General features: G+C 46.6%; 4 protein-coding genes and 2 long non-coding RNA genes across 6 annotated transcripts; all 6 read right to left on the bottom strand.

Moving 5' to 3' along the window:
- Window positions 1–4048: 4048 nt before the first annotated feature.
- Window positions 4049–7277, bottom strand: LOC119341247 (acyl carrier protein 2, mitochondrial-like). Its single transcript, XM_037613117.1, has 2 exons — window positions 6990–7277; window positions 4049–4515 (listed from the first exon to the last, which is right to left on the bottom strand). The coding sequence occupies exons 1-2, from the start codon at window positions 7197–7199 to the stop codon at window positions 4339–4341; spliced, it is 387 nt and encodes a 128-aa protein (XP_037469014.1). The 5' UTR covers window positions 7200–7277; the 3' UTR covers window positions 4049–4338.
- A 7976-nt stretch (window positions 7278–15253) lies between these two features.
- Window positions 15254–16163, bottom strand: LOC119306948. Its single transcript, XR_005149093.1, has 3 exons — window positions 16048–16163; window positions 15731–15833; window positions 15254–15592 (listed from the first exon to the last, which is right to left on the bottom strand). It is a non-coding gene; the product is annotated as an uncharacterized LOC119306948 (long non-coding RNA).
- A 1880-nt stretch (window positions 16164–18043) lies between these two features.
- Window positions 18044–20592, bottom strand: LOC119341256 (signal peptidase complex catalytic subunit SEC11A-like). Its single transcript, XM_037613127.1, has 8 exons — window positions 20396–20592; window positions 19719–19831; window positions 19118–19189; window positions 18937–18972; window positions 18789–18834; window positions 18535–18622; window positions 18382–18439; window positions 18044–18293 (listed from the first exon to the last, which is right to left on the bottom strand). The coding sequence occupies exons 1-8, from the start codon at window positions 20472–20474 to the stop codon at window positions 18243–18245; spliced, it is 543 nt and encodes a 180-aa protein (XP_037469024.1). The 5' UTR covers window positions 20475–20592; the 3' UTR covers window positions 18044–18242.
- A 2293-nt stretch (window positions 20593–22885) lies between these two features.
- On the bottom strand, window positions 22886–23611 carry LOC119306955. The gene is made up of 3 exons (XR_005149094.1): window positions 23531–23611; window positions 23269–23389; window positions 22886–23162 (listed from the first exon to the last, which is right to left on the bottom strand). It is a non-coding gene; the product is annotated as an uncharacterized LOC119306955 (long non-coding RNA).
- A 21599-nt stretch (window positions 23612–45210) lies between these two features.
- LOC119341266 (DNA-directed RNA polymerases I and III subunit rpac1-like) lies at window positions 45211–50383 on the bottom strand. The gene is made up of 9 exons (XM_037613151.1): window positions 50124–50383; window positions 49314–49499; window positions 49076–49205; window positions 48920–48997; window positions 48115–48296; window positions 47798–47893; window positions 47613–47706; window positions 45715–45825; window positions 45211–45594 (listed from the first exon to the last, which is right to left on the bottom strand). Exons 1-9 carry the CDS (start codon window positions 50208–50210, stop codon window positions 45491–45493), a joined length of 1068 nt encoding a protein of 355 aa, XP_037469048.1. The 5' UTR covers window positions 50211–50383; the 3' UTR covers window positions 45211–45490.
- A 3229-nt stretch (window positions 50384–53612) lies between these two features.
- Window positions 53613–58917, bottom strand: LOC119341259 (probable methyltransferase PMT7). Its single transcript, XM_037613142.1, has 7 exons — window positions 58659–58917; window positions 57811–58222; window positions 57281–57570; window positions 56628–57005; window positions 55559–55805; window positions 55348–55486; window positions 53613–54208 (listed from the first exon to the last, which is right to left on the bottom strand). Exons 1-7 carry the CDS (start codon window positions 58834–58836, stop codon window positions 54050–54052), a joined length of 1803 nt encoding a protein of 600 aa, XP_037469039.1. The 5' UTR covers window positions 58837–58917; the 3' UTR covers window positions 53613–54049.
- Window positions 58918–59341: the final 424 nt, after the last annotated feature.

A 59341-nucleotide genomic window follows, 5' to 3' on the forward strand; every position in this document is an offset into this window, starting at 1 on the left:
GGGTTCCGTCAGCTTGCCTTCGGATTCTTCTCCAGTCTCACCGCCTGTGTCGCTACCGTTGTGACTGCGGGGGGATGTTGAGTATCGTGATTATTAGGAAAGACGAGATAGACTAGGATTTGTTCTGTCTTGTCTTGTACTCCAATTAAATCATTGTACTCCTATATATATGCCCACAAGGCTCAAGCAATACAACAAACTATTCCACCAAATCTCTCTCTCCTTTCTAGCAATATCAGCGCCGACGAAACCAACGACACAACGATCGTGGGCTAGTACGTACAAGTAGTATGAAAGTGGCATCACGGCAGAGAGAACCAAACGCATCAGCAACATGCGCAAGCAGCGCTCACAGGCAGAGGGGGCCAACACAAGAAACCCCTTTGATAGATCCTCCTACACACGTGAGCAGTCAAGGGAACGCAGGAAATGCCCCTTCCCATACAAATTTGCTCAGGCTTATTTTTTTATTAAATATGGTCCCTAAGAGCCCGATTCATTTAAAAAGGTCGAAGAAAGTTGTCCAGTTAGTTAATAAAAAACTAGACAAAAACCGTCACAAACGTCCGCAAAAAACAAGGCACACAGGGCAACCTGGCAACCCACACAAAAACGCACACACGTTGTCGAGGAGAGAACGCCATTGAGGTTGCAACCAGATGTCGTGGTCATCACGCCTCTGCAAGGGCGACCTGGCAACCCACACAAAAACGCACACACACTGTCGAGGAGAGAACGTTGTCGAGGTTGCAACTCGGTGCCATCGTCATCACACCTCCGCAAGGGCGACTGCGACTCCGTCATTGACGATCACTGATGTGCTCTCACCGCAAACAAGCATCGAGGCCTGCGTCGGCTGATGCCAAACAATCAACCACACACACCGGCGACCAGGCAGCTCCGACTCTGTCGATGAGCATGGCAGGAGAAAAGAGTCGGGCCTGCGTCGAGCCGGTGCCGAAACCAACCACCCGTCTCGTCTCATCATAGCCGCAAGGGCCCTCCTCATCAGCTTCGATTCCAGAAGGACAAAGTGAAGCCCGGTGCCCCCTCAAACACGTCGGATGAGACCGACTACCAAAACTCAGCTGCAACCTGCTCCGTCCGAAGCCGCCATCGTTGGCACACAAGAAGCAGTGAAAGACATCCACATTGCCAGACGGGCACCTGCCGACCGCAATGTCGCGAGCGTCCAGCCCATGGAGCGCACAAACGGGATCTAATGCTCTTCAAGGCGACGCCCCAAGAGGGAAGTGACGATGACGACGCCGTCGGCCTACCCAGTCGGGCCTTAGGCTTCCACCCGAAGAGCACGATCCAAAGATTGCGGAGGATACGGGTCTCCACAGCGGTGCCTCCCGAGAGGTGAGACGACGTCTACGGATATCGCCGCCGCCGGCAAGACCGGACCAACTTTCGCCCGAAGCATACCCACCACCCACCACCCGCACGCACTGCACCTCCATTGGCCCACCCACCTCTCGCAGAGCCACCGCGCCGGCAGCACCAGAGAGCCACCAACATCAATCCTCCCCGCCAGACGACAGGTCAAATCCAGCCGCCCTACAAGATCTGATGTCCTCCCACAGTTGCACTGCAACATGACCCAGCTGCCGTCTGCCGACATCAGCGAGCTGGAGGAACCTAGGCTGCCATCCCGCTGCGCCAAATCGGACAGATCCAGCGGCCATGAGGGCAGAGGCGCAACCGAAGCCTCCTCGAGCCACCTCTAGAGGAGCATGCTATCGAGGGAGGACGTCGGATCGCGCCAGGTGAGCCGCCGACCACCGTGGTGGGCCAGGCCACAGATCGAGAGGATGAGCATCCCCCACCACGAGAGCGCGCATGCATGCGAGAGAGCTCCCTATCGCCACCATTCGCAGGCTAGGGTTCCGCCCGAGCTGCCCCAGGAGCGACACGGGCGTGAGGATGTGTTTTTCTCTCTTGCTCAGGTACGTGCATTAGAGCATCTCCAGCCGCGCCCCCAACAGGCCCCCAGGGTGACTTTTTTCACGTCGGCGCCAGAAAAAAACCCAATCGCGCCCCCAAGACGCTGAAATCCGTCGGCTCGGCCCGTTTTTGGGCCCGATGATCCCAGGCTGAACCCAGCGCACTGGGGGGCGCTCGGGGGCTCCGGCGGAAGGGAAACACATGCCTGGGCCACAATGTCAGGCGAAAAGTCATGACAAATCGTCCAGATTCGCCCTCCACCCCCGTGCGCTCTGCTGCCACCCTGCTGATCCCGGTGCCGCCCACCGCTAGATAGGCCATTCTCCGCCGAAAAAGAGAGAAGGTTTCGCTGCGGCAACCTCTCCACCACCTTCCTGGGCAAGTTTTCTGGTGCTTCGGTCGCGCAGGGCGGGATATCGGTGGCTGTGCGCCCACCACGCCCACCAGGTGTTCGGCGATTTGTCTGCTCGGCGATGGACTCCTGCTGGATGAGGAAGCCGATGCCGACGTCCAGGACGAGGAGCATCTCATGGCCCTCGCCGCCATGGCCGGCCTGCTCGCGAGCAATGAAAAGCCGCGGCGAGGTGGCTCGGCGGCGGGGCGGCTAAAAGCAAAGAACCGGCATCGTCTGGAAGGCTATTGCATGCTCTACGCCGACTACTTCGCTGACGCTCCACTGCATGGCGACAAAGTATTTCGGCATCGTTATCGGATGAGCCGACAGCTTTTCCTCGGGATCATGAATTCCATCTGAGAGCTCGACAACTACTTCAAGTGCTAGAAGGATTGCACCGGTAAACTTGGATTCACCTCAATCCAGAAGTGCACGACAGCTATGATGATGCTTGCATACGGAGCTCCCGGTGATTCACTCGACGACTATGGGCGCATGGCCAAGTCCACGACCATTGAGTGTTTCTACAAGTTCTACAAAGAAGTGGTGGCAGTGTTTGGACCGCAATACCTGCGATCACCCAATGTTGAAGACACTGCTCGGATCCTAGCACAGAATGCAGCAAGAGGATTTCCTAGGATGCTTGGAAGCATCGATTGCATGCATTGGAAATTGAAAATTGTCCATTTGCTTGACAGGGGATGTACAATGGTGCCAAAGGCGGTTGCAGTGTGGTACTTGAGACAGTGGCCACACAGGACCTCTGGATTTGGCACTCCTTCTTTGGTATGCCAGAAACTCACAATGACATCAACGTGCTGCAGTGCTCCCCTGTCTTTGCCAAGCTTGTTGAAGGTCATTCTCCTCCGGTGAACTTCGAGGTCAATGGGCGACACTACAACAAGGGATACTACCTAGCAGATGGCATCTATCCGAGATGGTCTACATTTGTGAAGACTATCTCAAACTCTATGCGAGGAGGCAAGAACTCCCACTTTGCGAAGGTTCAGGAGGCTTGCAGGAAGGATGTCGAGCGGGCATTTGGTGTGCCCCAATCTCGATTTGCAATTGTCTGGTACCCCGCTCAGACCTGGTCGAAAGATTAAATGTGAGAGATCATGACTTGCTGTGTCATCTTGCACAACATGATCATTAAAAGTGAGCAGGAAGTGTCAGTGTCTGACACTGAACCATATTACAGGCAGGGTCCTCTAACCCAAATTGATCACCAGCTACCGACAACCTGGACAACCTTCCTCAATATGCGTCAGGAGATCCGAGACCCACAGGTGCATCAACAACTGCAGCAGGATCTGATGGAGCACCTATGGAAGCTCAAGGGCAACGCCTAGCTTGACATGTGATGAAATATAAGTTTTTATTTGTTGAACTATATAATTTGTATTGAACTATTTGTTGTTGAACTATTTAATTTTTATTGATTTTCTGTGATGTGATAAAAAATAACTTCTGTTGAAGCACGGTGAATATGGACCGATTTGCACCGATAGCGGCCTGAAAAGCGGGCAAATTTGCGTCATAACAGGCCGATATAGGCGCCTGGAAACACAATCGGCCCCAAGCCTATTTTATCGCCAGTTCACCCCTGGAGGCAATTTTTCTAAGCCCCTTGGGCCGACTGGAGATGCTCTTACGAACAGCAGGAACCAACTTGACACACCTAGACCAGCGCTCATGCTCTCCTGACGCATACAAATCTTCGTCATTGCAGATTCAGATCATTCGTACTGAGTTGGTGTGAGCTATGGCACAGGTGCACAACTAGTATCACAACTTTGGCTGCTGTCATCCCCAGCTAATAGAATCATAGATCTACAGCCAACTGGTGTATCATTATTTATTGCAACAGACGGAGGGAGAGAACAAAGACTTGCTACCAGAGAGCACAAAAATCAACGGAGCAAACGGGGAGCATTCGTTCTGGAAACAATGCGTGTCAAAGGGGCGAACCAAGAAACCGCTGCAAGCAAATCTTACTTTGCTTGAGGATGCGAGGCGATGAAGTCAACTGCCGACTTGATGGAATCGATCTTCTCTGCCTCATTGTCGGGGATCTCAAAGCTAAATTCTTCCTCAAAGGCCATGACGATCTCGACGGTGTCCAGGCTGTCCAGCCCGAGGTCCTTCTGGAAATGCGCATTAGGCGTCACCTGCAAGATTTCATGCGACATAAGAGCGGATTAAGGGCAGTTTAAAGCTCTGCATAGTACTCCTATCAACTAATTAATCTTCAGATAACAGACATTACAAAAGGTGAGAACCAATGCAAATATAGATGGACAATAAAAGTGCCACAGCGACTATAAAACAAGAAACAGAAAATGGCTTGCAGATACTGAACAGAAAGTGCTGGCGTGCAGGCAATCGACCGCACAAATTGCTGTCTTAAATTCTTGACAGTTAGAAACAAAATTCAGCACTTATTTGTTTCACAGCCCTACAAAAGATACTTGTAGGCATAGCACAGAGTATCCAGTACAGGCCAGTGGCCAACTTTGGCACAGTTTTGACCTCTACCTGTCGGGTCTAGTCACCCTTAGACCCAAAGCAATGGCTTGCAATGACCCTATACAGCACACTCATGATTAGCTCAACTACACTAAACTTGATTAAAACAGCTCAACTTGCATATAAATTTTAGTTACCATGCTTGACCTCAGCCTGACAAACTCAAAGGAGTGCGAAAAACAAACAGAAAGGTACCAACACGCCATGCCATTTTTGTAACAAAGTATGAACTTAGCAGTAGCGTTTGATTAATGCCATCCATCTGAGCCCATCAGCATTGAAATTATTTTCCCCATACTGAGCTTTGTGCAATTCACACCACAAATTCATGCTAAAATACTTAACAAAATCAGCAAGATTAATTACCACAATAAATGGTAAAAATATCCACAAAGCACATAACAGATAGCTGAAATAATATCTTCTATGCAATAAGACAAGGACAACAAAATCAAACAATGTTACAAATATAACTGCCTGGCACACATACATTAAATTAGTTTCAGATAAGACAGATACAAAAAACAGTTCTAGAAAGAAAAACTGGTTCAAAATAACAACGTTCGTCTAATATATTAACCTAATTTCAAATAGGAAACTAAAGGTCTATTACTTAACACATGGTAGAATAAATGAACATTTGCCCAGTTGAAAGTCATATATACAAAACAAAATCAAACAATATTACCAATATAACTACCCAGCACACATACATTAAACTAATTTCAGATAGACAAATATACAAAACTAAAGGTCTATTACTTAACACATGGTAGAGTGAATGAACATTTGTCCATTGACAGTCATATATACAAAACAAAATCAAACAATATTACCAACATAACTACCCGGCACGCAAACATTAAACTAATTTCAGATAGACATATATACAAACAAATTACTCCCTCCATTCCTAAATAATTGTCTTTCTAGAGATTTCAACAAGTAACTACATACGGAGCAAAATGAGTGAATCTACACTCTAAAACATGTCTACATACATCCGTATGTTGTAGTCCATTTGAGATGGCTAGAAAGACAATTATTTGGGAACGGAGGGAGTAGGTTCTAAGAAGAAAAACTGGTTCAAAATAACAAAGTTCATCGATAATACATTGACCTAATTTCAAATAGGAAACTAAAGGTCTATTACTTAACACATGGTAGAGTGAATGAACATTTGCCCAATTGACAGTCATGGTAAGTATATTAACAAGATGTCCACTACTTCGAAAATTAGGTAACAGAAACGGGGAAATAAAATTTAAATACGGAACTAGAAGAGACAACAGAAGAAAACAGAGTCAACATTGTAATAATGGTGAACTTTCGAACTAAAGGCATAGAATCACCGAGTTAATCTGCACATATCGATGCAGAACTATATACCATTATAGTTTATAGAGGTGCTCAATGTCTACTGCGGACCAAATCAGTCAATAACCAGATATGTACCCAAATTCGGTTCTAGGAGGAAAAACTGGTTCAAAATAAAGAAGATCATCGATAATATATTGACCAAATTTCAAACAAGAAACTAAAGGTATACTCCTGACAGTCATGGGAAACTGTCCACTACTTCCAAAATTAGATAACAGAAACGGGAAATAAAATTTAAATGCGGAACTAGAAGAAACAACTTTAGAAAACAGAATCAAACATTGTACTAATAGTGAATTTTTGCAATATAAAGGCATAGAATCGCCTAGTAAATCTGCACACGTCAATGCGGAATTAGACCATCGTAGAGGTGCTCAATGTCCACTGAGGACCAAATCAGTCAATAATCAAATATGTACACAAATCACTTTTCCTAAACTATCTTATCTAATCGTCAAGAAAATAGCAAAGATACCACAGTCTGCTCTACCCCTTTCCCTCCCAGCCTACCCAAAATGCGCGATTTGCCAAGTCTACAAGTTTTTAATCGCCTATAACTTCGTAGTCGTCTCTAATTTACGCCCAGGTCTTATTGGACGATCCAGTCCACTCGATAACACGAGGCAACAGACCAGCGACGGGAGCCAAAAACCCTATATGCATGCCTACACGGTACGGGATCCGAATCCTTCGACCAAAACTACGGGATGCACAAGCGCGCGATTGTCGCGCTTACCTTGGAGGGCTCGATCTTCTGGAAGTTCTTGATGACGGAGACGACGCGGTCGGCGACCTCGCCCTTGTCGAGGAACGACCCCTTCTCCGCCTCCGAGGTGGAAGACAGGAGCCTGGCGACGGGGACGCTCCCCGCTGCCGCCGCGGTCGGGCGCGCCACCGGCACGCGGAGGTGGTTCAGGAGGGCTCTCCTCGCCGCCGCCATCGCCATTCCCCTCTCGTCTCGGTTGGTGCAGTCGTGCGGCGAGTGGAGAGGACAAGGGCAACGTGGGCGACCTGCGGTGGTCTGGGCTGATGCTAATCGTGATCGATCGATCCTACAAATCGGGGCCCATTCCGAAGCTCGTGGGCCGGATGTTAAGGACAGATCTAGCTCATAGCTGACGTAACCTGCGGCCTATTTGCCTAAAAAAAACTACGGCTTATTAGCAAAGTGCCCATTATTCTAAAAAAGAAAGTGTCCATAATCTCAAAAAAAATTGCCCGTGCTCGCAGCTTGATCGCTGAAACGAAAGTTTAGGGTTTGATTTGAAGAACGGCGGCCGCCTTTGGTTGCTATTTTGGCGTTGAGATGTAAGGGGACCTTGGATCATTAAAAAAATGGTCTTCTTCAGCATTTTAGCAACTGGCATGGTTCGAGCTTACGAGTTCTAAACCCTACGGAACTGCCCTTTGCAATAACCAAATCAACACCATTTCATTTTTTGGAAGATTCCCGCCAAAAAGTACTCAACAGCCTTGGCATATAAGACGTAATTGTTGGGGGGGAGGGGGGCGTTAAGACAAAGATGAAGAGTACGGTGTCGAAAACCCCCCCCCCCCCACCCCCTCAAAAAAAAGTTTTTCATGGCTCATACTCCAAAACCGTGTGTGGACGGCGGATTAGCTCGTCAAGAATGGTTGGCTAAACTATGACATGTGCAAGCTTTGTAACCACAAGTAGAAAACAGGGCTTTGGTTCGGGCCTGGCCAGCCCATTTGTCTCGGTTCTTCACGAACCGGGACCCATGGGGGGCATTAGTCCTGGTTCATGAGCCCAGGGGGCCGCCCGGGGCCTCATAGGCATTGGTCCTAGTTCGTCTGGATCCATTTGTCCCGGTTCTAGGCACGAACCGGGACCAATGGTCCTCGCTCCTGGCCCACAACCATTGGTCCCGGTTCGTGGCTTGAACCGGGACAGAGTGCCAGGCTTTAGTCCCGGTTTCTACCAAGAACCGGGACAAAATGAGTTGTTTATATATACCCCATCGTCACAGCAGAGCACTCCACAGTGCTCTTTGTTTTTTCTGGCCGGCGAGGGGAGGGCATTTGGGTGCTCTAGCTCACCTCCTATGCACATGAGGTGTTCGATGAAATGTCCGAGCCACACTAGTTAATCTTTCTCCTCTCGAAACTCGACCTCCGAGCTCCATTTTCCCCGAGATTTGTCTAGGTTTAGCGTTCCGTCACGTCCCGTCCCCGTCTTCACCGCCGTCAATCGCCCGCGCCGATATGGTCGCCAGCACCACCGTTGAAAGATCGTGGATGTCGCCTAGAGGGGGGTGAATAGGCGCTTTAAAATAATTACAGTTTAGGCTAGAACAAATGCGGAATAAACCTAGCGGTTAATTTGTCAAGCACAAAACCTACAACAACTAGGCTCACCTATGTGCACCAACAACTTATGCTAAGCAAGATAAGCAACTATGTGATAGCAAGATATATGACAAAGAACAATATGGCTATCACAAAGTAAAGTGCATAAGTACAGGGCTCGGGTAAGAGATAACCGAGGCACGCGGAGACGACGATGTATCCCGAAGTTCACACCCTTGCGGATGCTAATCTCCATTTGAAGCGGTGCGGAGGCACAATGCTCCCCAAGAAGCCAATAGGGCCACTGTAATCTCCTCACGCCCTCGCACAATGCAAGATGTCGTGATTTCACTAAGGGACCCTTGAGGGCGGTCACCGAACCCGTACAAATGGCGACCCTTGGGGGCGGTCACCGAACCCGTATACTTGGGCAACCCTTGGGGCGGTCACCGGTACCCGTCAAATTGCTCGGGGCGATCTCCACAACCTAATTGGAGACCCCGACGCTTGCCCGGAGCTTTACACCACAATGATTGAGCTCCGAACAACACCAACCGTCTAGGGCGCCAAGGCACCCAAGAGGAACAAGCTCTAGGGTGTCCAAACACCCAAGAGTAACAAGCTCAAGGGTACCAAGCACCCAAGAGTAATAAGCTTCTCAACTTGTAACTTCTACGTATCACGTGGAGAACTCAAACCGATGCTTCAAATGCAATGGCAAGGACACACGAAGTGCCCAAGTCCTTCTCTCTCAAATCCCACCGAAGCAACTAATGCTAGGGAGGAAGATGAGAGGAAGAACAAGAAGGAGAACACAAAGAACTCCAAGATCTAGATCCAAGGGGTTCCCCTCACATAGAGGAGAAAGTGATTGGTGGAAATGTGGATTTAGATCTCCTCTCTCTTTTCCCTCAAAAACTAGCAAGAATCCATGGAGGGATTGAGAGTTAGCAAGCTCGAAGAAGGTCAACAATGAGGGAAGAACACGAGCTCAAAGGATAAGTTCATTGGAGAAAAAGACCCCCTTTTATAGGTGGGGAAAATCCAACCATTATGCTCACAGCCCGCACCGAGCGGTACTACCGCTCCAAGGAGCGGTACTACTGCCAAGGGTAGCGGTACTACTGCTTGCGAGCGGTACTAAAAAATACATCCGTCCCTACCACCGCTGGACTTGTGACGAGTATTTGGCCCCGAGCGGAAGTAGCCACGGAAGTTGTCGCGGTAGTACCGCTCCAAGCAGTAGTACCGCTCCCAAGAGCGGTACTAAAAAATTACATCCGCAGCAGCCCCTTTTAAGGACACCAAAACTGACACAACTTCTGCAAACGGGCTCCGAATTCGACGAAACCAAGTTTGTTGGAAAGCTAGCGACAAGGGCTAACACAATCTTGATAGAAATACCAATAAGAAGCAAATGAGAAAAGGCACAAAAGAAAAAGGTGAGAACTCTTCCTTGGATAAGACCGGTAAAACCTCCAATACCGAAAACATCATAGAAGACGCATGCAAACTCCGTTTTCGATGAACTCAAGCTTGTCATCAAGATGACCATAAGCTCTAAGACTCACAAAGAGAACAAAACAAGAACCAAGAAAAATGATGCAAGGATGCAATGGTTTGAGCTCTTTGCGAACGATACGATCAAGCTACTCATCAAGAGCCCCCCCTTGATAGTACGGCAATCGATCCTATAACCCGGTCTCCCAACTACCACCATGAGACCGGTAAAATAGAAAACCTATCAAGGGCAAACCTTTGCCTTGCACAAAGTCCACTTGAGCTCGATGTAGACGATCTTGATTTCCTCAAGTTGGACCACCTTTCTTGATTGCCTTGGCTCGGTGAAGACTAGTAGATTGCTTCCCCATACTCCACTATGGATGAGCCACTCTTCAGCACATCTTCACAAGTCCATTGTCACCACAATGGACGGAAAGCTTCAAGCACTTGGTCTCTTCGTGATGCATCATTTGAACATGCACACCGCAACCTAACCCCACAAAGAACTCTCACAAAGACCATGGGTTAGTACACAAAGCATAATTGACAATGCTTACCATACCATGGGATCACTTGATCCCTCTCGGTACATCTTCTACGCTTTGTGAGTTGATCAACTTGATTCACTCTTAACTTAGTCTTGATCAACCTTGAACCTTTCCAACTCTCTTCATTTGGATGATGCCTTGAAGGTAAGCATGAATGATCACACAATCTTCTTCTTCAAGACATGCTTGCAATAAGCTTAACTCTCACATGACCGATCTTTGGATAATTCCTTAATAGCACATTGGTCGACACAAGCTCTCCTTGAAACCAACACATGTACTCCAAGAAAATCCTATGGACAAGACCTTCAAATATAACTCAAGGCAACCATTAGTCTATAGAGATTGTCATTAATTACCAAAACCAAACATGGGGGCACCGCATGTTATTTCAACCATGGTGAGCCTCTTGTTCTTATCTTCTTTCTGAAAGAAAAAAAATTCTTACTTCAAATAGATATTTGTTTAATTTTCTTACTTTTATTATTCCTTGTTATTATATAGTGCGATGGTTTTGGTATCCGCCCCCGTCGGCCCTCGTCCTGTCTATGATTCAGATGTGATATATATTATCTTTTGATAACTATTTGGTTCATTTATTGTTTATGACAATTATGCCGACCAACGTGACATAGATTTTATTTATCTGTGAGGTGGTTGAACCGGAAATTCCAACCGACCCTATTGTCGAGAGGTTAAATTTAGTTGAAGAAGAAAACAATTACTTGAAGGAAAATATAAGAAAAATTGAGGAGGATAAGATGATATTGGAGTTGCATGTTGCGGATGTCGTCGATGATCACAAGATCAAGATGGATGCAATGTGGTTGAAGATTAGAAAGATTAGAAAATATGCCATTCACACCGAGTCTTGGTATCATTATGCAGTTGGATCAGTTGTTATCTTGGTTGCGATTATGATCACATTTGTTGTAGCATTGAAATGTTTTACATAATTTCAATGTATGGTTTAATTAGATGCTCTGGAGAGCTATATGTTGTTCAATGAGAACTATGTATGTACTTTGGTTTTAATGTGATGATGAACTTCTATTAATTTGGTCACTTATCTATTCATGAGAGGGCTGAAAATTGATGATATGGCTTTGAATGGTGCATTTTGAACACAGAAAAACTATGGAGTTCAAATAAGTTCAAAAAAAAATAAAATCCCTTTGTAACAGACGAGTTTCGTGATGAAACCCTGATACTTCGAAAGAGATTGTCCGTTTTGTACACGAAGTGCATCCAGTTTTTGCCGTAACCCTTTCTACTTTTTTGCACATGCTATGTGGGTGAAATAATGATACCATGCCAACTTTCAACCTTTTCAGAGTTCATTTTAAATGCTTTTCAATTTCATGGTCTTATAGCTCAAAATAATCAGTAAGTACATGAAAAATAATAAATAAAGTCAAAAAGGGTTGAAAATTGATGATGTGGCTTTGAATGGTGCATTTTGAACACAGAAAAACTATGGAGTTCAAATAAGTGCAAAAAAATGAAATCTCTTTGTAACAGACGAGTTTCGTGATAAAACTCTGATACTTCGAAAGAGATTGTTCGTTTTGTACACGAAGTGCATCCAGTTTTTGTCGTAACCCTCTCTACTTTCTTGCACATGCTATGTGAGTGAAATGATGATACCATGCCAACTTTCAACCTTTTCAGAGTCCATTTCAAATGCTTTTCAATTTCATGATCTTATAGCTCAAAATAATCAGTAAATGCATGAAAAATAACAAATGAAGTTAGAAAGGATTGAAAATTGATGATGTGGCTTTGAATGGTGCATTTTGAACACAGAAAAACTATGGAGTTCAAATAAGTTCAAAAAAATGAAATCCTTTTGTAACAGACGAGTTTTGTGATGAAACCCTGATACTTCGAAAGAGATTGTCCGTTTTGTATATGAAGTGCATCTAGTTTTTGTCGTAACCCTCTCTACTTTCTTGCACATGCTATGTGGCTGAAATGATGATACCATGCCAACTTTCAACCTTTTCAGAGTTCATTTCAAATGCTTTCCAATTTCATGGTCTTATAGCTCAAAATAATCAGTAAATGCATGAAAAATAATAAATGAAGTCAGAAAGGGTTGAAAATTGATGATGTGCCTTTGAATGGTGCATTTTGAACACAGAAAAACTATGGAGTTCAAAAAAATGAAATCCCTTTGTAACAGACGAGCTTCGTGATGAAATAAATAAGTAATTTGAAACAATATAATATAAACTTTAATAAAATATATAAGCAACCACGTGGAGGCCTCCTATCGAGAGCCTCCTGCCTGCGCTCTTGTCTGGGCTCGCCGCACCGGCCACCAACCGGGACCAAAGGGCCTCCTGCCTGGGCTCGCCACACCGGCCACGTGGAGGCCCATCTATCCCGGTTTGTGTAAGAACCGGGACTAAAGGTCTAGCGCATTAGTACCGACACTTTAGTCTCGGTTCAATAAACTGGGACAAATGGCCCTTACGAACCGGGACAATAGGCCCGTTTTCTACTAGTGAACCACGTCCCGAAGGTGGTAGCCCATATTCTTTTCCATTGGTCCTAGCTCCTGCATGCCTTCAACACCGTTAAATCTTGGTGGATTCATGATGTGGTAGAGGGCACTGGTGGCACGCAAAAGACAACTTCAACTCTTCTCATGCTTGTTTATTGCGAGCTTTGGAAGGAGCGCAATGTGAGAGTCTTCTTTTTTTGCGGGGTAAAGGGAGATTTCATTACTCAAGGAGGCATATCAGCCTTCGAAAGGTTTACAACAAAGTCCAGCCCCTAGCACAGCCAAACTGCAGTGCAGGGTGTAGCACGTCCATACGCGGCAAGCACATGACTAACCTTATTTTGCGAACGACTAATAAGAGTAAAAGAAATCTCCCTACGAGCATCTTGTGCTAGTCTCTGAATCTCCTCAACGAGCACATGGTGCTGCAATCTATCTCCAGTACGTGCTAGAAGCATAGACACCGCTTCGGCACAGTCAATCTCAACCATAATGGGCAGGTTCGTATGGTAAAGCGCAAGCTCCATGCCCTCTCTGCACGCAGCCAGCTCTGCCTCAAGGCCATTATCGCATGTAAGGAGCTGTCTACAAGCAGTATAGATGATGTTGCCTCTATCATCACGAAGAATCATACTACCCCTTGCCTCTCCGGTTGGAGGGACATGGCTGCCATCTGTATTGAGCTTAGCCCACCCCGATGGAGGAGGGGTCTAGTGCAACTCCGGCTTGGAAACTTCCGTCGTGTGTATAACCGGGAGGCTATCATGCACCACCATTTTCCCTTTCTCCATATCGCCATGAGGGTGCTGATGGATACAAAGCAGAGATGTGATGTACCCATGGATGAAACGGCGGGTTGCTTCTGTTGGGGGTGGCGCCTTATCATGTGTGATCTCATTCCGCACATACCACGCTCTCCACATGGTCATAAGGACAACCGTACGCGTTGTTTCAGACAACGGCTCAAGGAGGGAGAATAGCCACTCCGGACCATTGTTGCATATAGTATCCACCTCCGGGATTGGCCAATCCAAGGCCATAGCATGCCATAGTTCGCGAGTCAATGGGCACCTGCAGAATGCATGGAACCCGTCCTCACGTTCCATACCGCATAGGGGGTATATGTTAGTAAGCTCGAGATGGCGAGAAAATTTGTTGGCCCAAGTAGCAAGCGAGTTGGACACAACTCTCCAAGCAAACACGCGTACCTTAGGGCGAGCAGGGCACCCCCATATGATCTTCCAGATGGCGCGATGACCATCCGGTGCCCTGCTCGTGGCTGTCACCGATGAACGTTCGCGCTCGTCCATGGCAAGGCGGTAGGCGGAGCGAACGGTAAAGATACCATTCTTCTCCGGGCTCCAGGCGATCATGTGGTTGGTGATTCGGGTCGACGTGCGGATGTTGGTGATGGTATGCACGTCCGCCGGTAGGAAGCGGCGTTGTAGGAGGTCCAGATCTTCACCGGTAGGAAATAGCAAAGTTCTTCAACAACAAATCTTCGCCATCGGCCGTTGTCTTTTTGCGCATTCGCTTTGAATCTACGAGTTGGGTCTTAACGCGGGCCAAACGCTTGGTAGTATTATGCCAAGAGAGCGGGCTTTTGTTTCTGGCCTTCAAACTTGTGTCTCACTTTGTAAAACTCCCTCTTACTTAATGAATGTAGCAAATTCTTTGTCTCTTTTCAAAAAATAAAAAGAATATAATATTGTTTCGATAGCTTTCGGGTACGGGACAAATTAAACGTAGAGACCCACGAGAAGAGCACAACAAAGCACCGCACTAAGCAGGTCGATGGGGCCACTGGGAGAGAGCATGAGGACACGTCAATCTGAGAGGTACTTGTCGTCGACCTTGGCAACGAATGGCGTGGGCGCGTTAAGCTTCAGCTTTTTAGGGGACTAGAGGGACCCCATGCTAGTCTAGTGTTAGATGTTTATTGGTACGTGCCGATTTAATTAGTTTAGTCTTTGAGCTCGTCCATTGATTTCCATTATGGATTCGCCACTAGATTGTGTTAACTATCTTGATGTTATTATACAAGGGGCAGTGGCTATAGCCTATAGCACACATATTCTTCGATGCTGCAAAGTTCAGTTGCTTTTACTATAAAAATACCCGCTGAGGATCAGCTCCATGAACAAACAAATTCATTGCATTGCATTACAGTACATCATCAACGATGATGGATGGTTACACACCCCAATCCAAAAGGAAAAACGAGAGAATTAAGGGCAAAGTCAGAAGCACACATGTAGGACAACGCATACACAAGCATACACAGCTCAGATACAAAGCAACGACATAACGAGATGATATAACTCGTGGATTCTGCATACTCTTGATAGGAAACACTGAGCAAAACTTGCCTCCTAATAATAATAATAAGAAAATAAGCTCGTGTGCTTTCGCCGTCAGATCTAGACGCAGCACAGGTCGCACAGCCAGCAGCAGCACAGTGCGGCGACACTGAAAAGCATCCATCACCGAAATTAGTGGCAGGCTCTTACAACGTTGTGATGCGGCAGGTGAATTTATATACTAGCTCAAGCATATGAAGTTAAACATAAAATGTGTAACTAAACACGAGAGCTTGTGCGTGCCTACCATGCATCGAGGAAACCAGTTTTGCGGCCGCGTTGCCTTGTCTCTTCCCGGCGCGGCGAGCCGTCGCCACTTGCCGGCACCGTGCCCACTGTCGTCGGGTAGCCTGAAAAGATCGAACAGGTGATCCAGGTTAACAACAAACTGAACTTGAGAAAATAACACTAAACAAACAAGTTGTTTTATATTAAATCGGCGACAATTAATATGGATAGGAGAGAGCGGCATTTTTTCCAGCATCAGGAGGGAGAGTGAACATTCTAAGTATTTTTTGCTGCATCTGGAGTAGCAATTAACTAATCGGGCAGCAGCTTAGTTACCTGCCGGTGGCTGCAGGTCCCTGTGGTTGCTCTCCATCCTTCTATACTTGCACAATCTCTGGCTCCGAGGCTTCTTCGAGCACTCGATTGTTGTCGTTCGATCGTGTGATTTAGTTGAGAAGAAGCTAATCGCCAGCATCATATATATATAGCCCAGGAGAGCTAGCAGCCTAGCGCTGACCATGCATGAGGCCATGGGCACGTAAGATGGACCCGCCGCCTGCGAGATATTCGTTTCAGCACTTCTTTCCGCTGAAAAAAGAAAATGGAATTTGAGATGCTTGATCAATCGAGTTGCACCTCGAATCTGCCTTTGCTTTGCTGCCGGTGGCAAATTGTGAACTAAACCAGCGGCTCGTTTTCGACACGTTAACAACGACGGAAAACCAGCAGGACTATTTGTCGGCAGTCGGCGCCACCCAGCGCTAAGTTGATGTTCTAATCTAGAAAGTGATCAGGCAATATGACAATACTTACTTTAACACACAAAAAAATGATACTTCTATCACTTTAATTCGATTCTTTTTTTTTAAAGGAAGATGACCCCGGCCTCAAAAATCTTATAAAGTGATACATCAATATGTCTGAAGCGTTCATCATTAATTTGATTCTTGCCTTCAAAAGTTGCCTTCTAAGCGTGTGCACTTGCAAGCGAATCATTTTGATTTTTAGTAGAGCAAATAATATTTTCATATCCAGAATTTGAAAATATATATATAATGGTTCGAGCAGTTCTATCCCTCACGTCACCTCCCTTTGTTTCCTGTAATATTGATCAAGAATTGATCAGTGAGCCGGCTTTGTGTATAATCACAAAAAGATCAAACACCCTTCTGCGATCAAAGTATATCTCATTTCTACGGTTTCAATAGACCATAATATATTTCCCTCCGTCCCGAATTAGTTGACTCAGATTTGTCTAGGTACGGATATATCTAACACGTTTTAGTGTTAGATACATCCATACTTAGATAAATTCGAGTCAACTAATTTGAAACGGAGGGAGTAGTTGAAAGGGAGTATTTCCTAGGTTGTCGAAGCATTTTGGGGGTTTCTAATGGGCATATAGGTGATTTCATTCATGCCAATTCACGAGCACGTGGCTCGAAATGGTATCTCCTTGATGAAACCCGTGTTACAGGAAGTACCGGCATACCGCGTGTGAGCTGTTTTGGGCTTCTTTTCTACTGGAGAACCTTCAAAGAATGACAAAGTCGCAAACACGTGCCACAAATGGTACAAGTTTTCGGACACATAGACAAAGTACGGACCGACGGAGGCATCGGATTCCGAGACTTTAGCGGGCAGTTCTAGCTTATCAGACAGTACGTGCTTGATGTTCAACACGCACAGCGTCTTATCCTATCACCAGAAACGCAAGCACGACACCTGGTCAAATATTGTCCCGATCTTCCCTCCGCCCTAGTCAAATTATTCCCCATCTATACCGACACCTAAAATAGGACTCTGAGCAAAAGGTTACAGGTATAGTATGAATTAAAAGAAGATGAAGCACCCCGTAGAAGGGACTGGACGAGTTGAGTGCAGATTTATTATACTATCAACCTGATCAGCATGAAATTTCGAATGTCCAGCGAGGCATGACATGTTTAACTTGATGTAAAGGTTATTGTGCTGGGAGAGCATGGCAACATTACAAATCCTGACAATAAACTGAACTAGGCGGATTTGCCACGCTTGCTAAAAATTTTGCCATCCTCGGACAATATAAATTGCCATGAAAAAGTTATAATTTCTGAAACAGTACACTTCCGTCCAGGAGATCTTTGCATAGATCAAACTGTAGATCTTTGCATGTACACACAGACAGCACGTATTTACAAGTTCCAGTTCCAATTCCCAAACTCTAAGCTCAATCAGAAATACGAGCAACCAGATTGCTGCAAATCACGAGTTTGACCTAACAGGAACGCCTCCTGCCATCGACGAGTTTGATTCTCTTTTTCCTGAAAATATCAACTGTTACACCCAATGCAATAGAAAGATCGAAATCATTAGTTAAGACCATCAGAAGATGACCGTTGCATAAGAGCCAGGTTTAGGCTTTAGGGCAGAGACAACAGTCAAAACAGATAAAAATACATCTTCCATTCGGTACACGGCGCAACAAAACTTGTTCTGCCCTCGATTACATTTGCACTACAAGATCAGGCTATGTGCTAAGGTTGACAGCTTCACTCTTTTGATGTTATGACAAGAAGGCCCAGCGCGCCAATCAGAAGGTACTGCAGCAACAGGCATCACATATTTGCATTTCATCAGTGCTTCCAACTCAGGAATAGGGTGGTCAGTACTTAAAAGGAATAAACATACCTTAATGATCGGCTTCTCAGTCATCACAATCGTAACCCACCCAACATATGGTAGATAGCTGTTCATGTAACAAAAGGGTAATGCCAGCTGAATTATTTTTTACCAGTATGAAGGCAGAAATGTGAATGTGATACAAATTTTCTAGGCACTCACCCTACAGCCCGCCCCATAATGTGATGCTTCTGAAGCCAAAGCTGCCCTTGTGCATACAGAAGTCGGTCATCCCCAAAATTATTATCGCCTGAAAAGGCAGTTCGTCACTTGAGATACAGCAGCACAGTGGCACCCAATGTAAATTATAAATTGCTAGCTGTTGACTATTATTGCCAGGATTGCAAAAACTACTTGGATAGTCAGCATATCACTGAAGAAAAACTTATGGCATTCAAACAGAAAATGACAGATACCTTTTGTGAGGATATCAACTTCTCCACTTTCTTGCCGTTCATGAACCTATACAGAGAGAAAAGTAAACTCAAAACAAGCACGAAAAGACTTACACGTCTAATATGTATATATATGGTGATTGATCACATTACTTCACAATTTTATTACCTTGATCACACGGTGAACAATTGGAATTTCACGGCCCTGCATAAATAAATGTCCAAATGTAATCTTAGTGTCTTGAACATCAAATATAAGCACACACAATGAAATATAGGACAAAATCATGGGTTCATGACCCAGCTAATAATTTAAGGCTTACAAAGTACAATACTTGAGTAGGACTTACATCAATATTAAAAACAACTATTTCTCCAGTGCGGATAGGTTCTTTGCTCATGTGCAAAAACAGAATATCACCCTGCAAAACAGATAATTAAAGATACAGGGACACTAGTGCAAATGATAACACCCATTTTAGACTACAGAACGCAAGAATGGCACTGGAATAAGAACAGAAAATTGAGAACATGGCATGGTGGTAACAGTAATCTCAAAAGGAAACTTGGATGAATTAGACCAAGATCTTAAAGGCGATAGGATAGTCCTTCACTTACAACCCAATGGAGGCCAATTATATTCTTATTCATACGAGAAAATCATGGGAATAATCCACTTTATGTGTTGCACATGCAACTTTGGGATTTCATATTGGTCAAATATTAACTTCAAATTACAAAAACGAATGTGTATGTCCACTTGCGCGCGTGCTTGGGTACCCTCTAATTCGACTCTGTCCGTTCACTTAGAAAGGATTTTATCAAAATTCCTGTCTAAACCAGAGGATAAAGTCGAATTAGAGAGTATCTAAAATGGCCCTCAAGAATCTAATGATCAGATACATATACAAAATTTAAGGGGTTCTCGCACTGTGTAAGTAGGCAACAAACCCTTTTAAATCCAGGCTCCATGCTACCAGAAAGAACCACCACAACTGGTGATTCGCTCCCTGTCGCGACCATCAATCCCTTCCATATGATCAATGCTGAGGTAACAATCATACCTGCCATGGGAAAAAAATAATGAATTCCCCTATGAGAACATTGTTGCAATCAACAATTACAAATATCTAAGAGCAGCAAAACCCCAAAATAACTAACAAATACAATGAGGTGCCCTGCCCCTCTTTCCCTATATTACGAATTTATAAACTGATTTTCAGAAGCAAGGAGAATCAACAAGCAATATCACTAGTAAGCAGGGTAAAAACAACACGGCCGGAAATCCCAGTATAGTCCTCTAAGGCTGTCAAGTCCAATGGAGTGGCTCGTGCACATTTCAGTGCGTGTGATTCTTCCAAGAAAACAACTTCATAAAGTTCTTATGACCAGATCAAGAACCCCCAAAGCCTTCATGCCCCAGATTACTGTTTTCTTTAGATCCTCCCTGCCTCAATCTGGCACGCGAAAACACGAAAACTACTAAACAGAACCGCGTCTTTCAGATCAAAACCCAAACTGGTCCACAGGTAAACCCCTAACTTTGAATCCCGCCGCGATACAGCCGAAAATACATCTACCAAAAACGCGGAGACGAAGAAGAGATGGGAGAGCAAAAGAGACGTCACCGAGGCTGATGATCTGCGTGACGACCTGGCGGACCTGCATCGACCGGATCGACTCCACCTGGTCGCCGATGAACCCCATCTCGCCCGGCTCTCGGCAGGGATCTCTCTCCCGGCGATGTTTCTTCGGAGCGGAGGGGGCGGCGAAGAGCTCACGATTGCGAGGACTAGAACAGAAAGAAAGTCTGCGTTTTTTCGTCTCCTTTTTGCAGACAGGACCCCGCGGTCGCTGGGTATTAGCTTCCGATCCGACGCGGCTCGCTACACGTCAGAGGACGGATTTTAGTGCGTTGGATAGATATCGGACGGACAGTAAGCTCGGTGTTAATGCGTTCGGCTCAGTTCGGCGCCGTTCATGGCAGCTAATCCATATCTGTTCGTTGAATTGGGATCGGATGGCTAGGTAGGCTCTATTCTTTGAATCTTGGAAAGTTTTTTGGTGGACCGTAAAGTAGCCCGGGGCCCTATTGGGCTGTAATTCTCAAAACAAAAGGCCCTATTGGGTTGTAGGATATCTGTTTCTAAAAATAAATGTAAGATATTTCTAGAATCCCTCTAAAAGAAAATTTGTAGAATTTCAAAAAAAAATAACAAAAATCCCTTTGGGTGGAGTATTAAGAAAACTTTGGATATTTACGGAAAGTCTATGTACTCCCTCCGGCCCCATTCAATTGACGCGGCTCATTCACATGCCAAGGAGTGGTTTTTCTATAGGCCGTGACATTTAGTTAGGGCCGGAGGGAGTATTAAAACTAGATGATACCCCACACATTGTTGTGGAATTTTTTGCAATATATTTTATTAAGATTTGATTGTGTGAAACATGAATATTTGAAGTAATAATATGAGAACTAAAACTGAAAATACATACCATGATTTATTGTGCTTAATTGTTGTATGGTTGTAAAATATTCATTAAATGTAAATAGCATAATAGAATGTAAATTCTCATGCATGTTAAGGTGGCTTTCTTCTATGCATGGTTACATGTTGTGGTGGGCTTTTACCATGCATGTTCCAGGAGATGACATGCTTGCATCTTAAGAGAAATAAGACAATGGGGGCTAGCTGCTTAGATATAGAAGATTTCAACATCCATATTTGGAAGACCTATCATCGTCTCATTGTACCTCTCATCTCATCTTTGCCATTGCCACCACCAGCCCATCCTCTTTCGCATTTGCCGCCTTCACTATATTGCATCCTTCCTTTCCCTAATTCTCACCACCTCAACTCTCCAAACTCATCCTCTTTAGCATCGCCCACCGGCTACACTCTGCCTCACAAGACATTGATTGCCCTACAAGAATATCCCTACAAGCCTAAGGGACTAGTTGAACTTGTCTGGTGAGGTATTGGCTTCGCCATCGCCGGTCAGTCTTCTACCTTCCTCCCTCCTTCATGTCCTCTCATCTCGTCGTGTTTGGTATTGATACACCCCCCCCCCCTTCCCATTCGCACTTCACTCCTTCTGACTCGGTCTCGCCCTCATCTCCTCTCCCCCTCACTTCGCTCGCCGCCATTCTTCATCCCATAGTTCACTCATCCCTCCCGTGTTGCTCCCATTTTCTCTCCCTCGCGATTTAACGGTGTGAGCCATTTCATTCAATAAAATACTATGGGGTGAAAATTGGTGCGATGTATTATTAAATTTTATAGACCTATGATTTATATTGCTTTGCATCTTTTGGGTACATTATGTGATACATTTATGCATTTAATTCATTTTCAATTGGAGTTAACATAGGTATTGTGGTATTCTTCACACTAACAAGGTTTGTTTATATTTACTTTTGCTTATAATGCTGAAATTTCATTAAAAATAATTAAACTTTCGCGGGAAATTTCTATCACCTAGAAATACCTCACAGAAATAACTAGAGTTCACCACCCATCCATCGCCCTATTGAGCATGACTACTACACATTTGCACTTGCACATTATTATCGACAAGGAGGGTCAACCCTCGCCCTTTGCATCCATTGATCCACACAACCACATATTATTGATTATTCAACAATGTCAAGTAAAGCCAAGCATGGATGCAAAACAAGTCAGTTTTAAAAAAGAGAAAAGAGAAAAGAAACGTGATTTCAAAATAGGTTTGCCTCGACAGTGAATTTGTAACGTTGAGATTTCATTGAAAATATTTCATCTTTCGCAGGAAATTGTATCTCCTAGACGTACTTCTTAAGACTGTAACAAGAGTTCAACATCCATTCCTCAACATAGTTTTAAAAAATCGGGCTATGCGAAATAGCGGCATCCTGCTCAAACAGGAATAGGCAACTATAGCGGGGCCATAGCTTGCTATTTGGTAATTTTACCGGACAATTGTATATGAAAACCATTTAGCGGCACCCTAATCAAATTGTTATAGCGTCCCGGCTATAGATGGCTATTTAAAACTTTGTCCGTCACCCTATTAAGCATGGCCATTGCACATTTGCACTGCACATCAAAAGCTGGGACTCAAAATCGCAAGACGGCCTCGGATATAAGTATATGTCGGATACAGAAAATTCGATGATACAAAAGATACAAGGCCTTGATACGATGCAAGATATCTACGCATTGTAGATCACATAGGGCTAGATCATGACGTAAAACATCTAGCAGTGCATGACTGAATTAATTATGTAAGATCTCCGAGGACGTAGAGCCGCAGCCAGAGCCTGCGGTGATCTGTAACCGTGGGCATGCATGCTGCATGCATCCCCTTCAATCGCAGCACAGCTCGCAAAGCCAGCAGCAACAGAGCGCGGCAAGGCTGAAGAAAGCGAAGGAGAAAAACGCCAGGTTTAGTAAGCCGAAATGAGATTGAAATGAAAGAAGAAAAATACGGTGAGCATTTTTAGCCATGCCCATGCGCGCACCATCCTTCGATGAAACTGGTCTCCCCACGCCCACGCCCAGGCTTGGTCCTGCGGCGCCACGGCCCGCAGCAGCATTTCCTCCGGCCGCCTGCCTGCTGTTTCGGGTCCACCGTCGGGTAGCCTATGCAGCAGTTGATCAGGTGAAAGAAAATTAGAGCTGAGATAGATAGATCATTGACAACTCACTGAAGAATTAATCAGTGGTCTGTTCTTCGACATGGAGATGATATTTTGATATGTGTGGATGTGGATCGATCGTCACCTGGAGGAGGCTGCGGCTGTCCGTTCTCCATATCGACGGATCGATCGATCTCGGATTGATCCTTTGTTCGTTCGAGCTGTGTATGCAACTATGTAGATAGATGGACAGGCAGCGGCATGTATATATATGTGCACGCATGGCTGTGCCTCCCTCGATCGATCCATATACTTTCCCGCATGTGAATTACTTCCATTTCCAATTCATTCGTTTGGGCTTATTATTCCCCAGCTCCGAAAGCAGGCAGAAAGGAACGTGGACGTGCGTGCGCGCATGCGTGGGCTGACCTAGCGAATAACGAGATTGACAAGTAAGAGATCTATCATGCTCGATCAGTCCTGTTTGTCGGTTCGTCGACGGAGATCGAGCTCAGCTACGTACTCCGGGCGGGGGAGCTCGGCGGCGTAGCGTCACCGACCATGTGCAGACTCGAGAGGATGCGTGTGCATGCAGCTGCTGCATGGCCGGCCGGGGAGGGAATAGAATAGGTTCCCGGCCGTCTCTGACGTTCCGATTTCTTCCGTCCATGTCGAATGTCTAGACTTTGCACCTTTGTTCTGCCACGCGAAAGGCTACAGCTATACCGTTTGAAACTTTTCGCGATTTGTTTGCCTTTTAATGTCGATTTGTTCGTGTAGTGTGGGTCTATGTACCCCTTTTTTTACTAGTTACTAGGATAATAAAGTTGCAAAGTGTGCTTGATATATTCCACCGACCAAACACTCGCGCGCTATCGTGTGCCCACAGGCTGCCCGACCACAGTCCCATGTTGTCTATCTGCCAACCCATTTTGCTTTTTTTTTGTTGTTGCAAAACTTCTGCTCTATTCATCAAACATTATGACGGTACAAAGAACACAGGAAGTAATATAAATTACATCTATACTCATAGACCACCAACAAGTAGAAGGCGTGCTGTCATCGTCGCCCTTCCCTCACTGAAGCCAGCAAATCTTGTTGTAGCAGACAGTCGAGAAGTCGTCTTGCTAAGGCCCAAAGGACAGGCACATCGAAACAACATTTGTCGCTGAAGAAGAGAGCGGATGGCGTTCGAGTCGGGCGGTGTGGAGGGCGACGCGGAGGGCGACGCGTCTGGGCCGCGCGACACGAAGGGAGACGCAGCGAGCGCCGCGGCGGAGGCGGTCGGCTGGACGGTGGTGCGGCCTGCCGCGGGGTGGCCGCGGGGGCGCGCGCTGCCAGAGGGGCGGCCCCCTGCTCCGTCCTTCTCCGGCAGCCGGTTCTGGGTGCTAGAGGGGATTGACTCCGACATCGACGCCGACGAGGTAGGTTCTCAGGTGAGTTTAGGTAGTTCCGGTGGTTCGTCGAGGCCCAAGGCTGGGTGCTCGGTGGGTGATTTCATCGCCCGCGCGGAGGAGCTTGGGGGCTCCTTCGTGGCTGGTCGGCGGCGTGCTTTTGCTCCCGGAGGGCAGGGAGGCCGCCGCCTGGCGGCGCGGATCTGGTGCCCGCCAAAGGGGGTGGATGCAGGCCTAGAAGGCCGCTCGTGCGTCATCCCGGAGGCGGACCGCCGGGATCTGGTGCTGGCGGAGCCCCCTCGGGCTCTTACGTGCCCGCCGGAGCCGGCAGGGGCTGGCGACGGCGGCGGCGGGGCTGGCCGGGCAGGGGCTGCACGGAACCTGGCTAGGGTTTCCGGGGCACCGATGGCTGGGCCTGTTCCGGTGTTGGGCCAAAGTGACTGGCCCAGCCTGCCAGGGGGTGGGCTGGGGGGCCCTGCGTTGGGCCAGCAGGCTTCAGCGCCTGTGGGGCCGGTGGGCTCAGTGTCGCTCTCCACCTTGACTGGGCCGGGAGGGGGGCAGGGGCTCCCCACTGAGTCGGGGCCAGTCCAATCAGGCCGAGTGGCTGGTTGTGAGCCTGCGCCTCGGCCCGGGCCCAGCGTGACGGAGAAGCCGAGGCCGTCTCCTCCTATTAATAGGTGGATGTGGGTGCCGAAAGGAACCCTAGATCTATCGCTAGGGTTTCCTGCCTCTCCCTCGCAGGTGCGGCGCTTCGGGCATCTCGCTCGTCGTCTGCACCGATCCGCCCCTCCTCCTCCCCTTTCGTACTCATACGCCACTGCGGTGCGGATGGGATCCCGCCGGAGTGACAAGCCCCCCATGTCACCTCCGATCCCGGCGGCGGAGCGCTAGCGTGAAAAGGATCTGCGGGCGAAGGCGCTCGCCAAGGTGCCAGCGTCTCCAGCGGAGGATGGGGGCTGGGGGCCGCCGCCTCCATGGTGGATTGCTGAGCAGGAGCGGAAGAAGGACGAGGAGCGCGAGCGAAAGAAGAGGAAGAAGGAGGAGTACCGGCGGCGGGGGCTTGAGCAGAAGAAGGAGCTCAAGCGGAAGGAGTCCCAGCTCCCTCCGGGCGGCGAGCGGGCCGGGGTTCCGCAGGCCAAGAAGCCGAAGCATAAAGGGGGCGGCTCGACGCCGCTGCTGTTGGCGGCTGGCCCCGAGGCTTCTAAGGGATCGGCGGACACCCCGATCCCCGTGGAAGAGGCCGACGGGCCGGAGTGTTTCAAGTGCGGCAGGGTGGGGCACTACCAGAACATGTGCTCCTTCAAACCCCTGTGTGTCGTCTGCCACGAGGAAGGACATGCGTCTGCCTACTGTCCCACGAGGGGGAGGCCCCTGGCGCTGCAGATCATGGGCAACGCTATTCCGGGCGAAGGCTTCTTCTGCCTCCCTTTCGTGGACACGGAGGGGGAGGAGGTCCGTGCCCCTCTCGTCTCGGATACGGCGATCATTTCGGCGGCGCCGGGCAAGCTTTCCATCCCCATCCTGGAGGCGGAACTCCCTCACCTCTTTGAAGGGGAGTGGGACTGGCAAGTCTCGACCGTCGGAGCCGACCAGTTCTCGGTCGTCTTCCCCGACAAGGCCATGCTAAGGATGGCAACCCGCAGCGGCAAGCTCTACTTCTCCCTCCACGACATCATGGCGGACATCAAGGAGGCACGTCCGGAGGAGCCCACGGCCGAGCTCATGCCGAACACCTGGGTCAAGCTGTGGGGCGTGCCACCCAAGCACCGCCACGTGGACCGTCTCATGGCCGCCACTGTGATGATTGGGCGCCCGATGGAGGTGGATCTGGCGTCGTTGTCTGGCCTGGGTCCGGTGCGGATGCGTTTCGCGTGTCATGCCCCGGCCAAGCTCAAGGGATACGTGCAGATCTGGTTCAACAGTGAGGGATACACCTTCCGCCTTGAGGCAGAGGCGGGCGCTTTGCAGGGCGCGGCTCCAACCCCCCCTCCCCCTCCGCCAACTGACCACGACAAGGGCCAGGAAGACAAGGACAAGGACAAGGACAAGGACCAGGACATGAGCACGGGGGATGACTCCATCGACGCGGCTACTTGGGACAAACTGGGCCTCAAGGATAAGGATGGGCAGGCTGCGCCTCCGGCGGCGGGCGCGGCTCAGGATCAGGAGGTGTGCCAAGTGGTGGTGGGCAGCAACGAGACGGGTTTCAACCAGTATGGATCCAACATGACCATGAGCCTCGACATCGACAAGGGCGTCTCGGCGTCCTGCGACTCGGAGGGCCGCTCGATGCTGGTCTCCCCGGTGGTTGCGCTGGTGGACGCGTCAGGGGCTGCGGCAAGCCCTCCCAAGGTGGTGACCGGCAGTGGCGGCGGCGTGTTGAAGCTTCAGAAGAAGACGGCGGGCCGCAAACCACCTGTGGTGGCGCCAGCGGGCACCCCCGCGGTCCGTGCGAGCGTGCCGGTCCAGAGGCCGGTGGTGATGGCACTGGCCTCTCCAGGGGGGCCGGCAGGGGACACCCCATCGGTCATCTCCCCCCCACCTCCGGACGCTCTTCGGGTGGAGGTGGCCAAGGTGGCGCCCATCCCCACGGCCAGGCGGTCCAAGGCGGTGGCATCCCCGGCGACTCAAGAGAGGACGAGCTCCCGTCCGAAGGGCGCCAAGGGCAACATGCCGTCCCTCCAACGGGCCCAGCTCCTCCAGGCGCAGAAGAACCTCGAAATCGAAGGTAACCCTATGCCCCGCTTTACGATTTTTGAAGATTATCCAGATGAGTGCTTGGGGGGGTATCTTAGCGGATAGTGGCGTCGCGATGGCTGACGCGGGGGAAGCGCAAGAGGTGCTGTCTCTCATTCGTGCGAAGGAAATCGCGCAGGCTGCGCTTGCTAAGGCAGCGCAGGCCCGCGCTGCGCCTGCAGCAAGTGAAGCAGGGGCTTCTCTGGTGCCAGGTGTGCGGCCCGATCAGGAGGACCAAGTAGCAGGGGCTGCACCGTCCTCCTCCAACCGTCGTCCTGCCAAGACACGGCGCGTGGCCAAAGCGGTTACCGCTCGCGGTATCCGTCTACGAAATTGCATCATCTAATGCGTTTCATCTTCTAGAACATCCGAGGCTTCGGCCACGCTGGGAGGCGGACCCAGTTAAGAGAGTTCATTAGGAACGAGGAAATCGACGTGGTCGGATTGCAAGAGACTATCAAGGCCGATTTCAACCACCGGGACTTACTTGCGGTTGACCCGTTGGAGCGTTTCGTCTGGCACTGGGTGCCTGCGGTAGGACACTCCGGGGGTTTGCTGCTAGGAGTTAACCTAGTCTGCCTTGAAGTGGTGGCTTGGGATGCCGGCCGCTTCTTCCTGTCGGCTCACGTGCGGCACCGCGCCACTCTTCAGGAGTGGGTGGTGATTGCCGTGTATGGCCCGGCCAATCACTCGCTCTCGCTGGAGTTCTTGGAAGAGCTTCAGACAAAGGTGATGGCTGTTGGCGTGAGCAACCTTCCTCTGCTGGTGGGGGGTGACTTCAACTTGATCCGCTCGAGAGCGGACAAGAACAACGGTATTATTAACTGGTCAAGGGTGGCCATGTTTAATAATGCTATTGCTTCCATGGCCCTTAGGAAAGTGGCCCGCGTGGGGGCTCGATATACCTGGACCAACAAACAGCTTACGCCGGTGCGTTCGGTCTTGGACAGGGTTTTTATGTCCTCGGAGTGGGAGGTGCTGTTCCCCCTGTGCTCTCTACACGCAGAAACTAGGATCAGGTCGGACCACGTCCCCCTCATCCTTTCCTCGGGGGAGGAAAGGCTTAAACGCAGCCCGCGTTTCTTCTTCGAAACAGCATGGCTGGAGTCTCCGGACTTCGAGCAAACCTTCCTTTCGAAGTGGGCGAATTGCGTCGCTCGCATCGGGCGCGTACGCGGCCCCATGGAGTTCTGGATTGCCGCAGGGGCGGGTATGCGAGCGGCTCTCAAAGGGTGGGGAGCTAATCAGGGTTGTGCGGATAAGTTGTTAAGGGTGCGCCTGACCGAGGAGCTAGCCCAGCTAGACGCAGCGGCAGATCTGCACATCTTTTCCGCGCAGGACTGGGCCCAGCGCTACGCGCTTGAGGCCCAAGTCGAATCCCTCCTCAGGGCCGAGGAAGAGTACTGGCGTAGGCGCGGTGGAATAAAGTGGACGCTCAAGGGCGACGCGAACACAAAATACTTCCACGCATACGCAAATGGCCGACGCCATAAGTGCGCTATCCTTCGTCTTCAATCGGAGCAGGGGCTCATACTGCGGCAACAGGATATCGTCCGGCACATCTACGAGTTCTACATCCAACTCATGGGCTCCAGGGAGGAATCCAGGGCTCGCCTGAGGGAGGATGTGTGGGACCCTGCGTTGCGGGTCACGGACGAGGAAAACGAGAACCTGAGCTTAGCCTTCCTCCCTGAGGAGATTGACAAGGCGACGCTGGGTATGAAATCTGACACTGCTCCGGGGCCGGATGGGTGGCCGGTGGCGATGTTCAAGCGGTTTTGGCAAGTGCTCAAAAACCCCATTTTTGACGTGTGCAACGGTTTTATGCGCGGTACGGTAGACATTTCCCGCCTGAACTTTGGGGTTCTTTCTTTGATCCCCAAGGTCCTGGGTGCGGATCACATTAGACTTTTTCGTCCTATTGCCTTAATTAACGTCCCGTTTAAAATTTGTGCTAAGGCTTGTTCTACTCGCATGTCTCCGATAGTCCACCGCATTATTAGTAGAACCCAGTCCGCGTTCATTCGGGGCCGTAACATCTTGGAGGGGCCGCTGGTTCTTCAAGAAATTATCCACTCCCTTAAGCGCGCTCGACAGCCAGCGATTCTCCTCAAACTCGATTTTGAGAAGGCGTACGACCGCGTGAACTGGGAGTTCCTCCGACAGGTACTCCTGGACCGAGGTTTCTCGTCGGTTTGGGTTCACTGCATGATGCAGTTGGTCTCAGGAGGCCAAACGGCGATCGAGGTGAACGGAGAAGTAGGGAACTTCTTTCGCAACAAGCGCGGGCTGCGTCAAGAGGACCCAGCGTCGCCGTTGCTTTTTAACTTCGTGGCGGACGCTTTAGGCGCCATGCTAGACAGGGCTCGTCTAGCCGGCCACATTAGGGGTGTCGTGGACAACCTAATCCCGGGAGGAGTGTCCCACTTGCAATACGCGGATGACACTCTTCTTCTTTTCGAGCCCGACACACATAGTATCGCTTCGGTCAAAGCTGTACTGTTGTGCTTCGAACTCATGTCGGGACTAAAAATTAACTTCCACAAAAGTGAGGTGGTGTCCATAGGGATGGACGCGACAGAAAGTCAACGGGTCGCCAACCTGCTTAACTGCAAACTAGGCCAGTTCCCGTTTACTTACCTCGGGCTCCCAATAGCGGCAAAGAAGTGTACAATCGCTGACTGGGAGCCCCTCTCCTCCAAGGTGGCGAATAGGGTTTGCCCGTGGAGGGGCCGTTTTATGTCTTCAGGGCAAGACTAATCCTTACCAACACCAGCCTCTCATCTTTGCCCATGTTTTCCATGGGTCTGTTCTTGCTGGCGGACGGGGTACACTCTAAGTTTGACACACCGCGGTCCCGTTTCTTTTGGGAAGGAGCGGGATTGAAACGAAAATACCATATGGTTAAATGGCAAGCCGTGTGTCGTCCCAAAACCCAGGGGGGTCTTGGGATCATCAACTCCAAGTTGATGAACATCGCACTAATGTGCAAGTGGATCTGGAAAATGACTCAGGGTGAGACTGGCCTCTGGATCGACCTCCTCCGGGCAAAATATTTCCCGCGAGGGGATTTTTTGACGCGGCTCCCAGTGGGTGTCCTTTCTGGAATTCCATTCAATCCCTTAAACCCCTCTTTGCCAGGGGCGCAAAGTTTGCGGTTAACAACGGACGCTCTACGCGTCTCTGGCTTGATCATTGGATTGGCCAGCGCCCATTATGGGCGGAGTTTCGACAACTATACTCCTTAGCGGTCGAACCCGAGCAACGGGTTGCCTCGGCTCTTAGCACCTCCCCCCCTGTATTAACTTCAGACGTGAGCTAATCGGGCCGGAGTTGGCAGATTGGGACCGCCTTCTGGCGCTACTTGCGGACGTCCGATTGTCGGAATCCGCGGACCTGATCTCGTGGAGACTTGCGAGCTCCGGCAAATTCTCTGTCAAATCCATGTACAGAGAGCTATGCCATGGTCAGATCCCGTCGGCGGCCACGGGGCTTTGGAAGGCAAAGATCCCGCTCAAAATTAAGGTCTTCCTTTGGCAACTTTGTCAAGATCGCCTTCCTACCTCTATTAACCTCGCTAAACGCAACGGCCCCGCCTCTGGCCCCTGTGCGCTATGTGGGGCCCCGGAAGATGCTGACCACACCTTCTTCCTTTGCTCCCTGGCTCGTTTCGCTTGGAGCGCGGTCCGGGAGGCCGCGGGAGTGGATTGGGATCCACGCTCCCGACCTGAGCTCGTGTCTTCCTTATCTGGGTTTCAAGGCGCGTCTCGTAGGGTCATCTGGACTTGTGCGGCGGCTATGCTATGGGCTATTTGGAATACCCGTAACAAGTTTACTATTGAGGGGGTGTTCCCCTCGCATCCCGCTGACGTTATCTTCAAATGCATCATTTTCTTGCAGCAATGGGCATCGCTGGGAAGACAACAGGACTCTGATCTCCACCGCCAAGCTATCTGTCGTCTCCACGCCGTCTACTCCGAGGCTCGAGCTCCGTCGCCTGCTCAACTGGTTGCCGCATAGGGATGGGCAACCCCCTTTTGGTCTTAGTACCTTCCGAGCCTGCGTGCTCGCTGCTTTTTGGCCGTTCTCCGCCTTGTAACGCAACTTTGCGCTCATTTAGCGGCCTATCCTCTTAACTGTCGTGTTAGTTTATGTTGTTTTGTTCGGTGGTTGTGCTACTCTGCCTAAGTTTTGTGGGCTTTATTAATTTAAAGCCGGACGTCTCTGACGTCTATGTTCTAAAAAAAAGCGTAGGTTGAAAGAATCCAACATGTACTCGCTTCTGGGAGGACACTTGGCTTGGTGAAACACCGTTGGCGCTTCAGTATTCGTCCCTGTATCGTATTGTTCAACGACATGATGCTCTTGTTGCAACGATTATGCAGTCCATTCCCCTTAATATTCAGTTTAGGAGGGCGCTTGTTGGCGACCGGTGGGAAGCATGGCTTTATTTGGTGAGTAGACTGATGGAGGTTCAGCTATCTCATCAGCCCGATCAGTTGTGTTAGAAGCTTACTAGGTCTGAAGAGTTCACAGTTAAGTCGATGTATATCGATGTCATTAACTCTAGTGCTATTCCTAGTTTCAAAGATGTTTGGAAAGTCAAAGTTCCTTTGAAAATTAAAGTGTTTATGTGGTTTGTACATAAACAAGTCATTTAAACAAAGGATAATTTGATTAAGCGCAACTGGACAGGATCTACTAGGTGTAGTTCTTGTGATCGGGACGAAACTATCAAGCACCTCTTCTTTGACTGCCCGTTGGCGAGAGTGTTGTGGCACACGGTGCATATTGCCTTTAACATTACTCCTCCGAATTCAGTCAGTACGTTATTTGGAACGTGGCTTGTTGGGATAGAGTCCGAAACAGCTAGACACATTCGCGTAGGAGTATGTGCTTTGTTGTGGGCAATTTGGAACTGCAGAAATGATTTGGCTTTTAACAGAATAACAAATATTCATTTTTTGCAGGTTTTATTCCGAGCTACTGCACTGATCCGTATGTGGTCCTTACTCACTCCGACGGAGGCAGGGAGCGTTTGGTTACTGGATCTGTCCGGTGGAAGATGGTAGCGCGGGATATCTTCAACCGGTTTGGATGGTGGTCATGTAATAGGATAGGCGATTAGTTTACCTATCTTTGTTATGCCAGCCGGTTGTGGCTTTTGCGCCTTTTGTTTTTGACGTTGTGGCTCTTTGTGAGCTTGCCGTTATTTTGTTTTCAGACTATAAGACCTTGTTGAACCTCTTTATTTATCTATTAATGTGGTCGTATGCATCGTTCTGATGCAGAGGCCGGGGAGTCCCCCTTTTCGAAAAAAAACATGTACACACACGAACACATACCGGTTCCAAACAGATTCACCGGAGACAAACACCGAGCGAATCCCACGAGAATCACCGGAGACATACCTCGTCATGCTCCCCGACGACGCTAGATGCACTGCCGAGACGGGGGCAAGGCGGGGAAAATCTTATTCCATCTTCAGGGAGTCGTCGCCACCTTGCCTTCCTGAGCATAACCACTTTGAACTGAGTAATAACATCAACATGTGAACACGTGGTTTCAACAGGGAAACCATGCAGGTGCGACGAGCAAACCATGCAGCGGGTGACTGCCACGCTAGGATGTCCGATCGATTCATACCCGTGCAAATATTTTGGTCTACCCCTCACGATCAGAAAACAGACGGCAGCACAGCTTATGAGCATCATGGACTGTCTTGCTAAGAGGCTTTCGAGATGACGGGCGGCCAGCATGCCAAAAAGTGGTCGATTACTGCTTGTCAAATCTGTTCTCTATGCTATCCTGATCCACGCAATGATGGCCCTCAACATCCCTCAGAAAGTGATCTCAACAATGACCAAAATCTGCAGAGGCTTGTTATGGTGCGCCAAGGACAGAGCCAATGGGGGCCAATGTATGGTCGCGTGGGACAAGCTTTGCACGCCAAAGTGGGTTGGGGACTTGGGCGTCCCAAACTTAAGCTGGATCAACATCGCTATGCAGGCGCGATGGCCTTGGCTGCAGCGAACGGATACATCCAGGCCTTGGGCAGAATTTGACATCCATGTCCCAGAGAAAGCGAGGGCGCTATGCGCGGCGGCCATGTGCTCCACCGCCGGGAACGGAATGCACACCCTTTTCTGGGAAGATCGGTGGCTTCCGGCTACAGGAGATCGCGCCGCACGTCTACGCGTCTGTGGGCCGATCTGCAAGGTGCTCTAGAACGGTGAATCAGGCCCTGACTGCTGCTGGCTGGGCTAGGGACGTCGGTCCTGAACTTTCTGCGGAGGCACTGCAGGAATACCTGCAGCTATGGGCGTAGGTCAATCGGGTGACTCTGATTCCGGAAGCCATCGATGAGATTAGCTGGGCCTGGGAACCGAATGGTAGATACTCCTGCAGTTCTGCCTATCAGGCTAATTTTTGGGGCCGTGAAGTCTCGCCGACTGTTGTCTTCATGTGGTCATCCAGGACTCCGTAGTTTCTTCACCTGGCTTGCAGATCAAGGTAGATGCTGGACGGTGGACCGGCTGGCCTGTCATGGCCTTGATCACCACGACACTTGCCCTTTTTGCGCCCAGCATGAGGAGATCATTGGACATATCTTTCCCTACTAATAAACCAGCGATCGCTTCTGGTCGTCCATCGTTGGTCGTTTTGCAAACAAGTCCCCCTGTTTCTTAGAAATTAACCCGCGGTCCTACTTAAATCTGGATAACGTTTCGTTTTTTGCAAAAAAAACCTGCCACCACTGGCCACCTCCACCACTTATCCATTGCCTGCCTCCACTGAACCGCCAAGTACGCCCCGCCGCTTGCCGCCGGCGTCGACGCCGAATAAGCCAAGGCAGGGGGATGCGTCGCGGCGCGCGTCCGCGTCGCCCGAGCCCAGGAATGGGGCGAGGCGTCGCGGCGGGCGTTGTAGCGCGCGGACCAAGGCGTAGCGACGGGCGTTGGAGGGCGCGGCGGACCAAGGCGTTGCGGCGAGCCGGCGACACGCGAGGGCGGTGTTGGCTGGTGTGGAGCACGCTGCGGCGGGGCGGCTTCAGGCCGTAGTGGTTGAACTGGAGTGCGCGCGCTACCGCAACGGCGAACTGGAGGAGAGGCTCCGACAGATGATGGCAGAGGACCGGGCGTGGCTTGGCGTCGCCAAGAGCCACGAGGTCGTCGCCGCCGGCCTCCGCGCCACACTGGACAAGCTACTGCAGCCCCCTGAGCGGGAGGGCAGAGAGAGCCGATCTGAAGCATTTGTGTGCCCATATCTAGGAGGATCTGAAGAAAACTGAGACTGCTGCAGCCTGCATTCAGAAGAAAATAGAGATGTCAGCCTGCAGCCTAACAGAAAGGGGTTCCAGCTAGGAGGAGAAACAGAGTTGGCCGTCGGTGCTGGAGATGGAGCGACGGCGGCCTCGAGCGGGGGAGGAAAGACAGAGCTGACCTCAATGGCGGCCTCTAGCGGGCCGGAGCCAGCTCCTCTGGAGAAGAGCCCACCATGGCGAGCGGGTGTGTGCCCGCGCCATGGCCGATGGAGCGGGGGGTTCGGCTGCGTGCGGGGGACGCGCGGAAGGAAGGATCCCAGCGCGTTCGTCAAGCTGGGGGGCCGGATCCCAACCGCGGTGGGCGGCGGGCGGCAGCGGCGGTCGTGGGGCGGCAGGCGGTAGCGGCGGCGTGTCCCGGGAGGTCGTGGGGTTGGGATATGGACATAACTTGGGGACAGCCAGCAAAACTGAGGAGATAAGCTGCGACGATGCTTGAGTCTGGTTTCTTCTAAATCACATGACATGTGTTATTTCTTTCTGAAAGTCACCTGACGCGTGTTAGCTAGCGCGCATGTTGTTGACCTTTAAAAATCTCCGAGTGCATTACAAGGATGTGCACATATATACTCCCTCCGTTCCAAAATAGATAACTCAACTTTGTACTAACTTTAGTACAAAATTGAGTCATCTATTTTGAAACGGAGGGAGTATGTTTGTTCTTCAAATCAGTTTTCCTTTTATGGTTCAATATGACTCATCTAAAATAAATTGACACTAGCTACACATGCACGGTCATTTATTAACTCACTCATGCTTAAAAGACACTATGTTTTCGGATACCACAGTACAAAATACTATTTAAACAAAAGAATATACTCCGTAAACAAAAATAACCTACTTTAGTGAACTAGCTTACTTTCTTAAACAAAGATAATTACAGAAGTTGTCATATCCTTTTTTTAGAGAAAAGGCGTTGCCTGAGTCCGAGAAAAGCTCAAATTTAGCCCAACTTTGAATTAACAAAGCCATCAGCTGGTCAGGATTACCGAGGCACAAAATTACAAGGAGTCGAAACAAGTAAGGCGGAAAGAAGGATACATAACACAAGGTAGACAACACAGCGGCAGCACCATAGGGCCAAAGCACTATGCGGCGATGCCAATGACCAACACAACACTACACCCACACCAACTAGCCAACTAAGGAGACGAAAGCCAGGCACCACCGTGCAACCGTCGAGCGCCGGCTGCATCCACATACCAAACTTGGGCAACACTTGAGTTGGCTCCGCCGTCGCAAAGGGCCACTACCCTTTCACCAAGGCTCGATGGGTGCCACACCGGCGATCGACAGAGTGGCTCCCACAAGAACCCAACACAAGGTGACCGAGCTGCCATAGGCGAAGTAGGAGGAGCGTACCCACGAACACGGATGACCAACCAAGCGAGCACCCTCACCGGCAGCGGCGGTGCGAAGCACCGAACGTGAGTTGTCGAGCGAAGGTACATCACCATGAAGAAGACCGAAGAGGCATCAGATAGCATCAGGCGAAGCCAAGCAGGATGCAGCAAGAAAGGCAGGCCATCACTAAACGCCACCACGCCACCAGCAGCCCCGGCACCAAGAGCAGTTCCCAGCCACCCCCTTCAAGAAGGAGCACAACACCACGATGTCGTCGATGCCCAGATCGGAGGAACATTAGCTTTCGCCATAGCTCGAGGAGGAGGCGGGAGGGAGAGGATCCACCCCCAAAGCCTCCAGGAAGGGGATCGGCGCGAAAGGCGTTGACTTCGAGGAGGCCACCGCGCCGGCCAGAGGTTTACCCCAGAACCACACCCACTCGCCAGATCCGTCCAGCCAGCACCAAGGAACGACGACAGCAGCCACTAGGGGCCGACTCCGTCACGGATCGGGGCAGATCGGTGTGGGGCGGAGCTTCTTCAGGGAGCAATGACGGACTGCGAGGAGCCGCCACAACACCTTCGTCTGCAGCCTCCACGCCGCCCGCACACTGTGGGAGGCTGCCCACCAGGGCCCGCCGGCGCAGCCTACCGCCCAAGCCGCATCGCCCCGGGGAGCCGAGGCCCTCCATCCAAGAGGAGGTGCCAGATTCCTACATTACAGAAAACCTGCATAAATCAATTTGGGTAGTAATCCCCAGTCATGGGTGCTAAGGAACAAAGAAGGAAAAGAGATAGAGAACGGTACACACGGATGACAAATGAATACAAACAGAAAAAACTAAAAAGGCATCCTGAAGCCTATCAGCAAAATATAAGAATTAAAGATACAACATAATTGCAAAAAAAAACACAAGGGAGGAAAATATGCAAATATGGAGCAGCACAAAAGGCAAAAAAAACTTGCGCACGAGAAAGGCAGGAATATGCAAACATGGAGTAAAAAAAGCTAGAATAGAGCAAATTGCATCTAACTATGTACTGAGGCGCAACAAACTAAATAAAGATTCAATTGCAATGAAGAACCTGCATATGTCGCAACATAGTCGGAAGTTATTAGAACATCTATACCACAAGGACTTCACGGTTAGCACACATGACAGAAGCATGCATGCCTGGACGTTGAAAGAAGTATACCATATTTTTATTGTGTGATGTTGGTAACTCAAAATAAGCACTACATGTACAATAATTTTTATTATCAATATGGTAATCTAAAGATAACGTTGTTCACCCGATTAGTTGTCTAGGATTAACGTCGCAAGTTTCAAACTAGCGTCCCAAAGAATCCAATTATTAATTGATCCATCATTTTTTTCTCATTATCATATTTATCCTCTACATTTCCAACCTGATTAGTTATAATTGGTGTTTGCTTCGTAGCGAAGCACGTCAATTTTTATTCTCCCGTTGCAAGACATGTTTGCTATGAAATATAATTATCAAAATAAAACATGTTAGCCATAAAAACTGATACCATTTTAGAAAATTATTTGAAATTAAAAATTATTTAAAAATTTCAAATAATTTTCTAAAAAATTACAAAAAAATCCTTAAAAAACATATTATTCCAATAAATTAAAATAAATAAATGAAAGACTATTCCTTGCATTACTACGTCGTCATCGGATGAAAATGCGGAGTTGAAATACATCGTGACGAACAATGTTATGGAGGCCTCTTCACATTCGCACTTCATGGACTAAAAAGCGATACTCAGGATTACATTATTTCTGACATTCGTCAAAATTGTATATAATAAATATTGCGGAATGACAAATGGAGCATGTTCTATTAATTTTATTGCCCGTTGCAACGCACGGGCATTTGTACTAGTTCTGCTAAATTGCGTCATGGCTAGGGAGGTTTGGGCTGTTTTCTGTATGACTCTGGACAAGCCAGATTGGATACCGACAAGCGAAACAACATTGGTGGAATGGTGTGCGATGAAGAATGGCACGAGCCAGAGCATGAAGAAAATGAGGACGATCATCCTCCTTGTCATATGGGAGCTTTGGAAGCACAGGAATGCCATCGGTTTTGATGGTGCCTCGCCATCCTTGCGAGTCTTGTTGCAAACCATTGACAAGGAATGTCGGGCTTGAAAGGAGGCGGGACTTATCAAGGGAGACGTGGAAGCTCTCTTTAGAGATGTGGCTAGGTGGGAGAGTATGAGAGAGTAGAAGTGTATGTTGTTTTTGTGGTGGAGTTGGGTTTCATGTAATGTAACTTCATGTAACTCCCAGTGTGGAGGGGCTCCCCCCCTTTCCCTTTTTCAATATATAGTATGCACGCTCGTGTGCGTTCGAGAAAAAAAACAGGAAAACCCTCAAGTCGGGGTAAAAATCACCGGCCAAAGATACCCAAATCTTTTGTTCTCCAATGAAGGTTAAACAATTTCACAAAAGAGAATTTATTTGAAAAATTAAGTAAAACATTTGTAGATTCTTTGTAGGCGCCCCCAGGAATTCAACTGGGGTGGCCCCCTTCGTCCCCCTATTACCAATCATAATTCTTCACATCAGCTTGCTTGTAAAAAAATAACTAACCTTTTGCAGATGTAGCATTACTTTGGTATAACCAACATTGCCAAGCTACCAAAAGAAACATCACCACATGAGACCATCAACGACTTCGCACGATCAGCACATCTCACCTCCTCGAGGTAGCAAAAGAAAAAACAATATCGTAAATCTTAAGATATGCATGTGATGTGGGCTTTATTAATTTAAAGCTAGTCACTTCCCGTCATGTCTTCGTTCTCAAGGAATGTATCATCTCCTCAAACCAAATGTACCATCTCCTCAAACCATCGAATCTGCAGCCCCCGTTCTTCCATCAGTCGCACCACAGCTGACAAAGCCAACAGCAGCTGAGCGTAGCGATGCTGAGATCAAACAAGAAGCATCAGAAGCGGAAATCCAATTTGGCTCTATGGAGCATATGATCCTGCGTGCCAAAAATATATTTTGCCAATGTTAAAAAAAATTAGAAAGATGTGTTCATTGTCACATCCAAATACTACCTGCAAATTTTTAAAAAAAAAACTTAAACATTTTGACATGTGAAAAAAAAAATAGAACAACAAATGTTACCTCCAAATGTTACACTTAATTTTGTTTTGTTTTCACCGACCAAGCACCACTATCTGTTTCGTATGAAAATTGTCAATCTCGCTTGTTCTTTTAACATCAGTACAGACGCAAGCGCTCATACATACGTGCATACACTCATCTCTATGAAGACACACGCACACCCTACCCCAATGAGCACCTCCGAGAGACAGAGCCGGCCTGCAATCTTAAAATTTACAAAGTCACATAGGCACCTCGTCGTCGACGGGAGCGTCTCCTGGTGGGCTAGAAATACCACGGTCCCTCTAACCATCCAACCACAGGTTGATTCACGTCAACCTCGCTTGTTACACTAACATGAACATCTACAACAAAAAACAGATTTTCTTTTATGTACTATTTATTTTTTATTTGTTGTTCGCCAGGAGCATATGCTCCTTGAAGCCAAAACGGCCATCCCAAAACCATTGAAAAGCTTTTTAAATAGAGGCCGACTAATAAATTAATTTAGAGAAATCGATCCATTCGCAATTCATGTATGTAATGCACGCACCATCCATTCTTCGTCTTCTTCTTCCTATCCGCACCCTGCTTCTCGTCCGAACGATCACCCGTCATAGGGTAGTCGGCGGTAATACGGCCGAAGAGAAATGTGTTGGCAGCAGCAAGTTGATTAAGAGTTTGATGTGTGCATCGACAATCAGTTCGCCACTTCACCTGGCGGAGCCGGCGAGTTGTTCGGCATGCTCCTCTCCATGAGTACCGATCGATCGAGAGGTTCAATGCAAATGCTTCGATCTCTGGCTGGCTGCTGATGCCGACCGATTTGGATGGTTAATGTGTTGAGCGAAGAAAATCAAGGTGCCAGAAGCAGGGCCTCCATGAGGCCCTCCACTATGTACGCAAAAAAGGTGTCAAATTTCCTTTCTAAACATTTGACATCGGTGCCCTACGTTGTCCAGATGGTGTCAAATAAAAAATTCTGGACATCGATGCATCTTCGTGCTCTGATGCCAAATTCGTTGAGCGAATAAACTAAGCGCGCTGCCGTCCTTTGTCACACGAAGTAGCCTCGAATGCACTGCCGTTCTTCCATATTGCTAGTTTATGTGTATGTGGGACCGAGCTAAAGTCGATGCCTAATCTTGCACGTTGTGTGACCGGTGATAAAACAGAGTCGACGTCAAATCTCAATGTACCTGGCTGCGAGCACATAGTGAGGCTCTGTTCGGTTTGCAGGATCAGAAAACATGGGAACAAAAAAATGTAAAGGAATAGGGAAAACAAGCACATATGAAACTGAGGAATTTTAAACAGAGAAATAGTCAGGAGTGAACCGTTCGGCGGTGATCAAAAGAAGCTGCACATCACCTCAGTTGTGACCTCTATCTTGGGTGTTTTTTATTTGGCTGCAGACTTGACTCTCTCACACTCCATGCCATATAATGAATATTTTATTGGATTAGACGTCAGAACCAGTGTGCTGCCTCGGCCAACCGCGATAAACAAGAGGTCTGACTGGATGTTTCTTTTCCTGTGAAATCTGTAGGAATCACACAGGAATCGAGACATTCCAAAGTTTTACTGCTCATTTTTCCTTCACTCCGAACGCACCAAAGGTAGAAAATAGCACAGGATCAGATTCCTTTGAGTTTTCCTCCGGACCGAACGCAGCCTGAAAGGCCTAACAATCGAGCACATAGCTAGCTTGGGTTCTTAAAATAGAATATAGTCTTGAATCGCTCTCCCAACGTCTTCCAGGCGGTTACAGCAATCCAGGAATAAATGGGATCAAATTATGTGTTGGATTAAGTAATTATACAACCTCCCGCAAAAAAAAAGTAAGTATACAACCAGTATGTGATTTTGTTGTTGATTTCTTTACAAATGTTTGTGCCAAAGGAAATATTATACATTTGAGACGACGCAAATGGCCTTCTTTTGCTTTTCTGTGTAGCCCGGCTGCTATATGATGCAAAGAGAATCTCAACACGACTATCCGTACGGAACTAAATATGTTGTACTTCTTCCGTCTGAAAATACTTGTCATCAAAAAGGATAAAAAGAGATGTATCTAGAACTAATTAGTTCTAGATACATCTTTTTTTATCCATTTTGATGATAAGTATTTCCAGATGAAAGGAATAAATTAGTTCTAGATACATCTCTTTTTATCCTTTTTGATGACAAGTATTTTCAGACGGAAGGAATACAAATTACTGCGGTCAATTTCAAGATCTGCATGCCTTCTTCCACGAAGATCAGATACGATATGGAATGTAAAAAATGTCAACCGGGCGGTAAAATCTGCTGATATTGCTACCACTTTCACCGACCAGCGACAAGGTAAGAACGTGTTGTAGACACGGACATATCTATGCGTCGCCGTTGTGTTCTACAATGGAAAGCAGATTCGTGTTGCTATAGCTTGAGGTATAGCTGCCGACCACTTTGCCGATGGTAAATGCTTGTGTCCGGTGCGCCGGCGAAACGTTGCGCCGGACGCCACCCGCGCACACACTCGTGTCGTACATAAAGAAGCCAGAAAATACGGCACGCACGTTGTGGCCCCTACACAGGTTCTCTCCCTACCTTATCTCTTTATCTCCTCTCGAAACATCTATCTCTCTCTCGTCAATTCGCCACGAGCTAGCCCACTAATTCTCTGCCATCGATTTTTGTTGCTACGCCCGGCCAACCTCCTCCCTCGTCGTGGCTAGCGAGCCATCTCCGATCCCAACTCCGCCCATCCCCGTGACGCATAGTGAGTGCGCCGCGCTGTTGCCGGCCTCTCCCGCAGTGCCGCGGACCCCTCGGGGCGGCTGGAGGTGCTGGGAGCGCTGGGGCGCCCGTGCTATGACGCGCATCGGGAGTTGCTGGACCTCCGATGGCCATGCTGCGACATGCCGCAAGGTCGACCAAAGCTGCAGCGGGGCTGCGTCAGGATGCTGGAACCAGCAAGATCCGGTGCTGCTACCGGCTGCGTCGCGTGCTGGAACCGGAGCCCCCCGGTCCTACTGTTGTTTGCATCTTCGGGAATGCAAGCTGCGGTGTGTTGTTGCTGCTACTAAGTTTTTGCTGCTTCTGCTGAGATTTTTGCTGGAACCATTATTAGGATTTGCTGGAACCGGCTAGCTTTTTACTTCAACCGATTGCTGGAAGTTTTTGTTGCTTTAGATTTTTTGCTGGAACTATTATTCAATTTTGCTGGAACCGGCAAATCTTTTTGCTTCAACCGATTACCGAAAGTTTTTGTTGCTTTAGATTTTTTGCTGGAACCATCATTCATCTTTTGCTAGAACCTGTAAATGTTTTTGCTTCAACCATTTTACCAAAGGTTTTTGGTGCTTTCAGAGTTTTGATGGAACCACCAGTAAGTTCTGCTGGAACCGCCAAAACATTTTGCTTCAACTAAGTACTCGAGGTTTATGTTGCTTTAGATTTTTGTTGGAACCACCATTATGTTTTGCTGGAATCACCAATAAGTTTTGCTGGAACCGCCAAATCATTTTGCTTCAACCAAGTACTCGAGGTTTATGCTGCTATAGATTTTTGTTGGAACCACCATTATGTTTTGCCGGAACCCGCAAATCTTTTTGCTTCAATCAAGTGCCGAAGGTTTTTTTTTGGGCGCATAAGTACAGGAGGTTTTAGTTTCTTTAGATTTTTTTGCTGGACATGGCAGTTCAGGTCGATGGCGGCAAGCCGGAGACGGGGACGCCGGGGAAGTTGCAAGCATGGTGGCCACACGCTGGGACCTGCCTATATTGGAGCTGTAGCCATGGCGAGCGGAGGCAACCAAGGCGAGCGTGGTGGCACGTGTGGCCGGGGAGCGAGGGTGGCGGCCGTGGTGACCGGCAAGAACGGAAAGCCGAGGGCAAGTGCGGGCAGCCGGCCAGCGCGTGTGCAGTCTGGCATGTGTGCAGCACCTTTTTCCCATTTTTCTATCTGATGGTTGACTTTTTTGAAGCCAATTCTTTTATCGTATGGTTACAAATAGTTGTACCGGACGTACGCGCAGCGACCGGCCCAAATTTGGGCCGAATTTATTGTTTCTGTTTTTCTATTTATTCTATTTTGTTTTGATTTAGTAAAATACTAAACCATTTTATAAAATCCTGGAAATAATTAGGGGTGCTGTCTGAACTATTCCAGTGACCCGTAACAATTTCCAACATTTTTGGAGCACCTAACATATATATAGCATTTAAATAGCTCCAATTCAAATATGTTTGAATTAATTCAAAGCCCAAATATGTCCTGCAAAAATGTAAACCATCTTTGGTAGATGCTTCCACCTCAAACCAGAAATGTTGAACATTTTTAAAGGGCATTTTGAGTTCAATGGAAAAGATTTTATTTTGACCCTAGTTGAATTCATTTGGTGCTTATCATTGCCCTTTGCCGATTCCCCAGCTCGTTTCCGCTGCTTTTTTAGTATCCACGCCTTTCACCAAGGAGTCCCGTGCAGTGCCCTCAAAACGAATCCAGCCTTCTGCTTCACTTTAGTGTTATGCATGAACGAGCTGATCTGCGTTGTCGTTTACAAATCGTTCACACAACGTCATGTGTATAGCAGCGCTGCACTCAAAACACCGCCACAGCCACCAAGAACTCCTGCTAGGATGGTTGGGCAAGTGGCAGCCAACGGGTGGTGGGCGATGGACATCGACCCGGACTTAGATGCAGCAGCGCTGCAGCAGTTCCTCCAGATTTGGCCGAGGGTCGCGGCGTGGGAGCCATTGTCCGGCGAGCAGGATGAGTTCAGTTGGACTTGGGATGCAAGTGGGCAGTTCTCGGTGCGCTCGGCGTATGCAGCCAGGTTTTGGGGTCGGGAGGTGGTACCCACGGCGAAGCTGACTTGGAAGTGCCAGACACCATTGCAATGCCGCTTCTTTGCATGGCTGGCCCTGAAAAACAGGTGTTGGACTTCAGATAGACTAGCGAGGAGAGGCCTTCCGCACCATTCTGCCTGCCCGTTGTGTGATCAGGAGCCGGAGACGTTAAACCATGTGCCGCTCACATGTGTCTTCGTCAGAACAGTGTGGGCGGCGGTTGGAGAAGCTTTGGGTAAGCTTGCTTGGGAGCCAAGTCACGAGGATGAGCTTGGGGAGTGGTTGTGTGCCAAGAGAGGAGACAACTACCTCAGCGCCAAGGACATTCATACTATCTTGCTACTAGTCCTGTGGGAGCTATGAAAGCATCGTAATGCAATCGTGTTCGACGGCGCGTCACCGTCGGTGGAAAGACTCATGCACAAGGTAAAATCTGAGTGCACGTTATGGGCAAATGCGTTGTAATGTAACTGTGGAGGCATCTTTACCCTTCTTCTTTAATACATGATATGCACACTCATGCATATTCGAGAAAAAAAATTCATAAAATCTCACATGTAAATGACTCGACGTTTGTTTCTAGTAACCACACTCGCCGAATCGAAAATTGGTACCATTTCTCCCCACACCGTGCCATCCAAGCATCATGTTTAGAACACAAGTTATTGATTCACACCTTTTTTTGAAGAAGAAAGTGCATGTCACGCCGTTGAATAATCCCCAAACCCTAACCCCAAAGGTGCACCCCATGTATCCACCGAGTCCAGATCCGAGGTTCCCCTCGTCTCACCCCAGCATGGTGGCTGCCTGGCCGGAGGTGACAATGGGAACCAGCACGACGTAGACAGGTGATTGCTAGCATAGATTGGAGGAAAGGGAGAAAGTATCTCGTGGAAACATACCACTCGGCGAAAACTTGGTAACTCCAATACGGGCCATTGGATCTGCAATCTAATGGCCAAGTCATCCACCCACCATTCCGTGGCTTTTACAAGAAGGAAAAACCATGTGCTTTGTGTACTACAATAACTAGCCCTAGGGTGCTTGCATGCAAAAATATACTAGATTCAATCAGCAGCCCAAATTCCAGACCCAACGGCCCAGTCTGAGTTTCCAAGTTCCTCCAATGAAAGGAGAGAGTCTCGCTCTCAGGGCACTTGAAATGCCGAAGAAAGGACTGCTGCATATACCGGCTCGGTAATAAATTAGCTGAATGTGACTCCAGAGTATTGGATGCAGAAGTTTTACAGTAACCTATACTAGTACACTAAGATTTCGTCCTCAGCACAACATAGCAATAGAAAAACTGCATCAGAACAGTACTGAAAACTTTATGTCGGGCTCAGGAAAGTTCGGATATCACTCGCTCGCACTTCTCCTCAAGGATCTTCACGGCCTCTGTGAAGAGCACCTCCGGCGGTAGAGCTCCGGTGGACTCGATTGTAACTAAACCAGCAGAAACAAGCAACAAAAAAAGACACTGATTAGCAGCAGGCTAGAAGAATCAAACCCCGCAAAAAAAAATAAAAAATCAGAACCATTATAAACAGGTCATTTGCTACTTACAAATGAAGTGGTCTCTAACACGCCGTAGCTCTACTTGATCATCAGCCAGTCTGACACATTCCCTACAAAGGGTGCATGCTCTTGGCTTTGCAACAACTGCTCTCTTCTCCCCTGGACAGTGGAGATATAAGGGGTGAACATAAGCTTCGGGCAAGAACGCAGCTTGGAAAAATAAAGGCACAACATATGGGCACCTATAAACACTAAGACACTTTCCATGTTGACGCCACGCGGATTATCTAATTGCTTTTGATCCCTTGACCCTTGTTAGTTACTTGTTTGAACTTTGAACCAATTCATTCCCATGTTGACTAGTACAAAATGAATGTTGAGGACATTTGGTAAGTTACAAATGCTTCAAAAACAACCATCTTAGTGATCTAAACTTAAGTAATTAGGGTCCAGTGGGTGCTCGAGTCGTAGTTAAATGCCAACATAAATGGACTAAAGTGCTCGTAAACATCCAAATAAACCGGAACTGGTCAGACAGGCCAACAATAGCAGGAGTTATAGACACTAAAGACAACTCAGGACTGCAGAGTTGAAGTTAACCTTTAGAAGATACCTCTGGAGTTGAATTGAACTAGAAATTGTGGACCAAGTTAGTTGACCTATATAAAGGACTAGTGTGTAACCATTTTAGTCAAGCAATTAATAAACAGAAGCTCCAGTAAGCCTCAGGAACAAGCCCTGTCACTGGATTACAGAGCACGGTCTTTCTGGAACATTATCCCCTATTTACCATCATGGACAGAAGTCCATAACAACTTGTTGTCAAGCCAATTGCTGCTCTGCAATTAGAGTACTCATGTGTTCATTCCTGCACTTCAGAACCTTTCGTGGCCACCTAGAATCCATATAATTTTGCGGATGCTGTCCAACCAAAAATAGCTAAAATGTTAGTGCCTTGCTCTTCTTTCTTTTTTTCTGCTTCGAATCCCAAAGTATTAATTGCCTGTTTCCAGAGTGTGCTATTGCCAAATTATGGGGAAGTGAGTTTCTGAATTGGTTGGGAAGATACTGGTATGTACTATGGTTGAATTGCTAGTCCCTGTTTGGTGATTCCAAACTTACACCTATTGATATTATATCTTCAGCAGTGATGTGATTTGAATGGAAACCGAGAAATTATTCACTGTTCCTGAGGATTGCTGCTTCCGGATGGAGGTACCATGATAGAGATAGAGATGGGGTCAAGTGCCAGGAGATTGTTGTGCTGGGGCTATACGTTACAACTTACTGGGACTTTGGAAACGTCAATGGGGTCACAGAAATATGGCTGGCGCCATGGGAAAATAAATGCTCAAGGGAGATGTGGTCATCCTGGAAGAACTGAGAGACCCTGCACATGCTATGATGGTTATTTGCAGCAACAATGGAATGTTTGTGTACTGTGGGAGACATAGGAAAGGAAATGCTCAAGGGAGATGTGGTGACCCTGGAAGAACTGAGAGAGACCCTGCACATGCTGTGATGGTTATTTGCAGCAACAATGGAATGTTTGTGTACTGTGTTTTTGTCTCTGTAGAGCTAGCGGTGCCAGGACTCTAGTGGCTATAATGATCTAGTAGTCATGGAGGTTGTGTCCATCTTCAGCGTAGTGGTGGTATAAAAAAGCTCAAACCTAGGACTGCAGTTAATTAGATCTTCCATTTTCAATGGAAATGAAACTAGGCCTAGGACTTTTTATTTGTAAAATTTAGGCAATATCACAAAATGATGATCTGGTAGACATGGTGTTACTAGGATTTTTTTTTCGAGAAAACACAAAAGACCTTGTGTTACTAGGATTGACAAACCCCTCCCTTGCTACTCAGATACAACAGTAAATAAACAAGCACACCAGCAGCTACTAAAACTTCTCAGCCTCTCAAAATAGGAAGTCAAAGACAAGTTACCCTTTCCCAGGTCTTCAATGTCAAAAACATTAACTGGGCATCTTTTCACTAGCTCCTCTGCATCACCATTTTTAATTTCTTTGAGAAGAACAACCTACATGATACCAAAACAATCAGCAGTGGAGAAGAAGAGTTTGCAGTTACTCGACATATAATTACTGGAAATGCCATAACACGAATTTTACCTCGGGGAGCATCCTGTACCAGGCTGTAGCAACTGGAGACCACTTCGCATGAACTTTCCCCACTCCCTTAACAGCATGTGCCTCAAGCTCAATAGCCTGAAATAGAACAAAAAATATTAGAACACATGATGATTGACTATTAACACAAACGGCACTCCCTGAAAATGCGTAAAAGAACTTTAAAGTAGCATCAAAAAATTCTATTAGGCATACACTGACTCACATAAACTTAGACTTGATTATTTAAATCATGACAAAAAGGTTATTCATCTAAATGAAGGTACCAAGTATAATATAACTATTAGTAACAAAATAACCTGTCCTGGCCCAAGCCTGGCAATTGTTATGTCATTATACTTCACACCGAGAGGCCTTTCAGAGGTATTCTGTTGGCTTTGACCAAAGGATGTGTAGGTCCTCTGATTGTCCCCAGATTGCGCAGGAGATGCCATAGTTAATTGACTGCCTTCTGGCAACCACTCCAATTGACCAGACTTAACTGCGAGCCAGGAAAGCTGTAAGACACTGTATACTGCTAAAGCCCAATCATATCACATGAATAAAATTGGATAATGCTAACAGTATATAGTACCCCTCCATCCCAAAATAAGTGTCAACTTCAGTAAAACTTATTTTGCAATGGAGGGAGTATATAGGAACAACAACAAGCTAACAAAACTGAAATGTCTAGTTAATCATTGACATAAGATGCAGTTATTTAGCAAAGTAACTTATTGATGATTGATTAAGATAAGAGATTATGAGATTGGGCACTGCATGACTTCTAAGTCAAACAATGTTACAAGAATGGACATAAGCAGAGGTACAGTACCAAGAACCAACTATCCACTATTTGAATCTTTGTTCTAATACATATCAGCAAAATAGGTTTGCTTAGGTGCTTTAGGTTGTACAAAAGATATTCAAAAGGTAAAAGGCATATATGCATTTAGTTTCAAAAGCAATGAACAGACATGATACAGAAGAATAAGCCAAGGCTAATTATAGACGACGAAATAATTTGTTGATGATATACATTTGAAGGACAAAATTCCCAATAAGAAAATGGTAAGATGATTGGAAACTGTACTAGAATCCAGCTTGCAGGCAAAGAATATATACCTGTAAGCCTTTGGGAACCCTTTTCACATGAAACATGCAGTTTGTACACAATAGTATTCCTTTCATTTGGGACATCATCTACAAAAGAAAGGAAAAGCATAAGCTGGATGCAACCACGTTTATGAATGTGAAACTACAGATATTTATGACACTGACCAGAGATATAATCAAAAAGCCTTGGATCAGCATCAAGTGGAATAAGGCCTAGTCGGTGTGAAAGGACCTCATCTGCTATAACTGATGTATTGTCAACCATGAAGACTTTCTCAATGGCCATTGTAGGAACCTATGAATTAATATTACACAATACATATATAATGCTTAGATGTTAAACAGGAAACATATTGGAATACCCAGCAAATGGTTTTTGAGATGGTGACAACAATGTGCATACCTCTGCAATGAGGATTCTCCGGAAAGCATTAGCTATCGATGCATCAACGCCAATCATATCAAACTCCATATCCTCATCTGTAAGTCGATTTATCTCGATTTTAAAGTTCTTGCAGAACTTCTCAACTGAGACACTAGTATCAACTCCCATAGCAGCAAAAGCCCCCGAGTATTGAAACCCCTCTGTCTTTTCAAACATAAAGAGAAAACATAAAAATTAAGATACGAGCTATCCATATAATCATATGGCTGCCTTCAATAACAATAAACAGAAAAAAAAATGCTTCAGAAATCATATGAAGATCATAAATGCCCAATCTGTTCTTAAAGTAGCAACATTTTGCCAGTATAACTGGACAATTATGACACAGCATATAAATACTGCAAAACTGAAAAAAAAATTGGTTTGCAACCAAATTCCTCCAAGTAAATACCTCAGCATGCCAACCTTTTCTATCTAAACCGAGCACAAGTAAACAAGCAGTGATATTTAAGAGAACATGTTCAAGCCTTTTTAAAAGAAGCAAAATAGCACATCAAAACGGTGATGAAAACCAAAATCACCTTCATTTTCAATATATTATACTAATTGGCCAATTGGATGCTAAGAGAGAACGATTTATGTTCCTATGGCAAATTAGGTTATTATTAAATAAGAAGTCTACACTACAGAGGACATGATTCCTGCGGAAAAAAAAATGTCACCGCAAACAATTTAAGCGCATAAAACACTGCACACGGGCAGAATAGGTGTATGAGAATCACTAAGACGTAAAGAAGCAAAAGAACGGGGTGGGGAGTAGATGGATACATGAGTGGGGGCATCGGCCTTGCAGAGAACACGGGTGCGCTGGAGCTCAAGAAAGTCTGGCAATGAGGAACCATCGCGGTTTTCCATCCCCGCCGGAGCGAAGCGAGGCTGGGGGAGGGGGCGGCGGTCGTGGCCTAGTGGCGGCGGCGCGGTCGGAGACGGGAGAGGACAAGGGCACGAGGCGGCTGGGTAAGGAGAAGAGAGAGAGAGGCTGAGCGAATATACAAGCTTGCTGGGCGCGGCGGCGGCGGGGGGGCAAAGGTTCTTCTCTTCTACAGGGAGCAAAACCCTTCTGCGCTCGCTCCTTGGGCCCCGGTGTCAGCTGCCCTGAGAGCTGTCTTGGTGGGCCGTGCATCCCGTGCCGCCTGATTGCCTTGCTGTAAGCGGATTAGCCTCTCATCCACCATACAATCTCAATCCAACGGCTGTTGTACCCTCATCATACATCCTAGTTATTTCACGAATTTCGCTTAGTTAAAAAATCACTTCTTGGACCGCAAAATGAGGGGTGCAGCTGTCATTGGATAGAGAGGGCTAAAGCAACTCCAGCAGAGTCGCCACAGTGACGATCGTCATAATGCATATGGAACGCGATTCATACGGATATAAAGGTTATCGAGACGACACGCAAACATAGTGTTATCATATCTCAACCTCCATATTTTTTTCCCGTTTTCTCATTCAAACACTTAGATTCTCTCCAAAAATAAATGTTTGACACATCAAGAAATCATGGACATATATAGTTTTAGAGAAGTTGCAAAAACAAAAATATTAACCAGTGACATGTCAAAATCACACCGCGTCGTTGTGTGCACCAGCCCTTCCGTTAGAGTCTGCACCAACCCCTCCTCCTCCGGTGTGAGTATAGTGCTCTTCTTCGAGGTTTCTTGAATCTATGATGATATCTCGCGCATTCTCTCAAAATTCTTGAGCCCTGGAGCCATTGTACCCGGATACATCGTGTTGAACTGATTTTTTTTAAACGGAGGCAAAAGGTGATGAACTGATTCTGGTCGTGTAGGCGGGCATCTCTTATCTGATCCCCCTTAATTTGAAGCCTACTCCACTCCATCTCTGACTTAAGTTGGAGCATCTTCTTTGTCTAGCCGACGTTGTTTGCTCTCTTGCATAGCCTCCTATCTCGCCTTCTTCTCTTTGTTATTCTTCCTCGTCATCAACATCATCTCCGTCGTCATCCACCTTCGAAGAGGAATTGACGCCCTTCACAGATTTTGGATTGGCGTCCTCATACCTCATCTTTCACTTCTCATGCTCTTCCGACAAATCCAAACAATATAGGAGGCAAAATGGATTGCCCTTCAACTTGACCATTTTGTTTGTACCTCTCTTGAGCTATCTCGTCCTAAAACATACAAATGCATAAACATGATGAGAATATTCAAAGTAATGGAAATATGGCAATGAAACAACAGCAAAATTGCTTACATGTTGAGCAATGGTTGAACTGCTAGGAGGAGCGTGCTTCACTTGCTCCTTGCAACCCGCTGAACGGTTGCCCATGTCTTGAACGTACCCCATCGTTTTGTGAGAGATTTGAGCGTATGTTTTGTTCTTCGTCCAAGATAAAATATGAAACGCTCCTCAATGCACTTCCAATACTCTCATGCTGACTGATTATTCCCGACAATCACATCAAGGAGGTACCTTGTCATGTCCAGACAAACGCAACATTATCATCAGGCTTAAAGTTATTTCTCTGAATTGCCTTCTTCTTTGATGGGTCGGTGGCATCGAAATGATCGAATTCCATATCTTGGACGGAATCATGATAGGGAAGCGACAACGATGCGCCCTCAAAATCAACATCGTTTGTTCTGAATTCAACAATCATTATATAGAGAAAATCATCATTGTTCAGGGTCAACTCTCCCAAATTGAGGATGTCACCACTAAATCACAAACATTGCACATTTGCCAACAGTTTTGCACGGTTACCTCGCATTCAATCGAACAAAACCCTAATACACGGCAAACATTTTTTTACCTCATGGTCGTTGCTGATCCAACGCACGATTGGGAAGCCACCCTTGTTTAGCCGGTTGTCAGAGGAAGCAAGGAGGGGCAAAGGCACCCGCAGTGCCCTTCCTCTTCTTCTAGTTTGGTTCCTTTGCTAAGGACCGCCGCAACACTCTAGGCGAAGGCAAAGGCACCTCCACTCGAGACTCTTCGTCGGTAGGGTAGAGGTCGGTCGTCACGACTGCTGAAGTCGTTGGGTCTGACTCTAAAAACAAACGTCTAGACACGGACATGTCTATGTGTTGTCGTTGTATTTCATAAGGCAGATTCCCACTTTGCTGATTACTCGTTTGTTTCCGCTGCTCCACGACTTTCACCGTGGAGGCCGCTCAAAAGTCCTTGATGGGTCTCAGATATCGGGATCACATGATCCATTTTCTAAATTTAAAAAAAACACGTATCCAATTTTTCTTTGAAAACGTCCTCTCATGTATAGGACTCGGAATGTATCCGGTGCACCTACACTTGTGGTGATACCGGTGCACCATATGCCATAAAATATTTTTAAAAAATCTGGAAAAAAAATCTAGCACGTTAACGCAACATCAATGTATGATGTCACAAAAATTTGTATAAAAATTAAAAATATTTTTTGAGATACAAAGCTGATAAATTTGACATCGGTGTGATAATGGGTCAAACCTAAACTCAAATTATGTTGTGTACTATTCAGTGTTGAATTTATGATTTTTGCTTTTCGTGTTATGTTTCAAATTTTGATTTGAAATTTTGTGACAACCTACGTTGATGTTGTCTAAGTGTGCTAAACTTTTTCCAGAAATTTTGAACATTTTAAAAGCACAATATGAGTTCGGTGCACCGGTAGCACCACAAGTTACGGTGCACCACAAGCTCCATGCACCAGATATTTTCCCGTATAGGACTTGATGTTTGGGGAAGTGCATCGATGAACCCGTGTACATATGAACCCACTTTAGAAAACATATCTCTAAATGCTAAAAAGAAAATCTGGAAAAGGTTGCACGAATACGTCTTCATGTTTTATATGCGAGCATAAAGTTTCATGGAAAAATAACATTTTTTTGTGGCCTGTGCAAAAAAGACAAAAAATTGTGTCATAGGACACTATCTAGAAACACTTAAATTTATCTTTTTTGCGGAGAAAAAATGGAAAGCCATTTTTTCACAAAACTTTATGCCGCACGCACACACTTGCGAACATGTATGCGTGGAGTTTTCTTTTGAATTTTTTGACATTTTAAAACGTGTTTAAAATGCATTTTTCAAAAAGTGAATACATATGCCCATGGGTTCAGGACGTGCCGACTCGTGATGTTTGTTTCCTGTTTTCAAGCTTACCAACCGCAAGTTAGTTTCACCAAATCGAAGATTTTACCATTTCTCTCCACACTATCCAAGCATGGGCAGTACGTGTTAAAGCACGAGTGCCTGATTCACACTTACCGGATCCGCAACAGAGACAACAGATATAACGAAAAAACTATGCCTCATCATTTGCTGCATAACTGTATGTCGTAACCAAGGTTCTCCAGAAGAAGAGGAAAAAGCTAAACTAAACTAGTTTACAAAATTAGCAAAGTACATGAAAATCTGGAACAGTCATTTGGTTATCTTGTCCTACACCTGCCGATTCGTCATTCTGAGATAAGGAGTTGGCATTAAATCACAAGCACTGAAAAGCAGGCCGAAGATTTCCTGAAGGAAATCTCAGTCATGTCCTCTGTTTTTTTTTTCTGTAATGCGGTGACCTCAGCTGGAAAGAATCCGCGACAAAATGTCTTGTGCATGCTGGAGGAACATCTTGAAACCTTTTTTGTACACCCGAAAATCTTTCTCATGTTGTGTCAGCAAGATACAGGATGGTGAGATAGGACATAAATAAAATCTTCAGGCACAAGCACCAGTCAAACTATAGCCCAGAATTTCTTCCTACAAATCAACACCTGCTCCGGCCTGTTTTCCTCATTTTCCAACGTGTGAGTGGTGACATCCCATAGGAACTTTGGTGCGAGATCACTGATTCTTGAGAGAGTGGTATTCTCATCTCTGATAATGATAAAACCCTGCATTTCCAAAATTATTGTAATGCAGAATGGATTATTGTCTATGAATTTAATTTCCATCACTATATTATCATATTTGATCTATGGTATTCGAGAAAGAGAAACATAGAAGCTCATGCGACACAAAAATATTTCTAAGTGGCGAGAAAGGTTGCTTGCAATTTATACTGCATTAGGTACAAATCATTTCTTGCACATGGCCAATTGTTATACATTGATAAACAGGCTGATTAGACCACATACTATCGTATTTCCCTGGACAATCATTTTTTGCACATGACCATTTATGATATTTCAATCAGTAATTAAGTGGCCTTGCACAAAACCGTCATAAGGCATGTTCCACACCATTTGGGGAAATTTTAAATCAAATTGAAAATTAGTCCTTAACAAATCTAGTAAAGTGATTAAATAAAAACCTGACTGATGGCATGTTCAAACATCGAAGGAGCAGTTTTCACTAGAAAAATGATGTGCTCCCTCTGTTCACTATTATAAGACGTTTTGCATATTTCAATATGGACTACATACGGATTGAAACGAGTGAACAAACACACTAAAATGCGCCTATATATATCCGATTCAGAAAAAAGTTAGAACATCTTATAATAGTGAACGGAGGGAGTACTTCTTTAAGAAAATAGATCCAATGACAAGAGAAGACATTTCCATTCTATTTGTCTGTGAAGATACAACAAATAGATATACCTAAAATATTAGATATTTAAAGCAACAAGACTCTGCTTAGGCATCTATTGTGAGATGAACATGAATCACTCTTTCAATGAACACGAATCACTCTTTCAAAAATTAAAACCTTTGGTAGAAGGAAGAAGAAAAATACTGTTCTTACAAACATTGGCAACCTAGATATGATATGCAATGTGTAAATACATATTTGAATCAAGGCCACGTATTTCGAGTCTAACTTTGACCGTCGATTTGGCCATTAAAACATATGTTGTATACTTATGTGTACTAAGAAGTACACCATTGGAAAGTTTTTCAAATATGAATCCAATTATATACTTTTTGTGGCATATAACTCATATTTTGTTGGTCAAAACAACGGTCAAAGACAGAAACAAAATACAAGGTAGTTGAGTATATAAAAAGGAGGGAGTATATATCAATATTACCTGTGGACGAATGATGCGATCTATTTCTAGCATGATATCTTCCAATAAGCAACCTCCTACATGACCTTGATAATGTGAAAAGAGGTGGAAAGCATGTAGCAAATCATATGACCTAGGATATGTTGAGAATGGCTGACACCTGCAGCATAATGGTTTTTGTTTCGTCATAACAAGGGAAATAGAGGTTTATATGTTCAGAAGAAATACTAACCAGTCATGGTAGGAACCAATTAACCCCCGGTCATAGATAGCAGGCAGTGTGTTGATGGTTGTATAGGGTACTATATTCATAATCCAGACAGGGTCAGTGCTTAGTGCCATAGCAAATCCACCATAATTAGCATTCATGTCCATGATATTCCGTATGCTAGTCTTTTCAACACCAAGAAATGACCAGTACTTGCGAACCTGGTCCCGCCAGAACTGGTTATTATTCTCAAACTTCTCTGCAGTAACTCCTAGAAAACATATTCCAGAAAATAGTTTATACTTATACATATGTGCTACATGATCGAGCCAAAGATCAAACTAGATTTACCTAAAAAATTATTAGTACAATTTAAATCACAGATGGTACATCTGCAATTTACAGAAATATTTGTGTGCTTCAAGAAGTAACATGTCATATTTGTGAAATGCCACACCCAAACTGTTTTCCTATCACTCAAAATTATTGTCTTGCTCAATTAAAGCCTTATGTGAGCAGTAATATCAACATTTCAATAGTAAGGTCAAGGAATGTCAAATAGGACTCTGCCACAAGAATGACTTCCAGGGTTGGCAGGCCGTTAGGCAGAAAAGATAACTCTTCTTGAGGCCCCCACCGGTGCCTCCGGACTTCCTAACGTCGTTGTCAACCGCCACATCCCAACCTGGGAAATTCTTAACCCGATTCCCTTCTGGGGTCTAAGTGCTGGGGTTACCCTTCCCTTAGGATTGGCTTGCTAACACTAAGGAAAGGTTGATGTTCAGTGCTCCAAAATTGGTCAGCTCTTTAAAAAACCTTAATATTTGAAGGGACAAAAAAAAAGCTTTAAACAACAGGCCTACGCTCAGAAAAACTCCAGTAAGCCACTGACAGTCAGCTAGTTGCAAGTACCACAGCCAATAACACTACACAATAAGCATACTTGCTTTTTTTCGATTTTCAGACATATGTTAAACATAGAGGAATTAGTTTCACTTCAAAATTTTGAGCTCCAGAATGGAACATGGCCCAAACATGCAGAACCAAAACTAGCTCGTTCTTTCTCTTTTGTAGGCAATGGAAATGGACTGACCTATTATTTCCAAACTCCTCGAATAAAATAACAGGCGTTCAGGTCTGGAAGGCAGTTTCTGAATTTTTGATTGGTCCGTGTTCAACCGAATACAGTTCATTAATGGAGCTTGCCATGAAGAAGTGTCACTGGGGTCACAGATATTCAGGATCCCCGTATCAGCATTTTTCTGTCGGCAAGATTCATCTTCAGGTTTGATCCATATAGCAGTCTGAACATGCTTAGCAATAAGCTTCCAACACATTGCTGATGTGATATTAATTAGCTTCTCCCAAATAATAGGGAAATCTTTATCTTTTCTATAAGCTGGTGGAGCAGAATATACAAAATATCCATTAGGTCGCAAAAGACGATCGACCTCTTTGAGCAATATTCCATCTGCAAAAAAGGAAAGAGCTACTGGTTGAACGGTGCGTTTCTAAAGTAGAATTCATAAACAAAGGATCATCATCAGAAGGAACTTTTAGTAGAACAAAAATATCAATGATGAAAGAGGACACATTTTCATGCGAACCAACTTACTTTTAAGGGCTTGTTACAATAAACTGAAAACAGAATATAACTAACTAGACCCCACATAAAAACGCTGTCGCATCTCAAATTTTGAAATGCTCCATAGCTTAGCATAAACACTAACAGTATGTGAATCTTACCATTTTCATGCCAGTCAACACGACATCGGGAGCAATGAACCATTTCAAATGAATTTCCAGGATATGGCAATTGCTTTGTGGCCAACACAGAGATCATTGCACCGATCCCACGCTCTAAAGCAAACTGGATTTGATTCTCATGGCCATCTTTTGGCGCGAATGACATAGTATGAATATCTAGGGGAAGAAGATAAGCAGAGAAGCTGGCAACACCGCATCCAACATCCAAAACTTGAACAACTCCTGCGGAATGGAGATCACCAGTACTATTGGTTGTCATATTTCCTAGCCTGCATTGATCCATTACAGAAATTATCTCACTGAAAGATCTTTTGTACAGAGTGTTTATGCTTCAAGTAGGATGTTTGCTAAAGAGGAACAATAACAGATCAAAGTTGACAATGCTCAGAATTTTGCTACTAGGCATCACACCCAAATATTTATTTACAAGATATTACAAGGATCAAACCATTCTACAGCCTAAATATTAAACTACACACCAGGAAATTAGGCAAGCAATCCAAGGTTACCTCTCTATGTATTCTGATGCACCACGCTTGAAGTGAGTGCCGCCGCCAGGAAACCACCAAAGCTTACCATTCTCATGCACCCAATTCTGTCCTCCTTTTACCTCAGAAAGGTGTGAATGGTTCACATTACTACGCCATACATAGTCCCGACTTGTTGGCCATCTTATCGGTATCTTGTAGTCATTTGGTGGGGGCACCAAACAGAACAAGTTCTCCTCTCGTGGAGGGCATTTAGCTTCAAGATCCTCGTGTCTAGATCTATCCAGGTTCCTTAAGCTTCTTATATAGGCGGCATCATGACAGGGAATATACTCGTTGTATTCCAAAGGGCACACATCAAGTCCATAATCAGGAACTGAGATTGACGCCGTTCGATAAGTAACACCAACTTTGTTTGTGAACTCTGAAGCATCTGCAAGTGGAAATCAAACAGGTTTAACCTCTTTGGCATGGAAACGTTCGCATGGTACACTAGGGATTCTAGATAGATGCGCCACATGGTACATTTCTGGCGTAAGCTGCAACTCAGAGAAATAGAAAAACAAATCTAGAACCAGGACAAGCTGTCAAGACCAAACTGATAGTATAGCTTTGCGTATGAACTGAGACAAACTAAATCAAGGCCCAGCAGATTTACATCTTGTCGGAGACAAGCGCGGCAATTTCGGAGAGTGAATTTCTCAAGCATTACACCTCTAGTGACAACGTAGGAGCATCTGAGATAACCTGAATAGGAAGCTTAAAGCCGCGGCGCGTATTGGACAGAACTGAACAAATAATTGCGATCCAGCGGCGGATCGACAGGGGAGGCGTGCTCTGTGGCCCGGGAGCGGAGAGTAGATAGGTACCTTGGGGATTGGATGAACCGGGCGACCGGGAGACGGAAGGGGGCAATATGAGCGCGGGGGAGGCGGAGGACTGGAAGAGGGTGCCGGCGTAGAAGGAGGCGGCGACGAGGGCGACGCCCAGCAGGAGCAGCTGCACCGACCGCGGCTCCGCCGACGCCGGCGAACACCACCGCCCCATTATGCTGCTCTCACTCTCACTTCCCCTTCCTCAGCGTCAAGACGATCTCTGCTTGGAGGAGATGGGGAGTTGGGGACTGAGTTCATCCCCCCTTCCTCTATTTCTTTTTCCATTAAAAAGTACTTCCTCCCTTTTAAAATACTTTGAACCTTAGGTTTCACTAGCATAAATCTTTGACTATCACTTACTCTATTGGTGTATCTACTTTATGTGGCATAAAATTAATTTCATCACCGTACTCCCTCTATATAAATAAATTAATATAAGACGTTTTAGTTTTAGTTTATAGAGGGAATACCTTTTTTGTGTTTATAGTCTTATATTATCGAAAAGGGCTTTCGCCCCGCTTTATATTATAAAGCACATGCCCAAGCCAACATTTCACATAGGTTCACACATACGCAAACACACACCAAGTTCACACACACACACAAGATCCAAAAGGATTAATGCTGAGGGCACAGCTCAACAAGCCCTAGAACAGAAATGAACGACATCATCTAGT

The sequence above is a fragment of the Triticum dicoccoides genome, chromosome 1B (genome assembly GCF_002162155.2).
Source record: "Triticum dicoccoides isolate Atlit2015 ecotype Zavitan chromosome 1B, WEW_v2.0, whole genome shotgun sequence".
Lineage (NCBI taxonomy): Eukaryota > Viridiplantae > Streptophyta > Magnoliopsida > Poales > Poaceae > Triticum > Triticum dicoccoides.

Excerpts from the sequence above, each read along its gene's own strand:
- LOC119341256 (XM_037613127.1), bottom strand. The coding sequence starts at position 20,474 with ATGGGGTTCATCGGCGACCAGGTGGAGTCGATCCGGTCGATGCAGGTC. Across the intron at positions 18,973-19,117 it reads TAGTTGTTTTTAATATTGAT|GGCCGTGAAATTCCAATTGT; the intron begins GTAAGTCCTACT and ends TTATTTATGCAG. Across the intron at positions 18,835-18,936 it reads TTGTTCACCGTGTGATCAAG|GTTCATGAACGGCAAGAAAG; the intron begins GTAATAAAATTG and ends CTCTCTGTATAG.
- LOC119341266 (XM_037613151.1), bottom strand. The coding sequence starts at position 50,210 with ATGGAAAACCGCGATGGTTCCTCATTGCCAGACTTTCTTGAGCTCCAG. Across the intron at positions 49,206-49,313 it reads GGAGAATCCTCATTGCAGAG|GTTCCTACAATGGCCATTGA; the intron begins GTATGCACATTG and ends ATTAATTCATAG. Across the intron at positions 45,826-47,612 it reads CATTGAAGACCTGGGAAAGG|GGGAGAAGAGAGCAGTTGTT; the intron begins GTAACTTGTCTT and ends TCCACTGTCCAG.
- LOC119341259 (XM_037613142.1), bottom strand. The coding sequence starts at position 58,836 with ATGGGGCGGTGGTGTTCGCCGGCGTCGGCGGAGCCGCGGTCGGTGCAG. Across the intron at positions 57,006-57,280 it reads TGTTGACTGGCATGAAAATG|ATGGAATATTGCTCAAAGAG; the intron begins GTAAGATTCACA and ends CCTTTTTTGCAG. Across the intron at positions 55,806-56,627 it reads GAGGAGTTTGGAAATAATAG|GAGTTACTGCAGAGAAGTTT; the intron begins GTCAGTCCATTT and ends TATGTTTTCTAG.
- LOC119341247 (XM_037613117.1), bottom strand. The coding sequence starts at position 7,199 with ATGGCGATGGCGGCGGCGAGGAGAGCCCTCCTGAACCACCTCCGCGTG. Across the intron at positions 4,516-6,989 it reads AGAAGATCGAGCCCTCCAAG|GTGACGCCTAATGCGCATTT; the intron begins GTAAGCGCGACA and ends GAAATCTTGCAG.